The 51,427-nt window shown below is 49.9% G+C and overlaps 1 protein-coding gene across 4 annotated transcripts; it reads right to left on the bottom strand.

Moving 5' to 3' along the window:
• Positions 1–22,317: 22,317 nt before the first annotated feature.
• Positions 22,318–48,183, bottom strand: GATA3 (GATA binding protein 3). 4 transcript variants are annotated; one of them, XM_060396839.1, is made up of 6 exons: positions 46,503–48,183; positions 41,523–42,141; positions 38,671–39,207; positions 33,517–33,662; positions 29,116–29,241; positions 22,318–24,475 (listed from the first exon to the last, which is right to left on the bottom strand). In XM_060396839.1, the coding sequence occupies exons 2-6, from the start codon at positions 41,761–41,763 to the stop codon at positions 24,191–24,193; spliced, it is 1,335 nt and encodes a 444-aa protein (XP_060252822.1). In that variant the 5' UTR covers positions 41,764–42,141; positions 46,503–48,183; the 3' UTR covers positions 22,318–24,190.
• Positions 48,184–51,427: the final 3,244 nt, after the last annotated feature.

The raw sequence follows: 51,427 nt of genomic DNA, 5'->3' as shown, positions 1-51,427 counted from the left end.
GATTTGATCCCAGTAGGAATCTGATCCCTCGTAATGCCAGGTCACTTTGATGTCCGAGATTCTCCTGAGGATAAGGAAGGTGACTGCAGTTTCCTGGCCTGACTCAGTTTTGCTTTCCTGCAGCCTTTGAGAATGACTTCCATCCTGGAGGCCTCCCCATCCTGGACCTGTTTCCCAGGACCTATCTGCATGGAAGTTGCTAGTACCATTTTTTAAAAACGCACATCAGGGGCTTCCATGAGAGTCCAGTCGTCAAGACTCTGCATTCACACTGCAGAGCATGTCGGTTCGATCACTGGTTGAGGAACTAAGACCCCACATGCCACACAGAGTGTTCATAAATAAATACATAAAATAAAAAACAAACATCAAGCAAAACTTTCTTTCTTTCTTTTTTTTTTTTTTTTTACACTAAGGAAGTAAGTCTCCAGCCCACCCAATAGAAGCCTATTGTTTCAAGAAACCAAAGGGGTAGAATGTTCAGATTTTGGCTTACATACATTCTGCGGGTCCCCACTGAACAGAATTTCTGTGTGGGTCTACTAACTAGTTGGGTAAAATGTAGCCTGGGGGTTAAACTCAATACACTATTTCACTGCATGCCTGTTCAGTTGCTAAGTCTTGTCTGACTCTTTTGGGACCCTATAGACTCTAACCCACCTGGCTTCTCTGTCCACGGGATTCTCCAGGCAAGAATACTGGAGTGGGTTGCCTTTTCCTTCTCCAGGAGATCTTCCTAACCTAGGATAAAGCTAGCATTCCTTGCACCTCCTGCATTTGGCAGGGAGATTCTTTACCACTGAGCCACCAGGGAAGTCTCACCCTATTTCATATTTGACCACAAATATTTATAAACCACCAGCCTGGATGTCTCCATGTCTCTCTCTGGCAAGTAACTGAAGGTCGGCTTAACTCTCTGGGGAAGAAGACTGACGGCGAGTGGGGCTGAACCGCAGCTCAGGGAGTTGCACCTACTGGCCCGTCATCCTGCTTGTTGAGTCACTGAAAATCCCCAAACTGCCAGGCTGAGTTGGACAGTGTAAGAAGGAAACAGACTTCTGGAAGTTCTCCCCGAGCGCTGCCTGAGGGCCAGCGGTCCTTGTGTCGCTCTGGGGTGAGAAGGGGTTTATTCCAAGGCTCAATGTCTGGACCAGAAAAACATTCTCTCATTAGTCAAATTTTCTCATGCACACACTTAAGCACCCACCCACACATACATCTCAGGACGAATTGCATAGGAAAACAAGATCAGGTCCCAGGGTCTGCTGAGCCTGGGGCTGTGGGTATAGGGTGAATTGAGCACCAGCTTGGAGGCCAACCTGCAGGTCCGGGCTGGGCTCCAACCGAACCAGCGACCCTCATCCATCTGGTGACCCAGTGTCTCCCAGGAGGCAGGAGGCTGCCTTGGGAATGGTCAGGAGGGTGAGATGGGCTGAGAAGATGGTCTGGGTGGGGAGAGAGCAGAGTTAGATCACAGGGGCAAATTCTGGCAGGTCTGAATCCCAAAGGAGTCTTCCAGAACCGCATTCTTCCAGACTCTGAACCTTCTGAAGTAGGGACCACGCCCGTGGCCTGGACCATTCTGGAGGAGGGGACCCCCACCACCCTGAGATCTCTGGTTCTTTAAACCCTGCAAACCCCAGCCCAGCGCCCAGCTCCCCGCTGCCTCAGGCGGGCGAGCAGCAGCTGCACCCCTTCCTCTGCCGGGGAGGGGACCGGGAGGCGCTGGGGCCACGCCCCAGCAGGTGCCTGGGCCCGCCTTTCATCCTGGGGCAAGAGGCAAGCGCAGGTGCCTCCCGCCACTCCCATTTTCCTCCCAGTGGGAGTGGGAGGCAAGGGAGGTGTCCCAGCCGCACCCTCAGGCCCCCCAGGGCTGGTGGCCAAGGGACGGCCCTTTCCTTCCAACTCTTCTCCCAGAGAGAAGGCTGGGCCCCTAAACCCCAACCTTGGCTGCCCACCCTCCTTCCCCACCAGCCCCACCAGCTCCAAGGAGCTTCAGAGCTTCCAGTAACTTCTGCTTCCTCCATGACCCCAGTCCTCTTCCTCAAATCTGGTGCCAGCCAGTACCCTGCAGAAGGCATCTGTGGCCTCAAGGAAGCCGTGTTCCAAGGAAACAGAGGGAACCCAGAAGCTCTGAGCCTCCCGTACGGGCCTTCCCAAATGAATGAGCCCTAAGAGCTCGCAATTTGGTTCCTTAGGTTTACAACCCACCCTGAAGCTCTGGCTCCATCAAATCCCTGAGTCCCTGCTCCTGAATCTCATCCAACCCTGGACCACACAGGACTCTGGAGAGCATCCCTCTTCTCCCCTACGTTTGGTCCCCTTGCTGGGGAGGAAGAGGAAAGGGGATTCTTCAAGGTAGAGGATAGGGGAGAACCATCAGACCTGTTCTAAAAGTTCTTCGAGGAGAACCTCAGGTCCAGAATTGACATGTACGGCTAATCTGGAAAGGACAGCATCAGGAGAATGAATGACACATGAGGGCCTTTCTAGAAACAGCCACCATGTGCATCCATGGACCCCCTCCTCCTGGCCCCACAAGTTCAGGGCTGTGGAGCAGAATCCCAGGGAGACTGAGATCAACCCACCACAGGACCACCAGCCACCTCCCAGTCCATCCCAGGAACTCCAGAGAAGGGCCGCTTCTTCGTGACGCAGGAAGAGTCATGTTTCCCTGGGAGGAAGCAATCGATTCATGGAAGCCCTGTTCTAAGGAAACAGAGGGAACCCAGAAGCTCTAAACCTTCCAGAATGAATCGCCCAGATAAAAGGCAAGCATGGAGGAGAAAATGGCCTGAGGAAGGCCCCTCAGAGGCTGGCAGAGATGTATGGGCGGAGGAAGGGGGAAAGGAAGGTGACACGTGGTCGGTAGTGATGACAAAAGTGTCCCAGCCTAGAAAATCCACCCAAAGACTTAAAAATAATCATAATTTTTGAAAGACCAAAAATGGTTCTAATGTTAGAGAGAAGGAAAGTCGGAGAAGCAGCAAAGGAAACAAGAAGCAGCGGCAGGATAGGATTGGGCAGAAAATGCAACAGAGAAGAGAAGGGGAAACAAGCAATGAGGGAGAGACATGGGCAAAATGCTGTCCTTTGTGCCTCGGGCCCCTGTTAGGGCCCGTGACCCGTCTATCCTGGACGTGAACGAGCTCAGATCCTGCTCCACTAGTCTAAACTTGAGCTGAAATGCCAGACGGCCCCCCAGTTCTTTCTGCTGAAAATGTAACTAGATGTTTGGGTAAAGGGAACATCTCTCCAGAAGCAGTCAACCAGGGTTTGGGGGTCCCTCCCAATGACGATCCCTCATTACTAAGCCCCAGCCTGTATCCCTTCTTCCACAACCTGCCTGAGAAGCAGTGAGACATCTTACATTATGGAGGTGGGACATCCTTGGTCTTCCTCTCCATCTGACCCACCTTTCTCAGCCCAGCAGCCTTGATAACCAGTCTTCCCGTCAAGGTTCCGTAAGTCAAGCTGAGAACATGCGTCCCTGTCCTTCCTGCCGAGAGAAGGGGACTGTCTAATGTTGAGTCAATCTAGGCTAAGCTTCTAAAGTCCTTCCTTAAAGGATGTAACAATAAAACACTACCATCTTCTAGAAAGGTTGTTTCTATTCTCCTGTGAAATTTCTTAAAAAAAAAAAAAAAAAAAAGGAACTAAAACGAGAGGAAAGGGAGCTCCAAGATCGCTGAGTAACTCCCAAAAGAGCCTTCGTTGCCCATTCACACAGCTGAATGTGGTCAAAGACTAAAGAAATCCAATCCAGAAGGACTTTCAGGGACTACCCAGGCCATACTCCGATTAGATGAACGATGAGGTTTCGAGGATCATGTGACTTGTTCAAGAACACACACTAGCTTTGTCTGTATGCACAAGCATGTCTCTAAAATGAGTTACTGGTAACAGATTCACTGGGTGAAAAAGCAGATACATTATAAATTATGAAACATGCTATCAAATTACATTTGACAAGTGTATATCAATTTGTACTCACACGATCAGGGTATTTAACTTATATGCAGGGTATATCATGAGAAATGCTGGACTGGATGAAGCACAAGCTGGAATCAAGATCGCTGGGAGAAATAACAATAACCTCAGATACGCAGATGACACCACATTTATGGCAGAAAGTGAAGAAGAACCAAAGAGCCTCTTGATGAAAGTGAAAGAGGAGAGTGAAAAAGTTGGCTTAAAACTCAACATTCAGAAAACTAAGATCATGGCATCTGGTCCCATCAATTCATGGCAAATAGATGGGGAAACAATGGAAACAGTGTCAGACTTTATTTTCTTGGGCTCCAAAATCACTGCAGATGATGACCGCCACCATGGAATTAAAAGACGCTTACTCCTTGGAAGGAAAGTTATGACCAACCTAGATAGCATATTCAAAAGCACAGACATTACTTTGCCGACAAAGATCCGTCTAGTCAAGGCTATGGCTTTTCCAGTGGTCATGTATGGATGTGAGAGTTGGACTATAAAGAAAGCTGAATGCCAAAGAAGTGATGCTTTTGAACTGTGGTGTTGGAGAAGACTCTTGTGAGTCCCTTGGACTGCAAGGAGGTCCAACCAGTCCCTCCTAAAGGAAATCAGACCTGAATATTCATTGGAAGGACTGATGCTGAAGCTGAAACTCCAATACTTTGGCCACCTGATGCAAAGAACTGACTCATTTGAAAAGGCCCTGATGCTGGGAAAGATTGAAGGTGGAAGGAGAAGGGAACGACAGAGGATGAGATGGTTGGATGGCATCACCGACTCAATGAACATGCGTTTGAATAAACTCCGGGAGTTGGTGATAGACAAGGATGCTTGGCAATGCTGCAGTCCATGGGGTTGCAAAGAGTCAGACATGACTGAGGGACTGAACTGGACTGAACTGAATCAGGTTATTAGGGCTTCCCAGGTGGCGTTAGTGGTAAAGAACCCGCCTTTGAAGCAGGAGACATAAGAGACATGGGTTCAATTCTTGGGTTGGGAAGATCCCCTGGAGGAGGGCATGGCAAACCACTCCAATATTCTTGCCTGGGAAATCCTATGGACAGAGGAGCCCATCAGGCTATAGTCCATGGGGTCACAAAAGAGTCGGACACAACTTAACTACTAAAACAACAAATCAGGGTATAGACATGTCTGTGTATTATAAGTTTTCTATAATATCCTCTTTATTATTCAATAAAATAAATACCTATGCATAGAAAACATCATTTTAATATTGGTATTTTTACAAAATATTTCAATAAAGGATAAACACAGTGTCCAAAACAAACAAAACTAAAGAAGACACACTAGGAATTGACAAACTGGCATTACAGCTTAAGAAGAAGACATTAGCTTTATTGATATTAGCATTATTATAATTAGTCAGCCCTTCTCTCCTAGCCTGCATACAGAATACTGCTGTAAGCATGGAGCTTATACATTTAACCTCACTGCTAACTACAGTATGAATTTTATTGTCAGCAATATCGTCTTTAGGATAAAACATGTTCACAGAGTCTCAAGAGAAAGAGAGAAACGTGACATTGGGGTTCATCATAATTCAGAAAAGTGCAACTATGCCTTACTCCCCACAAATTCTGCACTGTTGTATTTATATTGAATTTTTATAGTGATGCCCTTTAAATGGATGAGGAAGTTGGCAGTAGTAAGTAATCCTACAGTGAATCCTTTCTATTAGTAAAGCATCTCTTTGCAAAGCAAATAATAATGCCGCCCGATGTTCCTAAATCAGTTTTACGTAAACTGAAGTGTGTTGTCTGTTCTGAAAGCTAATCCCCACATTACTCCAAGCACAGCTCAAATTCCACAAAGGATGTTACTTTGGGAGAGATGGGAAGGAAGCATTGGGAGGGGAGTGGACTGGGCAAATGAATCAGATGATTCGCTTTTTTCCTAATTTCTTCCATCTTCACCAGAGCGAAGCCCTGACCATCATGTCCCCACATAAAAGTTTTCTGAGAAATCTCATGAAAGGAGAGCAATTATTAACAGGATGGACAAGGAAGCCTGTCCGACGGTGAAGAATAAATGGTCTCCAAAGACAAATATTCACTAATCCTCAGCAGCACCATTCTAGTGAGAAGGCCCAAGAGGCAGTGTCTTGGATTGATGAAAAGGAAGGGAAAGTCAGAAATCGACTGAGACAAAACCCATCCCCAGAGTCTAATTAATATTTTTAGATTTATTGGGGCTTTTTTAAAGATTTTGTTTAATGCGGACCATTTTTAAAGTCTTTATTGAATCTGGTACAATATTGCTTCTGTTTCATGCTTCTGGTTTTCGGCCTCCAGACATGTGGGACCTTAGTTCCCCAACCGGGGCTCAAAGTGCCACCCCTGCACTGGAAGGGTGGATTCTTAACCGACGGACTGCCAAGGAAGCCCCTTGTTGAGACTTTTTAGATGAAGCTATAAAATTAAAGGACCAAGGATTGTGTCAAGGGTGAGCCCAGATGGGGTCCATTCAGAGAAAGGGGGAGGCCAGCTTTTCCTTCTCCCCATAAAAGTGTACAGTCAGGAGTAAGGGAGAGCTCAGAGCAAGGCTAACATCCTGCCAGAGTTTCCCTTGTACTCTTCAGTTGTTACCGCAACTCAGGAATCCCTGCAGGGACCGTGGCAAGTTAAGTACGAAGAAGTAGGCGCGCTCACCCCCACACCAGACTGTTAACTGCTGTTCATTTGGGGGCGCTATTTCTGGGGTTCTTTAAAGGAAGACACCATCTTGCTTTCTGAAACAGGGCACAGGAGGGCAACTCAAAGGGCAGGACACTGTAATCCCACACCAAGGAACCCGTGGTGCTCAGCTCTGGCTCCTGCCCCGTAGGACTGCATTCCATGGAGCAAGATGCCGAAGGCCGAGGGGCTTGGTCGATCGCAGCCTCATTCCCTGGGCCCCTTCCCCACCCCGCCCCCGCCCCCACCCCAGGGCAAGTGAGTCTGAGCCTGGGGAGCCGCCAGCAGGTCCAGCCCCCACCTGGCCCATCTGCAGACACCCATCCCGGTGAGGGTGGAGTCCTGACAAATGGGAAAGGATCACCCTGGGGCGCTGACGGCTCCTAAATCGAGTGCTCATTTCGGGGGGAAAAAATGAGCCAAGAGAGGAATTTTCCACTGCCCCATTCATCACACAGCCTGGGAGCAGGGAACAGCCAGCAGCTTTCCAAGGCCCCGGGCTCACCTGGCCCCACTACAGTGCTCCATTCCCCCACCCCAGGGGGGCGTCGCTTGCCACCCTCATGATGGGATTCCTAGGGCCTATTTTTCATAAATGGTTTTTGGCCTAATACACAGCAGGCCAAGGGGCCTCCTCTCTTTCTGTGGTTCTCCAGGAGATACAGTTTGAAGACTATGAGAAGGACGCTCCCCATGCGGTATCTTCCCATCTGGGGTTCACAGTGGCTGATCCTGCCCTGACTCGGTGGAATCCTCATCCCGCCCCTGAGCGTCTCTCCTGAGACAGCTCAGAACAGGGGCTAAGAGGTCACTCCACCACCAGCCAGCTGCTGGTCACGGACCCTCCCTCGGCCGCAGCACCTGTAAAATAATAGTTGTAAGTCCCCAGTCAAGCCGCTCTGAAGATTCATAGGATAGCGTGTGCACCAAACCCGGTGCGTGAGCCCTTCACGAGTGCTCACTGTTTCTGTCCAGGGACACATTCATTCAACAACTATTTATTGATAAGGTGTCCTGTGAGGACATGAGGCTTCTGCCTTCAAGCAAGTCATCACCCAGTAGGGGAGACAAATGTTCAAAACAAACAGCTATGACATCACATGATAATGTTTGTAAGGCGTGTCTTATGACCATCCTTTCGCAGACTATCTCTTCTATCTCCTCAGTAAAGCTTCAAGCTAGATATGACCGTATTACCCATGATGAGGCTGAGGTCCTGAGGCTGCGGAGTTGTTTGGCAGACCCTCGTGGATTTGAATCCAGGTCTTCAGAGTCCAGTCTCCATACTCTCAATCTACATCACGACTCCCTTTTTTCCCTCTCTTACAGGGTCCTTGAAAGCTTCAGCTGAACTTCCTGAGATTAACTCCAAAGACCCCCCCAGTGCTGAACATGGCTTTAAATCTGAACCTGAGGGTCTTCCTCCATCAAGTGTTCAACTCTGCCAAACTGATGCAAGATTATCAACAGGCTTCCATCATCTGGGTTCATGTTCTCGCCAGCCCAGCTCTGTGTCCTTATAGAATTGCAGCTCCGAATGTCACTCTGGGACACATGGCCCGGGGGCTACACATGGCCAGTAGGCCATGGCTGCTGAAGGCTGCCCTTCCATGCCTGGCTGCATGGATTACACGTCGCCTATAACAGAGCGTAAAGAAGCCAGGTGTCCCACACAGATGAGTAGAGCTGAGAACAAACACCTGTGTAGACACTCACTACCTCACCCATCTCACCAATTTCCAGATTTTTCCTTCAGAAGATCTCTCCTGTCCATCCCCAACTCCTCAAGCTATTGTCCTGAGTTAGCTGCCACTTATTACCTTCTACTTGAGTACCTCTTGGACACGACTGAGTGACTTCACTTTCACTTTTTACTTTCATGCGTTGGAGAAGGAAATGGCAACCCACTCCAGTGTTCTTGCCTGGAGAATCCCAGGGACGGGGGAGCCTGGTGGGCTGCCACCTGTGAGGTCGCGCAGAGTCGGACATAACTGAAGTGACTTAGCAGCAGCAGCAGGCCCCTCAGCTGGTGTCTCTTCTTCCAGCTTTCCCCCACCAACCCATCCACTTTCTGTCACCAAACATACAGTTGTGATCAGACCACACCTCTGTCCAAAGACCCTTCATCTCTCCATGTTGAGGAGTAAAGAAAGCCCCTGCTCTCTGACCTGCCACTCATAATCCGGCCCTGACATCTCTTCTTAGCTTCCATGTGTCCTCCACAGAGTTAGAAACCGGGGCAACTCCAGGTAAGACCCTCCTCCTTACCTGCCTCCGCCATAGCTTTCCTCTGCACACTGCGCTCTGCCCTTCACCTCACTCTGCCCAGGAAAATCCTACTCTCCCGCAAACTCAGTCCAAATGACACTTACTCTCCACAAGCTTCCTTGGTCCACTCCTTGTCATCTTCCTTGGTTCCCTTGCACCTTCCTTATCAGAGTTTAAAAAAAAAAAAGCATGGTTACTCATGGCATGATTCATCTTCCCTCCTAGATTCTAAGCCCCCTGAAGGTTCAAGACCACGTCTTAGTTCTTTTTTTTTTTTTTTTTTTTCACGTCTTAGTTCTTAAGCATTGAGTCTTGCCTGGTGCCATCTCTCAGGAAGCATCTTTCAGTTCTACAGCTGGAAAAAATGTTCTGATCATTCCTTGAATCTACAGAGTTCTAGACCCAAACATCTCGGTAATAGACATCTTTGTTTTGACAGACATCTACATAGCAGCATCAGCATAATTTTCTTTTTATTTTTCTAATTGACTTCTCTGTCTTCACTCGGAGAAGGCAATGGGACCCCACTCTAGTCCTCATGGACGGAGGAACCTGGTGGGCTGCAGTCCATGGGGTCGCTGAGAGTTGGACACGACTGAGCGACTTCACTTTGACTTTTCATTTGCATGCATTGGAGAAGGAAATGACAACCCACTCCAGTGTTCTTGCCTGGAGAATCCCAGGGACAGGGGAGCCTGGTGGGCTGCCATCTATGGGATCGCACAGAGTCAGACACGACTGAAGTAACTTAGCAGCAGCAGCAGCAGCAGCAGCTATCCTCACTGATTTTTTTATCTTGTTGTCATAAGAACACTTAACATGACATCTACCCTCTTACACATTTTTAACCTTAGAGCATATGATTATGGACTCTAGTACATGTTGTACAATCTTGATGCAATCTCTAGAGCTTATTCATCTCAAATAACTGAAACTTTATTCCCATAGGTGAGTAACTCCTCAACTCCCCTCCCCTGCCCATGGCAACCGTGATTCTACTTTTCAATTCTGTGAATTTGACTAGATTCTTTCTATATAAGTAGAACCATGCAGTATTTGTCCTTCTATGATGGTCTAGCTCACTTAGCGTAACATCCTCCAGATTCATCCCTGTTCTCACAGATTGCAGAATTTTCCTCTTTTTCAGGGCTGAATAGTATTCTACTACAAGCATGGAGCACATCTTCTTTATCCATTCACCTGTTGATAGTCATGTAGGTTGTTCCCTTATCTCAGCCACTGTGAATAGCGATGCTCTGAATACAGGAGAGGCAATATCTCTCCAAGATCTTGATTTTCTTTCCTTTGGATAAATATCCGGAAGTGACTCAGACGGTCATTCTATTTTTAGTTTTTTGATGTATGAAGTTTCTATTTTCTCCACATCCTCAGCAACACGTGTTCTCTCTCACATCATTTTGCAACGTATTAAACATATGGATGGTTGAGCCTTTCTAAAGACACTAAGAACAGTCACCATCTGTTGAAGAGCCATGCACTAAGCGGAATGTTCTGCCTGTGTTATCTAATCTTCATAGAAATCCCCAGGCTACAGTTCATGGGGTCGCAAAGCGATGGACATGACTGAGTGGCTCTTTCACTTTCACTTTTTCAAGCTAAATGTTCTGCCTGTGTTATCTCATCTAATCATCATAGATATCCCCATTTTACAAATGAGAAAAGAAATTTTCTATGATCAAAAAAATGTATGAGCCAGCAATTCTGCTCCTGTGAGCTCTACCTAAGCTCTGGGAGTGACCCGAGACAGCCTCGGTGCCTGTTTTCCAGAATATCTGAGTCTGTGCAGCCACTAATTCTCTTTATGAAGAGCCACTCATATGGAACTTGCCACTGCTATTAATCAGCTCCAGCCACAAGTCAATCCGATACCAGGGGCAGGAAAAGCAGTCAAACCTGTTTGTCTTAATGCGTCTGAATCCTTTCATTTTCAGTTTTGAAGTTTTATGCATCTTACAAACCATCAGATCACCGCTAAAGGCACAGTCCAATATCTACGACAGTGAGTACTTCATGCCTTGAAGTACTTTTTGAATTTTTTTTTTCTTTAGGATGTAATTGAATCATTATGCATGCCCAGCTGTGATGTGTCATCAGACAAGTTTGCCTTGCTCAAATGGAAACACATCTTCCCATCCTGCAGAGGAGAAAGAATGTGACTCCTTGTCCACTCTAGGGCCCTGAGAGTCTTTCAGATTTGGGAGTCAGACACCTGGGTCTATGCGATGGTTGACCACAGTTCTTAGCTCTTTAGATAAGAGGTCAGATCATCGGTTAACCCTTAAAGGACTCCATGAGAGGCCACATCAGAGGCCACAGGAAGCATCACGGGAGCCGGAGGCCAGCAGCTACACCCAGAACAAAACCTGTCTCCCCAAGAAAGAATCGGCTCTTAGAGCTCTTGACATATCAGCCCCCATCCAAAAATCAAGGAATCAGAGCCAGCTTTTTGCTCCAGAAAACTTAGCCCTCCCTAAGGAGAAGGCAACCCTGAAATTCATTCTCTTTTTTACCTAAATATTGGGCTTCTGATAGCTTCTTTGATGCAGAAGAAAAAGACATGGCCAGTTCAAGATCATGAATAAACCTAAACTAACTTATATTTGGGGCTTCCCTGATGGCTCAGATGGTAAAGAATCCACCTGCATTCAGGAGACCCGAGTTCAATCCCTAGATCGGGAAGATCCCTTGGAGAAGGAAATGGCTACGCACTCCAGTCTTCTTGCCTGGAGAATCCCATAAATTTATGTTTATATATTCGGGACTGTCAAGATAAGCACACAAACATGCAAACACCTGCCCACCCATGGACAAACTTGTCAGCACACACTCTCTGAGGCACAAGCACAAACACTTAATTTTGTGACTACCTACTTTTGTACGACTTGAACCTGATCCTATAATTGGAGGCCAATGTCTTGATCATGTTGACTTTAATTCACTTATTTTTCTGAGGCTCCTCCTGAATACGTTCAGGGCTGACATCCAGGCCAGTATCCACACTGCCAGTATCAAATACTCCTGATGCCAAGAGTATTTTATACGTTGGGTTAAAGCATAGCGTCACACAGCACTCTAGCACTTTTCAGTATTGTTCAACAATACTTGACCTCATCCTTGGCCAAACTAACAACCTTGGGAAAATCAAAATAGGCCAAGACAGAACTGCCAGTGCTTTCCCACCGATGCACCCTTCACCTAAGGACTCATAAGCTGTAATTACTATGATATTCCATGGTCTTGAAATGAAGAAACTAGCACAAGGAAACCAAGCCCCTTGTCTGGGCTCACGTAACACGTGAAAGTTACAACCAAGGCTGAGACGCTAACAAAAATTCTGGACATTTTTCATCCCTTTCAGTCATAAACCAAATGGTTCCAAGAAGTATAAAAAGAAGTTGAAGAATCCAAACCAGTCCCTGGGCAGATATTCATTTCTTTTCATCCTGACGATGGTAGTTCTCACCTTTTTATAACACTGACAGAGAAATGTACAAACGAAAACCTGAATTGTGCTTACGATGGCTCCACCAATCCTTAAAATTCTAGGGATTTTTTCAAGATGTTTCAGACAAGCCAAACTCCAATAAAATGCTTTAAAAAAAATTTTTTTAAACAAGAAATCAATAAAAAATGTCAAAGGATGTGTCAGACAGGCATTTAGAAACTCGACTTTTTTGGCCAGTTCCTGGCCACTGGCAGCCTCTATATGCCTATCATTGCCTTGGGACAGCAGGTTCTTTCATTGTTCGATCACTGCTTTTGGAAAAGGCGCGTAGACACCTCTTGAAAGGCCAGTCATTTGGGCTTTTTCTAGTTTGGGTCTGTCATGGATGCTTCTATTTGTTCTGCCATCCCCCGATAGGGATCATTCAAATAATTCTGTTAAAACCCCAAAGGGAGCTGGAACCAGGTTAGACCCATCCTCTTCCAATCCCCCTCAGGACCCAAATGTCACAGAAATACAGTGACCAAAGGCCTGACAATTTCAGGGAGCATGGAATCCCAGTCCTAGAAGCTTCAATACAAGACTTTAAAAGGTGCTCAGGTCCTCAGCCAAAGGTTCCCACGTGGCATTTCCATCTCCATTTTGGCCAAGCCAAAGTGCGCCGCTTATAAAAGCAAAGAAACAAACAAGGAGTCCCGCTTTATTTTTTAGACCCGCACATGGTTCTGACTGGGCAAGTCATATGAATTAACATTAGCCAGTCGCCCTCAGATCTGGGATGAGGGGCAGGAGGTTATGCTCTGTGTGCCACTCTTCATATTGTTACTATCATGATTATATTTTATGGCAGTTTCCTTAAGCCCTACTGCTCAACACTGGTTAATTTCTCCATTATAAACAGTGGATCCTTTTATCGGACTGAGTGTTTTGTGATTAGTTGGGTTACATTTTACCTCCAAGACATAATTAAGAGCGGCAGGTCTCCAAGGAGGACTGAAACCCCGCTATTCAGTCTGTGGGCAAGCTAGCAATTTTGAAGGCAGTGGCCATGCTTTGCACGTCGTCCAGTGGGAAATCACATCCTTTTTTGGTCATGGAAGGGGACTGTTTTTAAATAGAAGTCAAGCTGATTGACAATATTGCATTAGTTTCAGCTGTATGGCAATGTGACTCAGATATAGGTATAGGCATGTTCTTTTTCAGATTCTTTTCCATTTTATGTTAGGACAAGGTATTGAATATAGGTCCCTGCGCATGTGTGCGTGCATGCTCAGTTGCTTCAGTCCTGTCGGACTCTTTGTGACCCCAGGAACTGCAGCCTGCCAGGCTCCTCTGTCTATGGGATTCTCCAGGCAAGAATACTGGAATGGATGCCATGCCCTCCTCCAGGGGATCTTCCCCACCCAGGATCGAACCCAGGTCTCCTGCATTGCAGACAGGTTCTTTACCTCTGAGCCACTGGGGAAGCCCCATAGTTCCCTGCACTACACAGTGAAAGTCTTTTTGCTTATCTGTTTTATATATAGTAATATTCATCTGTTAATCCCACACTCCTAACTTATCCCCCATCTCCTGTTGCCCCTTTGGTAATCATAAGTTTGTTTTCTATGTAAGTCCATTTCTATTTCGTAAATAAGCTCACTGTTCTAGATTCCACACATAAGTGACACCGTATAATATTTGTCTTTGTCTGACTTAACTTGGTGTGATCATCTCTAGGTCCATCCCTGTTGCTCCAAATGGCCTTATTTCATTTTTTATGGCTGAGCAGTTTTCTGTTGCATATTTACATATCCCTCACCTTCTTCATCCATTCATCTGTCAATGGACACTTGGGTTGTTTCCGTATCTTGACTATTGGTCATAGTGCTGCTACAAACACTGCGGTGCACGTATCTTTTCCCGTTTGAGTTTTCCTCTTCTGAAACCGATTTCAAAACCAGACCTTCCATGCTGAGATGATGCTGGGCTCCTGCCAAAGCCCCCAGTGACCACAAGCAACCAGATTTAAACAGAATCTACCTCTGCTCAGAACATTCCCTGAGGGACACCGGCCCTGTGCACGCCTGTGAGTTTTCACCTGGATTTTGACCTTTGTCCACTGTGAGATGTTGGGCAAGTAACAACCTCTAGGCAGAGAAGGTAAATGGTTTTAGGCTGCCTTTTAAGGGAAAAACTGTAAGATGAATCATTCAGCCTAAAGAACCAATGGGAAATGAAGTGAAAGTCACTCAGTCATGTCCACCTCTTTGTGACCCCATCCATGGACTGTAGCCCACCAGGCTCATCTGTCCATATGATTTTCCAGGCAAGAATACTCAAGTGCGTTGCCATTCCCTTCTCCAGGGGAATCTTCCTGGCCCAGGGGTCGAGTCTTCTGTTTTGCAGGCAGATTCTTTACTGGCTGAGCCACCAGAGAAACAAACCAATGGAAAATGCTTCCCCCACAGTCCCTAAGCCTGAGGACATGGGCGCACAGCATCCTTTCCTCAGCTCCTGGTTTCGGTTGAGGAGGAGAGGCTCTCAGAGAAGCAGGGACTCTAGAGCGGCAATAGCTCTAGCGTCTGGCAAGCTGAGTGTTCCTGACCTATTTAGCAGCTGAGCTCTGTCCTCCTCTGTAAACTGGGGATGATAGAGAGTAAGCCTACAGCCTGGGGTCACTGGGATAATTAAGTGAGAAGCATATATCAAGCAGTCTTCCCAGGTGACACTGCTGGTAAAGATCACGCCGGCCAGGGCAGGTAGACGAAAGGGTCGCAGGTTCGATCCCTGAGTGTGGAAGATCCCCTGGAGGAGGGCACAACAACCTACTCCAGTTTTCTTGCCTGGAGAATCTCAAGGACAGAGGAGCCTGGCGGGCTATAGTCCACAGGGTCACAAAGAGTCACACGGGACTGAAGCAACTTAACACCCACATGCACATATATCAAGCATGTAGTAAGTGCTCAACACTTAGGGTGGCCCCCAAATATAGAAGCGTGGAAGAATATATCATTGGTTTATTGATGGCGATTTCCTTATGCTCTAAAATGATTGCTACCTTTCCAGATGAGGTGGGCAACTTTATGCATTAGCTGATAGAATTATTCAACAGATAGCCCTGAGGTGGTGAAAGACATCAAAAAGCCCCTTTGCCCCGAAATATTCTGTGATCCCTGGAACCTGGAACTCCCATGGGGATCTTGTGCTTGGTTTAAGTTTTAAGGAGATCTCTCTCTTAGCATGCAAGTCCACCTGACAGTGCCGTCCTCAGACCCTCCTGGGTGGGACTCCTGGTCTCTGGGAACTGATCTCAGACGTGGACAAAGGGGCCCTCCCCTGCCTGTAGCCCAAAGGAAGCTGTAGACGGTGCAGTTTGCCATGTTGCTGTAGGAACTGAGCCTTCTTTAAACCTCCCCTGGAGGCACCAGCTCGTGAGTTCCGCAAGGCCATACCTACACAGAGCTGTAGGCAGGCTGGTACCCACCAGGAAGCTGAAGCCATGTTAATTACAGGGCCAAAAGGTTGGGCTGAAGGCGTGCACGAGGCTTCTGTATTAGACATTCCATATTTCATGTGGACGAGTTTGATCCTTTAAGCTTTGAAAACACCCAGAGGGCAAACTGTCAGCACCATGCACAAGAATTTTGCCCTGAACAAAATGACCTTTGAGTTCTTAACTGGTTTCATATTCTCCGGGTCTCCACGCACATATTCCTCAACGGTCACTCTCAACATCTTAAATGCATTTATTTGCTGGTGGGGTTGGCCCTCTCTGGCCAACAGCCACTGATTAACATCTAGTCTGCAAACCATGTAGAAACGTAATCCTTAACAAAATGGGGAAGTTCCGAGCAAGCCAACACATTGTATTGATTTGCAAACTTGGGCCCACAGTGAGCATCTTTTCTCACTGAACTCCAGCTGTCTGTCTCCTGTGAGACTCCATGGAGATTCCAAAGATCAAACCAGGACTCCCTCTTGTCACATGTTATCGACATTAAATTCAGTGGCTGATGGGAGCAGAGCATGAGGCTAAGACGTTCCTGGACAGGAATGGGACTTTTTGTTTAAGATGTGACATCAAGGGGCTTCCTTGGTGGTCCAGTGGATAAGACTCCGCGCTCCCAGTGCAGGGGGCCTGGGTTTGATCCCTGATCAGAGAACTTGATCCCACTGGGAGCAACTAAGAGACCCTACCTGTCATAGCCAAGATTCCCAGGGCTGCAACTAAGATCCAGAGCAGCCAAATAAATAAGTAGATTTTTTTTTTTTAAAAGGATGTGAAATCAAAGTGACATCTTTCAACAGGGGTATTTTTGTCTCGATATCAAACATTGTTTTCTCAGCAGTAAGCAAATCAAAGCAGCATTTCCCTAACGCTTTAAGACTTGAGAGTGTAGCCTTTTCTGTCATTTACTGTCAAGGCTGACAACAGACACACCAGCAGCCCCACAGCCCAGGACTCCCCTTGGGGACAGGCTTCTCTGCGTCTTTGGGTAACTCACATATGTCCCTCCATCTTCAGTTTCCCAGGTCATGACGGCGAGGAAACAGGGCCAACCGTGTACCTCCGCAGGCCTCAGAGATGGAAAAAGTGGATTGATACATGCCTCTTTCTTTCCTCCTCTCCTTTCACCTCAGTCCAGCCAGCTGGCTCTGAGGGTGAACATCCTGCCAGCTCTTCTATCTGTGGTAATACAAAGCAGATACCTAATCCCCAGCCCTCACCTTAGAGTCTGAAAACTGGTACCTTCATCAGAGCTGCTGGTGACGACGAGTCAGGCAGGCTGGCAGAGGTGTTTTCATTTCTCTTCCCCATTTTCCAGTGGGTGGGCTAAGAAACAAGCTGGCTCTTCAATCTGTAAAGAAATGTTGCAGAAAGGGCCTGATTGATCCCCAGACTGGATAATCAGTCTGGATTCATAATCAGAATAATCAGGATAATCAGTCCTCAGATGGAATCAGGGATGCAGGGAATTAAGCTCTGAGTTCCAAGCCTTCAGGCCACCACCCATCACAGGGCAGCAGCCTGAGAGGCAGCTGCAGGCTCCCTGATCCAATTAAGACGGGAAGTCCTCTCTTCTCCTGGTTACAGGCAGAGGATTGAGCCTTTGAACCTACTCCACCATTGAACCAGTGTAATGGTTCTCAGGCACACCTCAGCTCCCCAAAGAACCTGCAAAGCTCTTAAGAGGAGGGTTGACTTCACTCACAGTTGGGCTATCTTTCCTCTGCAGTTTGGCGGGTCCTAAGCATTGATGGAGAGCCCACATGTACAGTACAGCAGCCTCCAGGCCACACTCTCACTCTCAGTCCTCTTATCATCCAGTCTACATGAGCCACGAGGGCCAGATGGGACCAATGACCTGCCCTCTGTCCTTCTAGAAGGCCCTCATGTTTCCAGGCCACTGTCAGGGATCCTGGGGTCTTTAGAAGCGTGAACATCATGGGTTGACAACTGGGATATGAGGAATTCTCTGGAGGAGGCTGAGCTTGAGGCCACCAGGAAGCCCTGAAATGTTCCAGGAGAAGGGCAAACAGCTGCGTGCACTCAGCTCTCAAATTCATAGAAGACAGGTCCACTCTGGGCCCTCCAGGGAGGAGGGAGTGGCTGCATTAACCAGGTGGGTTGTAGTCAACAATCCCTCCCAATTTATGAAATGGAACTGTAATGACCCTCAGAAAGCACAGGTTCTACCCAAGCCCCCTCCCCATTCAGCCCCATCTCCCAGTCCATTGGATTCCAACATCAGTTCCTGACCAACTATTCTAAAGACCAGATCACAGACTTCCTGGACTATCCAGGGGTTAAGACTTCGCCTTCCAATTCAGGAGGCTCATGTTCTATTCCTGATCTGGGAGCTAAGATCCTACATGCCTCAAGGCCATAAAACACAAGCAATATTGTAACAAATTCAAAAAAGACTTTAAAATTCAGTTCAGTTCAGTTCAGTCGCTCAGTCGTGTCCATGAATCGCAGCACGCCAGGCCTCCCTGTCTATCACCAACTCCCAGAGTTCACTCAGACTCACGTCCATCGAGTCAGTGATGCCATCCAGCCATCTCATCCTCGGTCATCCCCTTCTCCTCCTGACCCTAATCCCTCCCAGCATCAGAGTCTTTTCCAATGAGTCAACTCTTCGCATGAGGTGGCCAAAGTACTGGAGTTTCAGCTTTAGCATCATTCCTTCCAAAGAAAACCCAGGGCTGATCTCCTTCAGGATGGGCTGGTTGGATCTCCTTGCAGTCCAAGGGACTCGAAAGACTCTTCTCCAACACCACAGTTCAAAAGCATCAATTCTTCGGCACTCAGCTTTCTTCACAGTCCAACTCTCACATCCATACGTGACCACAGGAAAAACCATAGCCTTGACTAGACGGATCTTTGTTGGCAAAGTAATGTCTCTGCTTTTCAATATGCTATCTCAAATTGGTCTATGCCAAAAAAAAATAAAAAAACTTAAAAAGACCAGACCACACCCAAATCCTGTGTCTTCTGCTTTAAAAAAAAAAAAAATGGGGGAAAAAATTTTAAAAATTAATTCAAAAAATTTGAGGGGTATTTTACAAGTTTGGTAAATTCTGTAGTCAGGAAAAAAAAAACAACTTCCATTTTCTGGAATTTCCTTATGCACACTGGCCTCTCCCCTCCAAAAAAAAAAAAAAAAAAAGGTCAAGCGAATTGGCTGATTTCTTAAAGGGGGTGGTAGTTTAGGCATCCCTGTTGACTCAGTGGGAAAGAACCCACCTATCAGTGCAGAAGACACAGTTTCAGTCCCTGGGTCGGGAAGATTGCCAGGAGAAGGAAATGGCAACCCACTCCAGTATTCTGGCCTGGAGAATCTCATGGACAGAGGAGCCTGGCGGTCTGCGCTCCAGGGGGTCACAAAGAGTCAGACACGACTGAGCAACTGAACAACACCCTGGTGGTTTGGCATGGAGTTGACACCATCTTTCTGCAGTGGGAGCCCCTTCGGGACAACGCTGAATTAGGAGCTGGGGCCAGGAGCCAGCGGCCCTGTGTGTCTTCACGCCACATCCCTAAACTGCACAAGACTGGGCACAGAGCCGCTGTGTTCAGAACCTGAGGCTCCCTCCAGGTGGGTGCAGGCCTCTGGGATGTTGCTGGGCCCCAGCAGCACAGCCATGCTTCGTACTGCATGCCTTTTGTTTAGCCTGAGACCGAGCGGGTGGGGTGGGGTGGGTTGGGTTGGGGGAGGCCAGGGGGGAGGGGGCTGCTCTCCAAATCCCCATGCCAAACTGTGCGCACAGACATGACAGGGGATTGTCAAAACACACCCCAAACAATGTGGCTAATGTACCAGGATCCCCTGCAAAGAAGGCCAAGGGTGAGAGAGGAACCACTCAGAGAAAGCAGAAGCTGGATGGAGCACCCCCAAAGGAGCAGCTTTAGGGGAATATTGACCTATCTCCTCTGCTGATCCTCTTCTCCAAAGAGAAAGAGAGAGAGAGATGGAGAGAGAGCACAAGGAAGAAGAAAGGCTAGGCGCTGGCTATCTCCCTAGAATAGGCTGTAAGCTATTCAGGCAGAATTTCTTTACACAATGGATTGGCTGAAATCTGAACCATGCTGCCAACATCAGCTGGACAAGCAAGTCCTGTGTATTCCGCTCAAGAGGGGCCAGGACACATTTCAGAAAGAGCCCGGAGTCTGCAGGCTGGGATGCTAACTCCTGTCCCAGGGTGACAGTCACAAAATACAAGTTAATTTGTGTTTCACAAGATAGTAGTAAGAACAGATGGGAATGGAATGACTTCCAACCCAACTGGACTTTTACGAACCGGTACTGCTGCAGTCTCTTAGGATAGTCTGCTCAAGATTTTAACAGGGTGGGGGGGGGGGGGCGGTGTCAGGATGTCTTTCCTAGTAAAGGATGTTCTCCAAAATATTTTAAAAATCCAATGGAATTGTGGCATTTTTCTTCTCATATGAGTCTTAGCATCTCTTCTAATGATGCAGAGAAACAGTCCAGCTTCAAAGAAATCAAACAAACAGCCTCAGGTCACCCTGATCGTTAGTGGCACAGCCAGGAATGAAACCCAAGTTCCCAGACTCCTAAGACTGTGGTGGTCACACGTCTCAAACAATCAATTTCTCTGAATTCTGAGGTTTTCCTTTTACTGGGTTTTTGCAAAGAAGAGCAGACGAGTCCCAATCTGAGGGTGTGTTCACACCGGTTGAGTAAGCTGGAATAAGCGAAAATGAAAACGTTTTTCAGAAACTCATTTCATCTGAAAGTGCAGGAAGGGGTTGGTGTATTATTACTCAGCTATTCTGGACCCTGGTTAACATTTCTACTTTCCAGATAAAACTCTAATACAAAAATGTTCTTGCGCAGACGTTTTCTTTGCACCTTTCTGTAATTTTAAAATTTTTAATTAAAAAAAAAAAGACTAATCTCTGCTCAGCTTGGAAATGGAAGGGGTATTAGTAATGTGTGCTTGTCTGGGAAGGATCACAAAAATGGTTCAAGGATTTGGGGATGGATTCGGGGTTGAGGACGGAGGATGGATTGCAAGAGAATGTGGAGTCTTGATGCTTCTAAACCTTTGGAAGGTAAACGGGACAGCTTCACCACTGTGAGGAAGATATCACAGCTGGGGATGAATGGCACTGGTGTTCCTGAGTTTCAGTTTAAGGAACAGGTGTTTTCCTGAATTTGGGTCTGATGTCCATTTCTACCTGGGAAGAACTGGCTGCTTTCAAACTGTTTCTAGACTTCAGAAATCCTAAAATGATGTCCCTTGATGAGGAGTTAGCTTTAAAAATATTTTTAAACTAAAAATAATTCCAATTTCAAAGGTTTAGAAAACAGACACTGCTCTCAGCAGGCAGACTGTGCCTAGCGACCAACATTGAGGCCCGACCAGGAACCTCACCACAGCTCACGTCATTCGTTGGCTAAGATCAAGTGTAGTATCAAAGGGGAGCAACCTGTAAATGTCATAAGACTGAAACACTGGAGCCTTGGTTTCTCTATTTCCTACACTGCTTTTTTTTTTTTTAATAGCTCTTAAATGGACTTCAACCTAGATCTTCAATAGGTATCTGCTGAATCAGTGAAAGAAGTACTTCCATTCAAAATGTTTCCATCATGAACGTCCAGTGTTTGAAGAGTTCACACATAGCAAAATCTTTCAACAACTACTCAGTTTGTCTTTTTTGTACTGTGTTGGCTATGAAAATGTTTTCAAGAAATAATCCAAACGTGCCCATATATTCCCATGGATGAGCTAAGTGCAACTATTTCAAAAGAGAGGGAGAAAGAGATGGAAAATTAATTAGGGGCACAGTTTACTCAAGAATACTGGAGCAGCGTTTCAGATCTACAATCTTGTTCTGTTTTTCTAGAGGAAACCCCATCTCAGGGTCACTGTTCTAGTGCGACTTTTTTAAGTGAAGAAAAGAAAGAACAAGATAATTAAAAACTATGAAAACGTAATGTTCTGATCAAGAAACTGGAGAACATAGTTTTTTTTAAATCTTCTGCATCATCTTCCAGAAATATCTTAGAATGTTAAATCCAGGTATTGAATGATATAATGACGTTTCTCTGAAGAAGGAATAGGATCCAAGGTGCCTTTATGGCTACAGCTCCTAAGACAAAATGTAACTTGATTGTTGAGTTTGAGAATTTTCTGTGTGTGCCCCCAACTCCCGCCTGCCCTTCTCCCACCCCCAAGAATGTCAAGAATTTGAACTCCCTGTTCTTAAGGTGAAAGGGCATCAGCTCAAATCTGTACGGAGGGAAAAAGTGGCAAACCCTGAGACACTGGAACTCTCCAGCTACAACTGCTCCCAAGTTTACGATGGCAACAGACAGCCACGGCCCATGGCCTTGGGTGCCTCAGGAGTCACCGGAAACCACGTCCGAATTAGGAGCCAGGCAGATCTTCACGTGCATGTCAGTAATTCTCTACTTCTTTATTTCAACATTGAGCTTTAGCTTTGAAATATTTGCTAAGAAAGCAGAGAGGCAATTAACAGAGATTTTTCAAATGTGTGCCAGGGTTACACATTCTGTCAACAGAGTCAAAGGAAACTATACAGCGTAAGTTACAAAACGGTTATTTCATGTTTCGCAAACATTCCAATCCACCCTTCACTGTGGTGTGATTCAACAGTAGAAAAGCAAAACAGACATAATCTCAAGACCCAGCCCAGCTCCTTTCCATCTTGCAGAGAATCATGAGGAATCTCAGCTGCAACCTGCCCGCCTGAGAATCTCAACAAGGAAATCCTCCCATTTCTCTGGCGAGAAGATCTCCTTGAGGCCAGACCAGGAGGAGGGAAGAGCAACTCAGAGCGGACCACAGAACTTCCTCCAGCCCGGGGGATGCCTTCCTCTGGGCTGCATCTCGAGCTCCCAAGATGCCCAGTTTCCCAAACACATCAATGTTCCTGTCTAGGGTTTGCATTCTCTCCCAGTGTGTAGCTGAACACAAGTGGGCTCTGTTATCTTGTTTAAACTCTTTTTGCTTCGATTACCTAGAGCTACCAGATTCTAGAAGAGCTTGGCCACCACTCTTAATACGATGTTATTTGGTTGTTTCTTAAATATTTTAACTTTATTATTTCTTTATATTATTATTCCAACAGACTGCATGAAAGGCAGTGATCACTAACACAGAACACAACAGGCGCTAACATTCAGCCAGGCTGCTCTCAGGACCCAGGGCTGGCGGGCCTGAGCCGCTGACATGCACGTAGGTAGCTCATACACTGCTACCCTCATAGCACAGGCTGCGGGAGAAGTGACAAAGGACATATGCTCTTGTACCCTTAGAAGCTATTTAATAAATATCATTGAGAAACAAAACGGAAAAAAAAAAAATCAGCCCTGTGGAGCACAACCACCTTAGGTCAACTGAACGTCACCCAGTTTTTTCAACCAAAAATGGAGAGAGAAAGAAAATATTAAAACAGAAACAAAAAAAACCAAAAAAAAAAAAAAAAGCAGTACTTAACACTAGCAGGAAATAAATTTATACAACAATTCAGTCTGTATAATATGATGAAATAAATCTACAACTTTTCTTATTTTGGTGCTTTGAATTATACATACAAACAACAATTACAGGGACATGTTCACAAAGCATGAAGGCCCGGGAAAGTCTAGTTGAACCCCCCAGGGCAACCTGAGAGTGGAACACGTTGCCTGGAGTAACAGAACTTCCTACACAGAGGCCCACAGCTTTGAACGAATGATTTGCCTACAAATTTTTTCTTTTTTTTTTTTTCCTTTTTTTTTTTTTTTCTTGTAATGCATCAAACGACTGTAACCAGGAAAAGGAAACAAAACTGGCAGTTTGTCCATCTGGATATCAGACCTAGTTTCTTCTTAATCGCCACTCTTTATTTTCCCCCATCGTCCTTCAAAGGCATGGCGTCCTCCGTGCCTTCCTGACAGCGACTGAGAGGCAATCAAGTCTTCTTTCAATGTACAGTATTTCTTACAACATAAGTTATATGCAATGTTTGGTGACTTTTTTTTTTTTTTTTTTCACAGCACTAGAGAGACCCTGTTCAATAGGGAATGTGAGTCTGAATGGCTTATTCACAAATGGGATCCAGATTCAGGGAGTGAGAAAACAGACACCATGGTAGGCTGCGTCGTCCGAGTGGCCACAACATCAGGTTGCTTGATGCCTGCAAAAACACACAGATCCGTCGGGTTTCGGTTTCATGATACTGCTCCTGCGAAAATGCACGTAGAAGGGGGCCAGAGGGACTCTCGCCTGGAGCCCTGGGAGTGTCGCTCGAGCAGGGACCCTAGCCCATGGCGGTGACCATACTGGAGGGGTGGTGAGGTCCGAAGGAGAGGCTGGACGGCGGGTGCATCGGCGTGGGCGTGGTCAGCATGTGGCTGGAGTGGCTGAAGGGCGAGATGTGACTGAGCGAAGACATGTGTCTGGAGAGGGCAGCGGGGTTGAACGAGCTGCTCTTGGGGAAGTCCTCCAGCGCGTCATGCACCTTTTTGCACTTTTTGGATTTGCTAGACATTTTTCGGTTTCTGGTCTGGATCCCTTCCTTCTTCATAGTCAGGGGTCTGTTAATCTAAACAGAGATCAATTTTTTTTTTTTTTTACTTTTTTTTGGCTGGCTCTGAGAGGGGGCAGACTTCCACACCCAGGCACAGGTTCCTCTGACCACCCCAGATCAGGGATCTGCTTTCAGGGGGCTCCTTCCTCCCCATACCCCCTGACTCCTTCCCAGAGACCCCAGAGTTCTGCAAGTGAGGGTTCTGCAATGGGAGGGTCTCAGCCTCTATCAATTTCAAAAGCCAAGAGGCCCCAGGTAAGATGTTCCTAGCAGGACTTATTCGTTTTGTCCATTTGCACCAATCATTGGGGGGAAAGTTGGTCTCAGGGAACTTTCTGTCCCCAAGGACCATACTCTTGAGCCACCCAAGATGGCTGTATTTCTCTGCTTCACTAAAATCTAATAACTTGTCTTCTTCCTAGAATTACCTTACACGATTTCAGGAGAAGAGAGGCAAGGGAGGGATTTTCAAGGGGGAAATATATCTGGTCTACTGGTCCAAAATCTGACTTAGAACTTTGGCACCACTAGGCAATCGGTCTTAAGGGTTTTGTCTCTCTGCCTTGAGAGGCCCAGACTGCTTCAAAGTAATTTTTGCTTGCCTCTCTTCTAATGGCCTTTTGAAACAAGAGGTGCTGTAAAATCTCCCCCTAAATAGACAGCTAGTGGGAAGCTGCTGCATAACACAACGAGCTCAAGCCAGCACTCTGTGGCCACCCCGGGCTGGGACGGAAGGTGGGAGGGTGGTTCCAGAGGGAGGGGACACACGTATATATTTATGGCTGATCCAGGGTGTTATATGGCAGAAACCAACACAACACTGTAAAGCAATTATCCTCCCATTAGACATGAAAACATTTTTTAAGTCATTTTAAACACAGGGAAAAAAAAATCTTCCCCTGAAATTTGTACATTCTGGGGTCGGAATTTAACATAATGCGTCTCTGCAAAAATGTAACCTCTTGCCCCTGCCATAGCAACTGTGATGATGAAGTTGCAATGTCTACCTGGTCCTGACGACTCACTTCTAACTAGATGAGCAGCAAAACAACCAATCCACAAGAATTTAATATTCACTTAGGGGGTACAAAGCCCTGTGCTAGCCTGAAAGCACTCTCCTCCTAAAAAGCAAAGCCTAGGCATGAAGGATTTCCCTGGCAGCCCAGTGGTTAGGATTCTGAGCTTCCAATTCAGGGGGCAAGAGTTAGATCCCTGTGCAGGGAGCTAATATCCCATACTCCGAGTGGCAAAACAAACAAACAAACAAACAAACAAATACAATTCCAGGGTAAACAAAAGATTTAGGAAAAAAAAAGACCAAGCATGAAGTTGAGGTAAAAGACCAAGGCAAGCACCTACTCTCATGAGCACTGCTCTCGTCCTCAGGGTATCACTCTCTTCCTGATAAGCCCCACATGTTTTGTTTCGAATACATATTTGCTTAAGGTGGGGGTGGGGGAACTTGACAGAGCAAACTAAGATCATTCCCCTCGAGGAGTCAGAATCAGATTGACCTCAACAGCAGCCACCTGCCCCACACAGCAAACCAACCACACATTCAGTCCCATTTCCAGGGAAATGGGCAAAGGGACTCAAGGCGGGAAGGTCAGGGTCTTAGTATCCCTGACTCCTTGGAGCAGAAACCACTTCCTCCTCCAGGGTCCTCAAGGGTGGAGGAAGGGAAGATTTCATGACTCAAAGATCTGCCTGTTTGCTCCAAAAGCTAGAAAGAGATAGTGAAGGAAGTGAGAACCCAGAAGTCAAGAGGGCCAGGCTGCTGACAACACTTCTGGGAGCAGCGAACGCACGGCTTCTAGGGGCTGAGCTGGTCGGTTGGGGTGCTGACCCCAGGTCTGCCCCTCACACAGGAAGGCCGAGTGAGTGACGGCAGAGAACATCTCAGGGTTTCTTCCTCAAAGTTATAATCAAGATAAAGGCGCAGCCTACAGAGGCGATAGGAATCTACTGTCACATCAAATCTCCCCCGAGATATCACCTAGACACATGCTCTTCATGATGATATCTAGATATACAGGGCCAGGTATCTAAATATAATATCTAGTTACACAGATAGCCACACAAAGCCAGATAACTAGTCCCAGCACTGATACTGAGATAGGTAGTTATCTACACACCTAGATAAGGAGACAGGAACTAACTTAGGGCATGCCTGGTATCTCGATGGGCAGAACAAAACACAACAAGATGAGAATGTTCATAGATTAGTATCTCTTATTGTTAAATACACAACAAATCCGCCTCCTTCTGTGAATTCTTACTAAACCAGAGAAGGCAGAAAAACCACTCTGGAGGATGAGCACGCATCTATCTCCCAGACACTGGGGCCCAGGACAGGGTGAGGGCACCTCCATGGGCGTCCAGGGGCTAAGAATCCACCTTGCAATGCAGGGGATACAGGTTCGATCCCTGGTTGGAGGACTAACCAACTAAACCTGTGAGCCGCAATGAGAGGTGGATCTCCCACGATGCAACTAAGACCCAACACAGCCACATAAATGGATAAATATTTTAAAAAGAAAAAGAAGAGAGTGGGAGCAAGCAGTGAAGAAGGGCCCTTGACTTCTCTTGGATTTAATGAGAAAAGCATATCTTTCAGAAATAGACGGCTTTTCAATTGGATACAACTGAGATCACATCTCACTGTGGATGAGCAGTCAAAGAAATTTATAGCTGGTTCATTTCTCATAATTCCTTACTTCTGTGGAAATCAGAAAGAAATACATACACACACATAATCCATTACTCCGAACAGATCTCTGGTGTATTCTACAATAAGAAGGAGCTCACTCTTCCCTGGTCCCCAATAGTCCTGAGCTCCTAATCTCCCTGGAAGGTCTGTCGCTATTCAGAAATCCATCCAGGCCCTTCTAATTCATCAGCCTCATCCTTGTTTCTCTGAGTCATCATTTTTTCAAGTAAAACAAAATCAGAATAATTTCTGCCCTGTCTACATCATGGGACTCTTTGAGGCTCAAATGTTGTCAAACAACAGGAAAGTTCTTTGCAAACCATACATCACACCCCCAAAATCATTTTGTTGACGACCACTGGGTGAGCACAAGAACTCTACGGGCCCAAACCTTCCAGATTCTAATCACGAATCTGCTTCTCTCCATGACAGTGAGCAAGGAAATTCCCCAAAGCGAAAACAGGCCTGGGGTTTCATCACTGATAAATGTACACAGACCACAATCTAGGGATGCAAGAGACAGAAATGATGGGTTGTAATAAGACCCTCGTTCCATCAGCTCCAAGCCTTGAGTATCAAGCGGAGATGACATGCTGGCAGGGAGGTGTATTACAGGGTCCCCAGGAATCAACTCATTCCCAAGAGGTACCAGAGGACTAGATTGCTAAGGTAGTACCCTGGGAAGTTCTCCTGTGATTCAAAACCTCTAACCAGCCAATCTTCCTCCACAATTCACAAGTGTCTCTGGGTAAGACTCGCTGACTGCCAGGATGGCTCTGAGCAAACCCCTCTGCCTGTCCCCAGTTCACTCCCAGACTCTACCAGTCAGACTGGCCAAGAGACCTCAGGAAAACCAGACGGAACCATAGGGATGAGATGAGAGAGACAGGGAGAGACAGACAAAGACAGAGAGAGAACAAATTCTTTCTCTGGGATTAACATAAACATCAGGCATCATTAGGGTCACAGCCTGTCAGCCAGAGTTGTACAAGGGGGAAAAAAAAAAAATAGCTGAATTTGTTTTAAAGGTAGAGATATTACAAAATGGGAGGATCCCCAAATTGAAAGATCAAAACTGACACGGCCAAACCCACGTGACTGACTGGCAATTATCATTCTGCTAATATGATCTATAAGGAAAAAGGCATTCTTTTCCCTGGAAAGGATAACCTCGGCAGGCTGCCTCGCAGGAGTTCTCCCGGGGAGGACAAACTCAGCAGATGAAATATCTCAGCCGTTTCATCTCGCATCTTTTATACAGAGAATCCGTTTAAAATTCACAGCACAGGTTATGCCAAGCTCTCTACCCCACAGTAACTGAATCGCCCTGAGCTCCTGCCTCGTGCATCACAATCCTGTTTACCTTTCTCTTCCACTCTCTGGCACACTCTTTCTCTTTTTTTTGCAAAAAGTTTAAAATGCAAGAAAACATCAAAATATGTGTGGCAACTTCTTTTTGGTTTGCTAAGGGGAAGATTTTTTTTTTCCCCCTTAAAAACCCAGACAAGGTCCACCACACATTCTGTTTCCAATACAAACTAAGAGGTTGGGATCAATCTATTTTAAACCCTCCAGTCTTGACAAGGCTTCACTGTGCCCAGTCCTTTCCCACACTGGATCCTAGTGCCATGATTTTTCTGAGGCTCCTCACTGTGTGATTCAGATGGATCATCAATAAGGACCTACTGGGGAGTGCAGGGAACTCCACTCAATACTCTGTAACAACCTATACAGGTAAAGAAACTGAAAAAGAACAGATGCATGTATCCGTATAACTGAATCACTTTCCAGAATACCTGAAACTAATACAACATTGCACATCAACTCTAAGCCAATAAAATTAAAAAAAAAAAAAAATCAAGAAGGGAACCAGGGGAGGGGAATGCCCTGCACTGTGTGGCAACCGAAAGAGACCGTCTGGGGGGTGGGACCCCCGGACACTTACATTGTGCAGCTTATAGTAGAGCCCGCAGGCATTGCAGACAGGGTCTCCATTGGCATTTCTTCTCCACAGAGTCGTAGTTGTGGTTTGACAGTTTGCACAGGACGTACCTGCCCTTCTTGCTGCCGACTGGGGAGGGGGTAGACGGGAGGATAAAAATCAAAACAAATGTTAAATGGGTTTGCAGAACCACGGAGACCAACTTGAAAAAAAAAGAAAAAAATTATCACTGAAATCAAAACTAGCAAGTGGCCCACATGAAAGTAATAAAGATCCCCAAAAGCTGTGTCAAGAAGAAAATTACAGCTGATCCACTGGCCTAGGAGTAGATCAGACCATGGTCCGGTGGTCAGTAGGTAGCCTGCTGTCCCCCAGGGTGAAGAATCTGGGAGGATCAGAAAGCTGACCCTACCTCTCTAAATCACAAGTTATCCCCCCTCCTACAAAGTCACCAGATGTTTCATTTTTACGGGTTGCAATAATTTTTGGAATTAGCCAGACATGTTTGGGTACCAAGCTCTCTGTAGCTTTCTTCACCAGGCCTCCAGGAGGTCCTTTCGAAGAGCTACTCCCCAGAAAAACAGCTCTCAGTAAGGATACTGGTCATCACAACAGACTATAAGCCATGGAAGAGGAAACCCAAGCATCAGAAGCGCCTTCTAGATCCCAAATAAAGAACTGCCGGATGATAAGGAGAGCAGGCAGTGTGAGAATGTCTGTGTAAATACGACTGACACACACGGGGTGGGCCACAGAGAAAGCGCCACACCAGAACACGCTAAGTGAGCCAGACCCAGCCCATCTGCAGCTATCCTAAATGTGCACAGCCCAGACTTTCAGATTCGGTCAACTCGTGGTGACAGCCATCTTCATCCTCTTTAAGGGTTTCCGGTTAATGAAACAAACTAAGAAGAACAAGGACTTCTGCAGTCCCCCAGGAACACGGGCCCCACTTCTGCCTTCAATTCATCTGACTCCCTGGAAAGTTTCCTATACGCTCTCCACAGAGCCAAATGGTCACAGGTCAGGTGTCAGTCCCAGGCTGAATTTTAATTATTTGATTGTGTCATGGCCTTCATTTCCTTTAAAAGGGAGATACTTCTTTCACTTCTTGACGTACTTAAATGCATCAGGGGACTATTCCCTGCATCCATACTCAGAAAAAAAATAAACTTAAGCTCAAAAACTTTTGAAGGAAAATGAAGGTGGGTCCCTGGTAACCTCTCTCATCTCCTCACTACCCCCTGTAACATAAAAAGAAATTTTCAACTGCAAAATTATTTCTGTCCCTGGACTCAAAAGCATTATCAAAGGCAAGAGAAAGAGAAAGAATTTAGCTGCTGTTTATCTGTGATCAAGAAAATTCTGGCATGGTTATGAGAGCATGGAACAAAATGACAGGGATCAGGGTGAGATTTTCCATCAATATTTTATCCGGCAAGAACTTGAGCCAAACACTCAAAGTGGCCAGATATGGAAAACCCAGAGGCAATTCCAAATGAACCAGGGTGATTCCTTTCCTTTCAAAGCTACTAAATTGTCCCAAAGACACTCCCCTTTTCTACAGGTTTAAAAAGCAGAGCTATGGCACTTTTTTTTTCTTTTTTTTTTTCCCCAGTAATTCTTAGTTTCTGTGTTCTGTGGAACTAGAATGGAAACATAGCCCTTCTCCCTCATAACTGAGAAGTTTCTACTTTTGAGTAGTCCATTTGGAAAATAATTCACCGCAGTCCAAGAGTGCTGTCTCTCATTCCACAAGCCTCTGTCCACCTGCCTTTATGAAACATGATCGTTTAAGACTTAACTGGTGTTCTTGTACACTTTTGGGAAGAAAATGAAGTTATGAAATTGATGCTTAAGGATTTTGACAATTACATTACCATGCAATGATTATTATCATCCTGGACTGGTTTTCTACACTTTAAAAGAAATACTTGGATATAACAGACTAATATCTACTCAAGCACTGGATTTCTCAGCCCAACAACTGGAAATGGATGGTTCAAGCACAAAACACCAGCCAACAAAATCAGAGTTCGGAGTAACGAGGCTCGTGGTATAGCCCTTTGCAGTGTCTTGACGGTATCATGAATCTAAGCAAGCTCAGACTTTCAGTGAACTGATAAAGAAGCTCTGAAAGTCACACTGTTTGATTCACTAGGAGAAGACAAAGTACATTAATAAAGCAAGCTAGAGATTTATGAAAATCCTCCACCCACTAGGAATAAAAATTTCTATGGGTCTTCCTTTCTCCTATTTCCGCATGGCCTGAGTTTATTTGGTGTTAGGTATGCATCTACCAAGGGGTGGAGTGGTCTTCAGTGCAAAGCAGAAACTGCAAATTGGAGAGACAGAGCCGGAAGGAGAGACAGGGAAATACAGGAAAGAAAAAAAGAAGTTCTAGATACTCAGAAGTCAAATACATCTAAGTGCTAAAAATATATGCATATATATCCTGAATGGGCCCCCAGTGTCTCTCTGGAGCATATGAATTCTATGGAACTAAAAATATAAAACCACCCAGAAGAGATGAGTAAGACAGAAAAGACAGCTTCACATGTGACAGCAAAGGAACTCTACAATTATAAGCGATTGTTACTCAGAGTTCTAGAGATTTCTTACGAAAGATGAATACGGACAAAACTATATAAAATGCAAGTCTAGCCCTCCTAGGCAATCCGCCCCAGACAGAAGAAACCTCGAGAGAACGTCCAATGCGTTCTTGCTCATCAGCCAAACAACCACGGGGTCTGAGACTTTACTGCTCTCTATTTCTTCTTTACCTTTTAAAAAGAGCCCAATTAGCATGATATCATGATTTATTTTAAAAAGAAAGTTTTTGTTGTTAGTTTTCTTTTTTTTCCTTTTCTTTTCTCCCCCCTTCTCTCTTTTTTCCTAAGGCCAGGTTTGGAGTGATTCAGAACATTCTTTTGTGGTGTGATCATATTAATTCTGCACTAACACCTCCAGTCATTTTTTTTTTTTTTCAAACAACGTCTTGTTCTGATACGTTCAAACATCTTGATGTTTAGGTTGGGGAAGCTGAGTTGTTGTTTATGAGTTATCTCCAGAGCTCAGATATCCGGCAGCTTTTTCCTAGGAAGTTAGCTTTGCACATGAGAGAAAGGAAAAAAAAAAAAAAAGTACCAAAGAGCATGAGGACAAGTCGGGGGAAGGTTGAGAAAGCTGGAGACGGGGGCAAAGATCAGAAAGAATAAAGCCTGGAGACCTAGGATGGCCAAAAATTAAAGTCACGTGGGCATGGCCATCCCTAGAAAGATTTTCCTTCTTCTGAAAAGGATGCGAAAGGTGTTGATTTGCACTAAAATCTGATGAGGAAAACAAATTATTCTTTAAAAAGAATGCAGAGGATTTGGAGGGGTCCACCTTACAATCTGAGGGATGCTACTTCATCCATTCATCGGCACGGGGAAATTCCCCTCCTCCCCTCTCCACCTGGTGAATGTCATCACCACAAAAAGCATTTTGATCTCTTGACTGTGGTTAGAGTTATCATTTGCCAAGCCTGCTTTTATTTGTCTGTTACATACACTTGCTATTCAATCTGGCCTGAGGTTCCAAAGACAAGTTTGCAAACGAACCTCTCCAGCTAGTTTTCCTTATGCGTGCTTGCTTGTGCCAGGTTTTCTCAAGTATTCCTAGGGGTCAAGAGGTTTAAGAAAGGGAAGAAAGAGGGGGAGAGAGGAAACGGCCACCGGGCTGGCGGGAGTTCAAAGGGAAAATCAGACTAGACGCTAGGAGAGACCAGGGAGCAGGACGGAAATCAGTTTTCTCCTGTGTTTACCTGTGGCAATTCCTCAATTCTACAGACCATGGGAGAAGGGAAACTCCACAAAGGCCACCGGCTGCTGCCTGTGCAATGCAGCTAATAGGCCCCATTCATCTTACGCCCTGGCCACACGAGATCTCATCGGGGGCACTAAGGCAACACTGAGACCATCATCACTTCCTGAGAGACCCCTTCTACGACTCCAGAAACAAGTTCTGGGTGGCACCTGCGAGCCTCCACCCCCCTACTAACCTTCTCTGTGAAGCTGCGGCTATCAACACACTTCCAATCAGTCACCCCGGTCCCGTTAAAGCAATCATTCTATCAGCAAAGATATTTAAGATTGGATAAATCAGAAATCAGCATCCTTAAAAACGTGGTAGGTGACTTAAGAACCATGGAGGGGGCGATAGAAAGAGAGAGAGAACACTTTCCTGTATATCTAATTTGAAAAAAAGAAAAAACAAAGACAAAGGGAAAGCTACCCCAAGCCAGCTGACACGATTTTGAGCTGTCCTGCCAATTTCCTGCAGAAAGCGCTCCTTCCTGAAGAGGGGAAATTAAAGACACAAAATGGAGAGTGTCAGGTCAGGGCTGCCCCAGGGACAACTCACCAGCCTTCGCTTGGGCTTGATGAGGGGCCGGTTCTGTCCGTTCATCTTGTGGTAGAGCCCGCAGGCATTACACAGGTAATGCCCGGTTCCATCTCGTCGCCAGAGAGGGGTGGATGTCGCCCCGCAGTTCACACACTCCCGGCCTTCTGAAAACAACATCACACATAAGTCACTTATGGAAGGCAGACACACGAAAAAGCTGCCAGCAGAATTAGGGAATGAAAGCTAAATAGACAACTTTTTTTTTTTTCCTCTCTTTTTCCTCTTTTGCGGAACTTTCTCCCCTCCAGCTCCCTTGAAAAAGAATGACTGTACAGCCCTCTCATGTCCTGACCATTCCCATGTACACATACATGCATGTACGTACGCACAGGCACACACATGTACACACACGTACACACACACACACAGCTCCCTGGCCCAAGAAGTGACACAGGAATCAGAAGCAACAGACACCTGTCCAGGGCCAGCCCCACTCGACGGGGAAGATGAAGCAGAGCCCAGGAGGAAGGCGGATTTCAACCTGAAACAGTTCCCTGGGAAAATCCTGAGCCCCAGACAATGGCAAAAGCTAAACACCCCTTTCATTTCCCTCAGAGGAAAACAAACATGATCCATTCCCATTACCACGCCTGTCTATACAGATCGATTAAATAATGACGATCAGGATGAGGCCAAAGGGGAGATTCATCAATGGCTAGATTGAGAAAACAGATAATAAACAGATGAACGGATAGATCGATTGGCTGACTGATTTTTAGCAGCGAGGACTTTAGGTTTTACTTCCAATAAAACTGTCAACGTCCCTGGCTAGCAAGGAAAAGATGAAGACCCCACAGGGCCCACTCCTTCCCCAACATATCTCTTTCTAGAAAAGGCCCAGGTTTTCTGCGGGTTCCCAGCCCCTGAGACTCCAGTCTGAAGGGTTGGAGAGACACGCAGAGGCTTCTTGAAGGCCAGGGAGCTGGAGATAGGGGGAAGGAGACAGAACCAAGGGAAGTGTTAACAGGTGAGGAGTGGATCAGGAGGATGGGCCAGTTTGGGGAGGGGGAAGGGAGGCCCTCGGGTCGGCTCATTAACCAAGGCCTGCCTGCAGTTGCTCTTTTTCCAAAAAAACAAACAAACAAAATCAACAAAAAAACCGGCCAGGCCAGGTTGGAACAAGGCTCACTCTAGGGGCTGGAGAGTGACCGGGCCCACCTTTGGAGGGGAAGCCCCCGGGGGAAGCCCTCCAGATGCTATTGTAGGAACTGCCTGCCAGCTCTTCTGAACTTCTGCAGGGGGAGGAAGTGGAGGAAGGTTTCTGGGAGAACTTGCCCAACTCCTGGGGGGCTCATTCCCCTGAGGAAGACACACCAGCTTCACAGCCCTCCCAGACGGAGCCCACCGGAGCCAGTCTGTTCAAGAACAGGATGATCTCCCAGGTGCCGTGGGGAGGCTTGGGGATGGTGGGAAAGATGAGTCCCTAACAGTTGTTTTTAAAGATTAATCAGCTGACCCCAAACTACCAGGAAGACGGGGTGGGGTGGGGGAGGGAAGGCCAGCCCAGGGCCTGGGCCCTGCTCAGGTTTAGGAAAGCCCCAGACCCAGCATGAGGGTGGCAGGGAATGGACACCCCCAGAGCCTGGGCTCTTCTCCAGAAACGGGCTCTGGGGAAGGAAATGGACTTTTGGAAATGAAAGTGGCTCTGGCCTCCTTTTACAGGCTGGAGGTACTCTGAGGAGTTTCGTCCACTTTGCTTTTCTCAAACAAAAAAAAATGTGAAGGAGTTATGAGATTTCACTTTCCTTGTTCCCCCTTCCAAAAAGGTTCTTAACCCGGGGTCTACAGACAGCCTTCCACGCAGCCCCGCAATGAGCCACACGAGCGTGGCCCTAAGCGGGCCAGGAGGGCTTGCAAGGCACCCAGCAGACTCTGGGCTGAGTCACAAGCAGACGCCTCTGCTCTGGGGTCAAAAGCCGGAGGGATGCGGCCACTGAAGGTGCGGAGGCGCAGAGGAAGGAGGGAAGGGCAAGTGGGCGAGGAGCGGCCACAGGCAGCTAGGGGCCCCCAAGCCCTTCTGCCCCCTGCAGGGCAGGCCCAGCCTCTCCTGGGGGCAGCCGTGCCCACTGTCCAGCCCACACCTACTCCCCCACCTTCAGAGACAGGGGCCTCGGGCTCCCCGTTGTCTCACCCCCCAGACCTTTGCGGGTGTCTCCTGGACCCCAAGCCTCCTCCATCACCAGCAGCTTGGGCTGGACTGCCCCGCTCCCGGGCACCTGGGCCACCTGGGCCGGGGATGTCCCCGCCTGACACCATCAGTCTGATTTCCTTTCCTTTGTCAGGTGGCGGGGAGGATGACAGCTTCCTTTTCTGAGGGACTTTGAAAGCCAGCAACGGTTGCCTCTCCAGCGAGGCTCTGCACACTAGAGCAATTTTCTGTCTTGATTCACTCGGCAAGTTCGCGATTGCCTCGCGTTGGTTTTCTCTTATTCTTTTTTTTTTTCCCTTCTCTCCTTGTTGCCTCTAATCTGTGACTTCAGCAAACAACGAGTTTTCCTTAGGGAGGCCCTGACCGTCCCCTGCTCTCTTTCTCCACGCTCACTGCCTGGTGTGAGCTGCTCAGACAGACACCTCGCGCTAAGGTGACAACCGCAGGCCTCTTAGCATTCAACAGCCATTTTCAGACACCCCTCTGCCTCTGACTATAAGCCTGAGCCTGGAGTTAGATGGAAAGGGGTACGGAAATTGCAGAGGAAAAAGGGGGGAGTGGCACGCCCCACGATGGAAGGGAGCCGGGGAGAGCTAAGAATTGGTGCACCCCCCTCCCCTGCTGAAGAAAAACGCTTATAGTCTCTTGTTTGCAAAGACACATCCCAGCCCGACAGCCTGGGCGTTAGAAAAGCAATAGGTGCTCTAAACCACAGCTCAACCGTCTCTCCAAAATGCGACAACCCTCTCTTCTCTGGGCTCCTCCTTCAGGCAATTGTGAAGAAGAGGTTAAATTAAAAAAAAAAAAGAAAAGCAACCACGAAAACCAAGAGAGTCCCCTTCTCAGGAATTCCCACCCCTTCCACCCTCCTTAGGAGTCTGGAAACTTCCTCTGCACACTCCACACTCCCAAAAGTCCCAACTCCCTCGCTGCCCAGGTGTGCGGCCCAGGATTTTTTTTTTTTCTTCAAACTGTGAGAAAGGAATAGGGAGGAGGAAGTCAAAAGCCAAATTTAAATCGGCTCCTCTCCTCTCTCCCCAACCCAAAAAAAGAAAATAGGTATATAGGTGCCCCTGGTTCTGGTTGAGGGAAACCACAACCCTCTCCCCCTCCCCTCCCCAATGTCCCGAGTCTCCAGGAAAGTGACAAAGACAGGCAGGAGGTGCACAGGACAGAGTGGGGGTGGGGGGGAATCAAACTCCGAAATGAGGGCAGAGGACCAAAGGCATTTGGAAAAGTCACTCTGTCCTCTCCCCCCACACAAACCACCACCCCAGCCTCAGAGACCACGATCTTCCCCCCAACTTTTCAGCCCTACCAGAAAAGAGAACTTTAAAAAAAAAAAGCCCACTCTGACCTCAAAACTGCACAGGTTTGGCTCTTACTGCCAGCAGCCGGCCAGCCTTGATCAACAACCTCCCCCTCCCCGCTTCGGGGGACCCTCCGCTCCCCGCTTTCCTGCCTGTCCTCCCTTCCTCCCGCCTCCTCCCTCTCCCTCGGCCGACTTTCATGTACTGAACATGCAGGTCTGAGTTTTTCTGTCAGCCTAACCGCATCCGGGCTCTAGTGAAGTTCCTGGCTCGGGATAAACAATGCAACTGTCGCGTGCAGCAGTCTGAAAATAATTGGATTAGCTGAAACATATCAACTAAATAGAGACAGTCCTGCCCAGGCAGTCGGAGTGAATGTCACCCTGGAAAAAAACCCTGGAAACTGATCTCATGGTCACTGGGGCGCCCAGAGCCCTCTCTCGGAAGTTTTCTAAACCCGGGTTTTGCAAGCTCTGTTTCAAGACTGGTTGTCTCATCCAGAAAAGACAAGCGATTTCCACCACTTCAGTGTCTACAGAGTCTGTAGAGAGATTGGCTGGGGGGGGTAGCCAGTTAGGACAGACCAGGACAGACACCCACCCTGAAATGGATATTTCCCAAGGAGACATGCCAATCTTCCCAAAACCATCTTGGAAAAAAAAAGAATACAGTGAAAAGGCATCTCAAAGAACCCCCGACTGATTCAGCCACTTCGACATGGGTAGTGGATTATTTTATTTTCAAACCATAAAAAAATATTTTGTGTGGGCTCTGCATTTCCATTCATGCCAGCCTCTACACCAACAGAATACACATGCAGCTCAATTTTGGGGGGGGGTTGGGTGGGCAGGGTGCTCTTCTGTAAGCAGATGAGCAGAAGAAGCAGAGACAGGCACCTGGGGAATCTTTTTCCGTCCTTCCTAACCTCTCTGGCTTCAGATCAATCGGGGAGTAGGTCGTCAGACGCCTTCCTGCCCCTGCCTAGTAATGGGCTCCCAGTACCCGAAGATACTGCAGGTAACAAGCCCTTCTGATCTTCACTGAACTGCTTCCCCAGAGCGGAGCTCCCCTCTCTACCCAGAAGTCAGGATTCGAGCCCCCTTTGCCACGCAGAGAATGTGTGTCCTGATTTTGCCAGGGTCCCGCCCCCAACGAAAAATATACACACACTTTATTTATACATGTCTGTGTCAAGGGCTGTCCTCCGGTGACTGCCTGACCCCCTCTGAGCTGAGCAGAGGGAGAGAGCCAGGACACAGAGGCCAAGGGGGTCAGAGGAGGGACCTGTTTTGTTTGGGTTTCAGGAGGTTTCGTTTTAGCATTAAACACTAAAGACTTATTCCCTCGCCTTCCATTTGGGCTTGCAAACTGACTAAAGGTTACCACCAGCACCCACCAGTACCCCCGCAGGACAAGCAGGAGATGGGGGTTTGTTTTTGTTTATCTTTTTCCTTCTCCAGCTCTAAGGGGGCCTTTTCAACCAGATCCCACTTGCCCTCTGCTCTGAAGACAGGACCGAGACAAGACACACCTCCTTCTCTCCCCGTGGAAGAACTGGGAAGGCGGGCTCTCTCGTCCCTGCCTGGGATTTCAGACTGTGGAGGGGGTTAGGGGGCAAAGGAGAAGGGTCTCTGGGGGAGAGAAGGTTCCTACCTGTGCTGGATCTCGCCTTGGGCCTCGACTTGCATCCGAAGCCGGTGGGGGAGCCCCCAAGGAGGCTGCTGGGCGGGAAGAGTCCAGAGCTGTACTCGGGGACGTAGGGCGGGTAGGTGGTGATGGGGTGGTGGGCTGAGGCCGCCGCCCCTCCCAGGGTGGCCATGCTGCCGCGGGGGTGCGCCGACTCCAGCTTCATGCTGTCGGGCAGCGGCACCTGGTACTTGATGCACTCCTTCTCGTCCTGGCGGCCCGAGCCGGCCGAGCCCGGGGTGGACAGGGATGGGTCTGGGGAGACATCCTTCGGTGGGGTGGGCGGGAAAGTGAAGAGGTGCGGGCTGGAGTGCCCCGCCGACAGGGAGGAGGATGAGGCCGGTGGGTAGACCGACAGGGGCCCCGGGGAGCCGTGGTGGATGGATGTCTTGGAGAAAGGGCTGAGGTTCCAGGGCGAAGCAGTGTGATGGCTGCCCAGGGCCTTGCCACCATCCAGCCAGGGCAGGGATCCGTGCAGCAGAGGTGGCCGGCATACCTGGCTCCCTGTAGGGAAGGGAAGGGAGCCGAGAGAGACACAGGCAGGTGAGAGCAGCCCCCAAAGGCACCGGGGGCGTTCACGCCCTCCACCCCTGCCTCTCCTGCAGCAGGACAACCTCAACACAGACTGGCCCCAGCAGTACCTGGGCCAGCACACCCCCTTCACCCCTGTCTCCCACACCAAGGTCCCACCAGATCCAGGGAATCAAGGGCCTTCGTCTGACCCTCGAGACCTGCTGCGATGGAGCAAGAAGGGGCCCTGGCTTTCTTGGCCTCTCCAGATACACTTTCTAAATCACAGCCCCGAGGTCCCTCTCTGGAACCTGACTTGATTTATTGGTTTCCTTCAATGACCCAGTGGCCCCCAGCCCAGACCTAATCCCAGGCAGCCTGATAAGAGGGTGGGCTGTGAAGGATGAGGCCTAAAGGGGTGCGCCCGGCTGCAGGACCGCTCAAAACCAGAAGAACACACGGACCCAGCGGCCCAGGCCCAGAGCAGGAAGGATAAGGCTTGGAAGAGAGGGGAAGGACCATTTTAGGGTGACTTCCATGTACCCTTACTTCACTGCTGGCTTATAAATGACCAGGCCTGCAATGAGACTTGCAGGAAAATTAATTGCTCAGGCTTATGGAGAAAGTTTCCAAGACTAGACCCTGGTATGGCACTTTTGTCTGCCTCTGTCACCTCCCAAATCCTACTGAGAAAAAAACAGGCCCATCTCAACCCCAAGGTTGTGATTCCACCCGTGTAATATAAGAATTTTCACCTGAGCCCCAGAGACACAAAATTCCAGTTTCTGTGTCTATTTCGCAGTAAACTGAGTCCTCCTTTAAAATACAGAGCGGTAAGGCCGCCCTAACTCAGACCAAAAGACAATCTGAGAGGGGTAAGTCTAAACGGCAAGTGCAAATCCACACACTTATTGATCTTTTAATCCAGTACCTGTCTCAGCGTTTGACATTCTATTTAACCATTAAGAACAATACTGAAACTAAAATCTTCAGAGAGAGGAAGGGGAGGGGAGACGAGGGGGAAGGAGAGTTCTCTGAGCACGGAGGGTCATGCTTCACATTATGCAGGAAGTCCTATAGTAAATAATATTAAGGCTGCATTTACCTCATTTCCACTTAACTGCTGATGTGCACAGAACGAGGGCAAAGAGCACCCCCTCTGCAGAAACAATTGTTTAAAGCCTGGTGACAGCAGGGTGAGAACGCCAGCTCCCACAGGGGCTCTGTCATCAGCCCCAGCCCTGCGACCTAAGCAGGGGAACCAGGGCAGATCTCCAGGAGAGCAATGCACAGTTCCTCCACTTAAAATGTTGCTCCTACTTTTTCTTTGGGAACCCACTTAAAGATGGAAAGTTTAAGAGCTTTCCCCCTCAGTTACGTAGGGCTGGGTTTCTCTTTACCATTTCAGAATTCCCCCGAACTTCTCAAGATGAAAAGAGAAAGAAAAAAGTAAATACTGGGATCGCATTCATAGAAGGAAACCCTGATAGATCCTAAATCTTCTTTGGGACCCTATGGGTCAGCTGCAGGCAGGAGGAGAGAGAAAGGCAAGAGTTGCCGGGAGCAGGCAAGGAGGCAACCAAAAAGCATAGACGCAGGAAAATTCTGTGCAGGCGGGAATCTAGGAAACCCCAAATGTCTCAAACTTAAAGTGGTAGTCTTTCCATTAAAACCGGGTCAAGCACCAGAATTCCCTTCCTCGGAGCCTAGGAGTTAGGAGATATGCCTAAAAACCAAATGCACTAGTTTTAGGGAAAGGCCGAAACACAGCGAGGGGAATAAATACATTCCTTGGCCCCTTCTGGAAATGTGCTGGAGAAACAGCACCGAGGCACGCCGGCAGAAGCCCCAGAGAGAGAACCACGGGATAAATGTGGGAGCGAAGCCCCTAGAAAGAACTAAGCCCCAGCCAAGTTTGGCCCGCGCCGGATGCCCGGCCTGGGGAGCGGTGACCGGCGGAGGCGGAGGTTCGGCTCTCCAGGCGCCCCGGACCTCCAAGGCCCCCGAAGCCGCGACCGCGCGGGGAGAGAGGGCTGCCGCGCGGCGCCCGCCAGGTGAGCGCCAGGCCCCCGGGCCGCAGCCGCTAAAGGCGCCTGCTACGACTGTTTTGAAAAACAGACTCTAGAGACGATCGAGACGCCTTCCTCGCCCATTTCCGGGCCCCAGTTTTTTAAATGGAGCAGCAGCGGCACTTGTGGGGGGCTTTGGCCGGCTCTCCCCACCCCCTGGTCCCTCCCTGCCTCCCCGACCCGGGGAGCCGGGACAGCCGGTCGGGGGAGGGGTGGTCCTCGCACCCGGGGAGCACTCACCGTGGTGGGTCGGAGGATACCTCTGCACGGTGGCCCTCACCGAGTTTCCGTAGTACGACGGGACGTGGTTGCCTTGACCGTCGATGTTAAAAAGTACATCCACCTCCTCGGGCAGAGGGTACTGCGCCGGGTCCATGTAGGAGTGGCCGAGGCCCGGGTGGTGAGTGTCCGGGTGCTGCCCGTTGAGGACCGCGGGGTGGTGATGGCTCACCCAGCGAGGCTGGTCCGCCGTCACCTCCATGGCCCCGGCTGCGCTCGCGCCCTCTCGCCGGGCCCGGAACCCGCGCGCGGAGAGAGAGGGCGGTCGGAGGCTCCGAGGCTCCGCAGGTGCTCCTGCCGTCGGAGGGGCGGGGGTCGTTTAAGGATTTGTTTTCAGTGGGGGAGTAAGAAAGCTGGGAAGGAAAGGTGAGCAAATTTTTTTTTTTTTTAATAAATCTCTGCGGGGTAGTTTAGCAAAGAGAAGAAAAGGAAGAAAAAAAAAATTCCCAAAATTAGGTACGGGAAGACAAAAAAGGGCCAAATTGTAAAAGAAGCGAGGACTGGCTAGAATTCTGCAAGTGAGGCTCCTGTGCACCGGGGGCTCCTCGGCGGCTCCAAGACTGAGTCTTTCCTGGGCCACCTGCAAAGGAGAGAAGGGGAGACCTGGATGAGATCCCTAAGTACTTAGCACCTGAGTTGATGAAGTGGCATCTCCTCCCCCCCCGAGCTGTCCTGCCCCGCGCCCGCGCCCCCGGGACACGCTAACTCGCGCGCACTAGCGCACGCCCCCTCCGGAGCTCGGGAAACCGGGAGGCAGCGAAGGACCCGACGACTCCCAAGTGCATCCCCAGCTGCCTGGGTCTCCGGGGATCCCGGGACTGACTGAGCGGTTCCCACTTGAACGACAGCTCCCTCCCGCCGGGGACCCAGGTCCCAGGACCGACTTTTCAGCCTCCAGAAACTCTCCAAAAGAGGAGGGTTGAGTTTTCCGTGTTTTAAAGTCCTCCCAAATGGAGAGACAAAACAAATCAAAGTTTAAAAAAAAAGTCGCCAGTACCAACCTGGGTAGCGAGGAGCAGAGAGGAAGAGAAGGAGGCGTGCGACCGGGAGAGCAGAAACTGCCCGGTCAGATTGCGTGGCTCGCTCTGCCTCGCGCGCTCGCCGTCCCTCTCTCTCTCTTTTCCTCTCTCTCTCTCTCTCTCTTTTTTTTTTTTTTTTTTTACAGGGAATGCATTCTTTCTGAAAGTATCAAGACGGCGCCAGGCAGCTCAGTGTTCGCAGACAGCTGTGGCGCGACGGAACTTAAGGAGGTTCTAGTGTCATCCGCGCCGCCGGGGGAGGAGCCTGGCGCTGGCGAGGAGGGGACAGGATCCCAGCACAAGGAAACTGCAACCCAAACCCGCTCAGGACTTCACCCCCCCACCCCACCCCCCACCTCTCCTCCCGCCCCTCCACTGACCGGAAAGGGGCGCCGCGGAGGGCGGCCAGGGCGGAGGGGCCGCGGAGAGGGTGGGCTAGGCGCGCCAGGGGGTTCGGGGCGGAGGGGGTGGGCAGGAGGGAATACGCGCTCTGGCCCTTTAAATGTGGCTCAGGCTCCTGCCAATTCATTCCGGCTCGATGGATTATTCCGTACCGGGGACACCGGTCTGCCCCATTCATGAAGTTTATTTCTACAGACTGCCCTTCTTTTTCAGACGTTTTAAATGAGCAAACTTTTTTTTTTTTTTTTTTGCATTCATTCCAAGGTATTGGGTCGTTTATTGATGTGGGGTCTCTGCAAGTAAAAGTGGTCAGGAAAAAAAAATGTAATGTCAGAGTACATGGAGATATGCGTCTCTTGAGAACTGCCTAAGAAATTAAGGGACTGGGGGGGCGGGAGAGTTGGGGGGCGAGGGAGGTGGGGACAGGGAGGGTCGGGGAAGCAGAATGTGACTTTGATTGAAATGTCGGTAGCAACTTTTTGGTGGTCGTGGTCAACATTCTCCCAGCCTCTGGCGTTCATAACCCCCTGGCAAGAATGTCTCAGCTGTTGCAGCTGTCCCTTCCAGACCTAATATTCGTAATCAATGCGTGCTTTTGACCAGAGTGACAATAGTGATGGATGAAAAGGGGAGGGGAAGCGAGAATCTCTGGCTCCCCAAGCAGCCGGGTCTTTGCTCCGGTTACCCAACTTGTTCCCTCTTCCCCGCCCAGAGCCCTATTTACTCCCGCTCCCGGCGTTTTTCCCCAGCCCCCTCCTGCGGCCCCCACCCGGGCCGCCGGGCAGGACTGCGGCGACCTCCCCAGGGCCCCGCAGCTCGCGGGACTCGCTGGGTCCGGCCTCGCAGCCTCGGGCGGAGGCAGCAGAGATCAGAGACAGCCCGGCGAAGGGGCGGGGCTCCCGGGGCGGGGCCGGGGAGGGGCCAATCAGCGCGCGAGGCTGCGGCGCGGCCGCGATTGGCCGGCCCCCGCGGCTGCAACCTCCCCGGCGGGTCTCCGTGCTTTGAGCCACTGCATCCCCTAGCGGCGCTCAGGCTGCTGCAGCCGTCCGGCCCCAGTACGCGGCCCGGGTGTGCTAGAGTCGGGCGGGAAGCGAAGTCTCAAGGTTCCACCCGCGGCTCTCCTCAGGGCAATGTGTGCAAGGAGAGAGCGTGGGTTCTCCCGCAGGCTTTCCCACGGACGGTATTGACAGTTTGATTTGGGGTCCAATTGGAAGGCATTATTCCCTCTTCGTTTCTCTACCCCACCCCGTAACAATTCCCTACAAATACACCTAAAAAAAGTCAACATAGAAGAGACCGTCCCTGAAAGTAAGTGCTAGAGGATTCCTTCCTTGCGGTGAAAGAAAACCATCCATATTCAACCTTAACTCGGTGTGTGTGTGGGGGGGGGGGGGGGGGGTTCCTGCTTTAATATACAGTCCTCGTAGAAAGACTAACAAATTTCATTTGGGAGAAATAGTGGAAACGTGGCTCTTCCTGATGTGGAAGTTTTCTTGAGTCTCCGTTTTCTTAAAGCTGACGTTTGTTAGAAACATCAGCTTGAGTTTCTAGACACGGAACGGTAAGAAAGTCCCTAAATTAACCCCCCTCCCCATGTTTCTCCTGAGCCCACTTAGTCCTTGCTTATTAGGGCGGCCCAGTAAAGGAGCATCGATTTTCCTTCATTCTGACCACGTCTCTCTAGGGCCAGTCAAGCTGCCAGCCTCTCCTGCTCACCGCGCTCTCCAAACCGTTTAATTATTTAGTTTCTGTCCAACATTCACCGGAAACCGCTCCATAAACAAGGACAACGGACTCATACACATTGTTGCTAAAAGTCCCGAGATTCAGCTTAAGGATGGCTGCAGAGGCGGGAAAAAAAGAAGAAAGAAACGCGCATCTTTGCGCGTTGATCTAGGACCTGCCGACACTAGCCGGGCCCCAGTTCAAAGCGACGCGGAAAATACCAAACGGAGCTCTTTGGTCCTCTGCGCCGAGACCTGAAAGTCCAGGAAATAAAAGGGAACCATCCTCGGAAAGAGACGCTGCTGACGCCAGGACTTAAAAACGCTAACTTCAGAGGCTAAAGCCGATTTTAAAAGACAAAGAGAAAATATCCCTGAGAAGGAGGCCTTCCGGTGTAGTGGCGCCTCTGATAATGCTCAAACTTTGGGGGGAGGTATTATTCATTTTAATTAAATCACGTGCACCAAGTCTGGCTGCACTGACCTGAAGAGCCACCCCCAACCCCTTGGAAAAATAAAAGATCTCGAAGGCCCCTTCTTGGTCTGGGTGGTTTGGAGCTGGCAGAGAGGGGTGGGGGCCCTGCTGCTGGGTGCCCGGTGTAATGGAGCCAGCCTGTAGGGGGTATTTAACATTTAATTCCCAGCCGGTCCGCCCCTGTTCCCGGACTGACAGTGGGTAATTGGGAAAGAGGACGTTGCTCTTTTGATGGCCCGCGCCGGCCAGTCTCGCCGACGCCACACTGGGTTTGACGTCACGGGCCCAACCCCAGAGCCAGGAGCACAGAGCCGGGGGGAGGGAAAAGGAGAGGAGGGGTCTACCGAGCAAGGAGGGCCGAGGTCGGCCCCGGGACCCACGCGGAAGGAAGGGGGAAGGGAGCCAGGCCGGAGAGAGGCTGCGGCGCGTGGCCTGAGGGGGAGAGCCGGCTGCGGGAGTCTAGGCCAGGCCCGGCGCCTGCCTGACCTGCCTCGCGGGCAAATGCAGGCCGGGCTTCCTCCTCTGAGGGCGGGCGGGGGGAGCGTGGGGGCTCGAGGCCCGGTGAAGGAAAGAAAAGGTGGTACTGAGCCCCCCTCTGCCCTAGCCCGCAAAGCTAATCGCAGCCTCCTGCGGAAACGCCTCAGCGCCCTCCTGCAGATCTGAATCGCCCCCTGCTCCCCCTCCCGGGCTCCTATCCAGGACCCCGGCCCGGACCGGTCTAGAGAGCCCCCGTCCCTCCTCTCCTCTCCTGGAGCGGCCGGCGGAGCTCCGGTCAGGGAAGCGAGGTGGAGACCTGAAAGGATGCTGCCGCCGCCGCCGCCGCCGCAACAGGGCCCTGGGCTCCTGCAGAGCGCTAGGCCTCCCTCTCCAGGACTAGGGGCTGGCCGAGGTCTGAATGCCTGGGACCCCTGGGGCGAGCATCCCGGAGCCGAGAAGGCGACGGCGCGGCTACCGTCCATCCCCGGTCGCCCGGAACCTGTACCCGGGCTAAGCGTGGGGCGGCGGGAGCCGGTTGGCCTATCTGAAACGCCAGGCCTCGAGGTGGCTATTTCAGGCGTCAAGTTGAGCGGGGTGTGTGTGCCCTCTTGGGGAAAGGGTAAGAAATGGAGCCTTCCTTTCTCTCCTCGATCGGGGTAAGCGGGGACCCCACACACACACACATACACTCCCAAACACATGCCCCCCAGCTGAGGTCCCTCCCACCCGCCCTCCCGGGAGCTCAGATGCTCTCATCGGATGCAAGTGGGGAACCCAATCCCGCAAAGGAGCCAGAGCCCATGGCGTAGAGAGGAGGAGCGTGCCCCCCCGTCCCCAGGCTCACCCCTGGGGTCGCAGGACCCAGAGAGCGGAGATCCACGTGGCCAGCGTCACCCACCCGAGCCTGGCGACAGGCGCGTCCAGGCGAGCTCCGCGGGGCCGAGGTGTCTGGAGAGCGGCCCCGGGTGCCCGCGCGCGGACCGCCGAGGGTAACCAGAAAAGCCGAGCCTCGGGGTCGAAGTCATAAAGTTACTAATCCTGTGCAGGGGGAGTGAGCGTGCCTCGGGCCGCCTGGGGCGGTCATTTGAGCGTGTTTACTTAAGGACTTTGCAAGCGGAGCGCGCGCGAAATAGTCGGATTTCCAGCGAGGCAGCAAATATTTGCAAGCGAGAGAAAGAAGCGGAGCCCGGCCGCGCCGCCGCGTCCCTCCCCCCGGAGCCGCGGCGCCGGCTTGGGCGGACCCGGCCGCGCCGTTGAAGACAGAAATGAAGCCGGGAACCTGCGGGGCTGGGGGGCAGGGAGGGCGCAGAGCCACAGCAAAGGCCAAAAACTGCAGGGCGGCCCCTAGGCCCTGGCGAGCTGGGGCTGGGGGAGGAGAAGTCCCTTACAGCTCGATCAATCTTCCTGGGCTGCGATCGGTCAATAAAAATGGTGTGAACCGACCGCGATCGTTGTGCGTCTGGGGAGGAAGTGGAGGCCAGAGGTGCTGAGGCTGGCGCCAGCGCCCTGCACCAGTCCCGTTCGCGTCCAGGCGGTCTGCAAGCCCCAGGCCGGTGGCCAGTTCGTCGCCGGGAGCCCAGCGCAGTCCGGCAAGGCCTTTAATTGGGCGTCTCCATTTTTATAGTGGCCATTGTTGGAGCAATTAGCGAGAGACAATAAGCGCCAAGAGGCGTTTAATTCGATTCCGTGCGCTGGCTGCGGCGCTTTGGAAGAAGTGGCTGGCCCTGGAGGGAAGATCTGGTTAAGTGCCGGCTCCCTGCCTTGCCAGTTTAGTCTTAGATGTGGGAGTTCTCCAGGGGCAAGTTGAAAGCGGAGTGAGAGCTTTCACCCTAGTCCTGGGCTGGGAGAATCCCGTTCCGGGTCTCGCTAGCCCCGCGGGGCGCCGCCGGAACCGCCGCGCCCACAGGCTGCACGCGTCCGGCTTGGGTCCCCGATTGCCTGTTAGAGGGAAGAAAAGCAAACAGGACAGGGACGTGGAAAACGGCCTCCTTCCTTCTTAGCCTTCGGACCCCCCTCCGATCACCCGAACCATCCCAGTTTCCTTCCCCTTCGGGGGAGAAGCGGCAAAGGAGAGAACCCCCTTCTCGCGCGTACACACCTCGCTCTTCACCGAGCACGCCTCGCCACCCCCTTCCCTGCCTCGGCCCTCGGATTAGGTTACCGTGGCCGAGCGAGGATTTCTACTGGATACGAGAATAGCACAGGTAAAGCTGTATAAACAGCTCGCCGGCTGCCGGGCGAGAGGGTTACGCGGGGGACACGGCTCAAGGCGCCACCGCCAGGCCCGGCTGCGCGAGCGAAACGGCGGGGGAGCCCGCTTGGGCGCCGCGTCCGAGACAGCGCAGGCTAAACACATATTACACGGCATCTCTGCAGCTCCCCCGCCTCCCAAGCCCCCTTTCTCTTTCCCGCATGAATTGAAATGCAGAAAGTGGACAGTGGGGATCACAGGATGATGGAGAGAAGCAGGCGGTGGGCAGTGCTGACGGTGCTGCTCAAATGAAATACAGCTAGTCAGCAGGGACGCAGGATAAAAGGGATCCCAAAACAGACTGGCAAAGGAAAGACGCTCGAAGTAGAAGCAGCAAGGGGGAAACTCGGGAGAACGCAGGCGAAAAGCGCTCGCGGCTCTCGCACTGCTCCTCCAGGCTCCCACGCCCACCCGCCCAGGCCCAGGAAGCCCTGGAAAATGAGCCAGCGCTTTGGGGATGGTATGTGGTTTGATTTTGGTTTTTTTTCTCGCTTATTCATCTATCACCGTTTAAAACTCGAAGGAAACCCGCCTGGGCCAGGATGGGCAATCAGAGAAGTCGGAGAGGAGATAAGCCAGGAGATTACCCCCTGGCCACCCCAGAATCCGCCCCCAGCGCCAGGGCGGGCCCTCCAGCTTCGAGGGATCCTGGCCCTCCATGTGCAGCTACCCTTTTCTCCCCGGTCGAGAAAAAACCCTGATGGTAGCTAGATAAAAATTGGGTGGGTAAGGGTGTAGAGGAAAGGGGGGTGGGGAGGGAGAGAAGAGGGGATTTCTCTTTTCGAGTTTACCAATGCACAAGTCCGAGGGGTTGGCCACAGGGGGAGCCCCCGGGGGCTGGATGAGTGAGAAAGATTTCCCCTTGATGGGGTGGATCGAAAGGACTGCGAGTCACCCTGCAGGAAGGGGGCACCTCCAACCTCTCCCTCCCTCCTGGCTTTAGGGGCCTAGAAGACAGGTGGAACCAAGAGAGAAGGGAAAGGATGGGGGCTGCTCCTGCAGGTCCCCGCGGTGTGTCTGCAAGGCACAGGCCGCATGTCCCACCCAGCAACACCATCGACTTCCTAAAGCAGTCCGCACCGCCTAAACCCAAGCTCTCACGATGTGGCATCCCCAGGTCATGGCTGAAGCCTTCGCGACACCCAGGGAAGGGAGCAGCCGCCGCAGGCGAGGAAGGAGTCAGCGGTGAGGGATCCACTCACGTCAACTCCAGGCCCTCACATTTGTGGGGGCGCCGGCTCCATCTCCCTTCACTTCCCAGTGCCCTGCTTTGTTGTGGCTGCCTCACCGCCCTGCACCTTTAGAAGCCCCGGGCCAGCCTCGAACCCAGCGCTAGCGGGGGCCAACTCTCCTCCGACCACTTCATTTTGACATTTCAGGAAGAGAAGGGCTTTCTCTTGGGGCTACTGTGTTTTTTACTTTTCTAGAGTAGCCAGAAAACTGGGGTGTCGATTGCTGAACAATGACAGTGGCTTTGAGGGCCAGGGGAGTCATGACCGGGACAGGGAAATGGAGAAAGGTAATCCGTGCCGACCAGGAGACAGCAGAGGCGAGCTTCTAAATGCACCAAGTGTCCGTGTCTTCCTTGGACACGCTGGAGACCGCCGGGTAAAATCTCGGGAGCTCCCCGGCTCTCAGGGGTTCACACTTCGCCCAGCCGCCGCCTCTCCCCTCCCGGCCGGCTCGCGCTCGGCTCTCCGCTGCCTGTCACCTCGCGGACCCCAAGCAATTTGTTATATAAAACAAAACAGCAACCGCACACGTGTACCAGCACACCCGCAGCGACGGACACCCAGGGAGAACTCCGCTCCAGCGCCTTGGGCCACGTTTCTTTCTGGTCCTTCCAACAGCCGCATCCCCACCACCACCTCTAGTCCCAGCTGCCCGAAGCAAAAAGGGAGGCTCGGACTTCAAATCTGGGGCTCCCTGCGGTGGGTAAAGCGATCTCTAGTTACTCCCACCGTTAAGAAAAAGAGTTGATCAGAAATATTTGGTCCGCACACAAAGACGTACCACAAAAGGAATGCACTTTTCTGCGCGAAAGGCTTCGGACTAGGAGATCACACCTGAACGCAGCCCAGAAATGGTTGGAATAGCCGGCTGCGGGACAGTGCTGGGCCTTCGAATTCAGCCCCACGGCCTTCTCAGGACCTCCTGCGGTTTCCGGCATGTACTCCCTTAACCTCCGAGAAAGCGGCTCTCAGCCACCCCGCTCCCTGCGTACCTGCCGCATTCCCGACCTCTCTGGGTGGCCCTGCGCTGCTGGGCGTCGCCTTAGAGAGGCTCCGCTGATGTGCCCTAGAGGCACCCACTCCGCTTTCTTCACTGCACCCCCGGACTCACCCACACCTTATATATCGTTGGCAAAAGGCAGGATGGCCACATCAAATAAAGCAAAAAGGCAGCTTCCCAGTCTCCGGCTTTTGGCAGGAAAAGACCAACCCCAATTCTGATTCCCCAGGACTGGTGGAGATTCTAGTGTAGATGGGAGGATGCACATGGAGGGGCAGGGTGGGGTGCGGGGCTTGTGTCCAGAGAGCCATTCAGCCAGATTCTCATACCCCAGCTGACTTCTCCAGCTAGGAACCTTAGGCCTGGTGGGACAACGCTGAGGGCTGGGCCTCCTGCCTGGTCCCAGGAAATTGGTATGGGGTCCCCTAAGACCCTACTCCCACCTGGGTCTTGATTTGTCTGCCCTGGGCACTGAATCCCACCCCAGATTCAGATGGGCAGCAAACAATTCATTTCCTCAGGACCACACATTTTAAGGGTTTAATGGTGAGCCTACTCCCCACGACCAGCCATTTGGTCCTGCAAACATCTGCTAACCAGGACCCTTCCTGTGTTGACTCTACCAGCCTGGCTGGTACCCCACTACCTCAAGCCTGTCATGCAACGACAGCCGCCCTCCCCACATCTTTTCTGCCACAAGCACTAAGGGATGAAAGGGCTACAATTGTTACTTTATTATTATTTGTCCCTTTAAAGTTTCTCAACCCCCACCCAGAACCCCAGCACTCGAGTGAATGTGGGTGACGCAAGAAGACAAAAAGCACAGGGGAACTGGGAACCCAGCGGAGCGGAGATCCTGAAGGTTAGACTGCTTTCCATCCCTGCTCAGGACAGACTTACCCATGTCCACTCCCCAAGCACCCCGCAGTGTCTGAGAGGAAGGAGAGGTGAATAAAAGCAACTCTTGTGCTCAGATACTCTCCTGTTCAGATACTTTCTGAGAATGCAACTTCTCTTGCATTTTAACGTTATCTGTCTTCATTGGGAACTGCTTCCCAACGAGTGACTTCTTGGAGGTCTGCTGGTCCAATGTCCCTGGAGAAAGTAGAATCCTAGTTCCCTCTGCCCCTGCCATTCCCCAGTTCCCTAGCACCCAGGGGAACCGTTTTCTCACCCACCTTAGAGCGCTTCTGGAATCAAAGGTGCCTGCCAGCCACTAGCTCCCCAGGCGATGTCAGATGCTCACACATCTGGGCTCCAACTTTCAACCCACAGCCACAGCTGTT

This window comes from Ovis aries, chromosome 13, assembly GCF_016772045.2.
Source record: "Ovis aries strain OAR_USU_Benz2616 breed Rambouillet chromosome 13, ARS-UI_Ramb_v3.0, whole genome shotgun sequence".
NCBI lineage: Eukaryota > Metazoa > Chordata > Mammalia > Artiodactyla > Bovidae > Ovis > Ovis aries.
This window is presented reverse-complemented; position numbering and strand designations above follow the sequence as displayed.

Coding starts and splice junctions, on each gene's coding strand:
- GATA3 (XM_060396839.1), bottom strand. CDS start 41,763: ATGGAGGTGACGGCGGACCAGCCTCGCTGGGTGAGCCATCACCACCCC. Junction 39,208..41,522: donor GTATCCTCCGACCCACCACG/GTGAGTGCTCCC, acceptor CCTTCCCTACAG/GGAGCCAGGTATGCCGGCCA. Junction 29,242..33,516: donor TCAAGCCCAAGCGAAGGCTG/GTGAGTTGTCCC, acceptor CCCCCTCCCCAG/TCGGCAGCAAGAAGGGCAGG.